Source organism: Carassius auratus, unplaced genomic scaffold, assembly GCF_003368295.1.
Source record: "Carassius auratus strain Wakin unplaced genomic scaffold, ASM336829v1 scaf_tig00015130, whole genome shotgun sequence".
Taxonomy (NCBI): Eukaryota; Metazoa; Chordata; class Actinopteri; order Cypriniformes; family Cyprinidae; genus Carassius; species Carassius auratus.
In genome coordinates, this window is record NW_020524549.1 from 27,799 (window position 1) to 99,887 (window position 72,089).

A 72,089-nucleotide genomic window follows, 5' to 3' on the forward strand; every position below is an offset into this window, starting at 1 on the left:
TTTTTTTAAACACTAATAACTTAATGCTGTAAATATAGTTTTCAAAAGTATGAATTGAGTCTTTTTTATTTTATTTTTTATTTTAATCTACCTAGTTCATGTTCTTTTTGTAATCATTGGTTAAATTGACAGGTGTAGGAGGAGTTTTTTTTTTATATGAAGGTATATATGGAAATAACCAAGCTACACTGAGTTAATTTATGTTGTTAAAATGGATGGGCATGCTTTCTCTCTCTCTCTTTTTCTTTGGATATTAGTCTTTACTAAACTGTTCATAAAATGATTATGTTTATACTTATGATTATATTTGTCAGCCTTTCTATGATTTCAAAGAAAATTATCTCAGCATCAGCAGCAGACGTTATGACTTCAAATGATACTCAAACTGAGAACGTCCTTCTCTGCTATCCACTCCAGTCTGACTCCTGTCCAAAACTGCATCGTCTTACTGTTGTTAAAGTGGCAATGTATGCATTCTTTGTGCTGATGATCCTCACAACAGTTTTTGGGAACCTGCTGATCATCATCTCCATCTCTCACTTCAAACAGCTTCAGTCTCCAACTCATCTGATCGTTCGCTCTCTGGCTGCCAGTGACTGTCTGCTGGGCTCTTTGGTCATGCCGTACAGCATGGTGCGATCTGTTGAAGGCTGCTGGTATCTGGGAGATTTCTTGTGTAAAGTTCATTCTAGTTTGGACATGACCTTTTGTATCTCCTCTTTACTGCATCTCTGTTTAATATCTGTTGACAGGTACTGGGCCATTTGTGACCCTTTGAGGTACAAAATGAGGGTCACAAACAACACTGTGATTGTTTTTATCACCTTCATATGGCTGCTTTCATTTCTCTACAGTTTTTCTGTTGTGTTCTCAGGGATAAGTGCAGTTGGATTGGAGATAGTAATACTGCAGACTTACTGTGTGGGAAATTGTGTTGTGTTTTCTAACAAGCAGTGGGGTCTTATATGTCCAATTCTCACCTTTATCCTTCCTGGGACGATCATGAGTTCTCTGTATATGAAAATCTTCTATGTTTCACGAAAACATGCAAAGGTTATGTCAGAAAGAGTGACTGGAGGGATGAAGAGCCAAAGCTCTGCTCACAGAGAGAGAAAAGCAGCTAAAACTCTGGCCATTGTCATGGGTGTTTATTTGTTCTGCTGGCTGCCGTATTTTACTGTTGCTGCTCTTGACCCTTTTTTTAATTTTTGGACCCCAGTTGTTGTTTATGATGTTTTGTTTTGGTTTGCATATTTAAACTCGACTTGTAACCCCTTAATTTATGGATTATTCTACCCTTGTTTTCAGAAGGCCTTTAAGATTCTCATATCCACTTATTTCTGTGGCATCAAGCATTCTAACACATTGATATTTGAAAGAATACCGCTCTCACACTTATTTAAGGCATCACAACAAATATTTATTTTCATGTAATTCTTTTTATTTTATACATGTTGGAATAGTTTTAAAAATGTGTTTTACTGGAAGCAATGATCTTAATATATTTAATAATCTGGTGTAAAACCATGCATGCACAAAATCTATTCTATTTATTATGAAACAACCGAAATAGCACACCTTTTTGTGTGAAATGAACATTATTAATTGCTTTTAATACATTCAACACTTCAGATCATATTGCAGTGTGTTTACATTAAAACCATCTGCAGTTATAATTTGAGAGTAAAGTTGTATGGACATTTTATTAACCCCTTACCAGTCACCCATTTTTTGGCATGGAGACAGAAATGACATACCCTTAATAAAAATGTTTCTGCTCATGATTCTTTCTGACTAGATACACAGTCAACATTTGTTCACAAAGCTGACACTTCAAAGTTTACTGGTCAGGAATCAGAATCATTCAGACTTTTATGATAACAGAGATATATAAGCTCAAACATAAAAACTAAAATAAAAATATTAAAAACATATTTTTTAGATGTATAAAAAATGTTTAAGATTTATTTCAAAAAGGAAAGAGACACAGGCTCAAACTGGTCAAAAATAGCAGAGCACATAATAGCGATAGATGAATCAACAGAAGGAAGGGAAATGTGTGCTCTAACAGCAATCTTATCAACAAAGGTTTTTTTGTTTTCACACATCTCAAGAGAGACCTCCAAACAAGTTAACTTAGGAGTATTCAAAGAAGATGTCAGAGAAGTAATAAGATTTCTCAGTTTTAACAGTCTTTTGATGTTTGTGCAAACCTTTAAAATATCGGAAGACATCTTTTTTCCAACTGTGTTCAGCTCTCCAACACTCTTGTCTTACAGCACGATTGGTGTCATTCAGCCAAGAGTCAACTACTGGGTGAGAACAGTAGTTGCTCCCTAAATGGAGCAACTATATCTAAAATGCTATGGCATGTAGAATCAAATAGTAGAGTTCATTCCTCAGTATTGAATACAAGATACAGGAAAAGGATACTGAATACTCTTCATCATTACTTTTAAAAGCATCAGAGAACAATTCAACAGTTGAAGGACTAAATGGACGACAACGACAAGCTGGGACATTTGGTTTAGGATTACAAGAGAAATACTTTATGAATTACATTACTTCCAAGAACGATAGTATTAGAGATACAATTTTAACCATGCAGCCATCAGCTACAGTATCGCATCAGACTATAGATCCCCTGAGGAACAGTTCCACTCATTCTCTACTATAGGACAGGAAAAATTGTTTAAACTTGTTAAATCATCTAAACCAACAACAGGTATGTTAGACCCTATTTCATCTAAGCTCAAAAAAAAAAAAAAAAGTTTCCATAAGTCATAAATCCTTTTCTGACTATTATTAATTTATCATTGTCATTAGGATATGCCCCCAAAACATGGCTGTTATTAATTAAGCCTCTCAACAACAAAATACATAAATAAAATAAAATGCAATGGGCAGTCAACACAAGGAATTGTGTTTGCACATACTGCCACATCGTTTCCCTCCATTCTCCCTTACCACCACCACGTTGGCCATGTCCATGTGGGGTAGGCTTTACCCTGCCTTCGTCTTCGGCAGAAATATCTGGAATCTACATTTGATTAAATCTACGAATGGGTCCTATAAATTAATAAATAAATTATGTTCTTTGTATTGGTTTTGTAAATAAACACTCTTAAGTGTTATCTCACCTCCTGAGTCTTTCTGGTAGAACTAGTTAATTACAGACCAATCTTGAATCATCATTTTCTGTCCAAGATACTAAGAGGACAAGGGAATATTGTTGCGCTCAGATGAAAGCTAGTTGTAAGTCCAGGTGCGTGAAAACCAGTAAAATATAGAAGAGACTGTAGATGGTTCGCACTCTGAAAAACTAGACTAAGTCTTTAACAAAAAGAATCAATCATTTATTTAGAGCAAGAGCAGACGTTTCAGCCATCAAGCTATTCTCAATGCTCACTGTCCAAGATACTAGAAAAGGTAGAATCTTGAAAATGTATTCCTTCTTAGAGAAAAATGGTATCTGTGAGGATTTCCAGTTAGGATTTATACCGTATCATAGTACTGAGACAGCTCTCATTAGAGTTACAAATGACCTGCTCGTATCATCTGAACGTGGTTGTATCTCTTTAGTAGTGATATTGGATCTTAGTGATGCGTCTGACACTATTGACTACAACATTCTCTTGAATAGACTAAAACACTTTGCTGGCATTAATGGAAGTGCATTAGCATGGTTCAAATCATACTTATCTGACTGCCATCTATTTGTTGTAGTGAATGAAGAGGTATCATATCAATCACAAGTACAGTATGGAGTGCCTCAAGGCTCAGTACTAGGGCCATTACTTTTTACTCTTAACATGTTACCCTTGGGAGATATCATCAGGAATCACGGTGTAAGCTTTCACTGTTATACTGATGATACTCAGCTCTATATTTCTTCTCAGCCTGGAGAAACATACACTCTAAAAAATGCTGGGTTGAGACCGCTGGGTAGGACTTGGAGTGTTTTAACCCAAGTTTGGTTAACTGACCCCGCTATTGTTGGGTTAATAACTTAGTACTCAGAAGCTAGATTGTTGAACTAGGGCTGAGAGATATGGACAAAAAAACCTATTGCGATTTCTTTGATCAATTTTGAGATTGTGACACACACCGATATGCTTTTACAGTCATAAATGCATTCAGGATTAATTTGAAACATATTTTCAAAAGAAAACCAATTAGAGCTTTATCAAAAAGTTTTATCGTCTCTAGTACAGACATAAGTCAAAATTATAACTATAGTAAAGATGTAACAAAATTTTATAGACTTATGGCAAAAAACAAAAAACAAAAAAGAAAACAATCCTGTGTCCAGGGACTTTTTTTTTTCTTTTTTGTCATGCATTGTTCATAGAGCTCATTAATAGCGGTGCCTCAGGTGTTTGCAGTGTGTATACAGTATGTGTATGCGGTCAGCAGCACATTAAAATAATGCACGAGTGCGAATCTCTCCACTCACACGCAGATTTCCTTTGCTCTGTCACAAAACCAGACGTGCTTGCTCAGATACACGCTGCTCTGCACGGAGAGAGTGTGCGCTCTTAAAACGTGTCTCCTCTTACTTAAACTGCGTCCTGTGCACTCACAATTCTCTCTATGCTCATTTGTTAGATATTAATTATTTTCACACTTTTTTATTTCTAGCCTTTTACCGCATGCAGTGTGAACGTTCTGATCCGTTAACATGGGCTCAGAGAAAAGACGCATCACAGACAGTGTGTGAACCTGGAGTAGACATATGACTAGTCTGTTCTGTTCTCGCGCTAGGCGCTGCATTCTGATTGGATCAGATAGCATACTGCTGGAGGTCAGGGCTGCGGAAATTCGTGCTATAAAGCGATTTAGAAATCACGCACGCTCAAATCGTGATTTTATGACGATTTCTATTAATCGCGCAGCCCTAGAATGGACTGGAAATGAACAGAAAATAACTTGGGATGGCACCGCTCAGCAAAATGAGAAAACCAGATTCAGGCAGAGCTCAGCAGCGGGTAGATCACTGGAGCAAGCAGTCAGGAGGAAACATAACAGCCATTTATGCATGTTTGAATTTGTTGTTCTGTAGCATATGCAGCAAAAATATATAAGATAAATTGGTGGTTTATTCTTAAACCAATCAGCGAGCGCTAATAGTGGAAGCATAGTAACAGTTTAATATTTGTTTTTTGTTATTTAATTATATATATGAAATGATGTTATTATGTTATGACTTAGACATGTTTAGATATGTTAACAATATTATTTCTTTAATTAGTAATTGGCTACTAGGGAGCCACGGACCACAGGTTGAAAACCACTGGCTTAGACTATTGCATGAGCATTAAGTGAAGAGGTATCGCTTTGGGATACCTGGTCGATGCACACATCAGCGTTAACAAGTAGGAATTTCTGGATTTAGTTTTGGGCAATGGCGCAACACAATCAATCAAAATGCGCTCAAATGGTTCACCAATAGCTGGCATCGTCTTCAACAGGGCCAGGGGAATAACTTGATTCGGCTTGCCAGTTAACTGACAGTATTTTGGAACGTACAATTTAATCGAAAGGCCAAAAGAAATGTTTCAACAAACTATTATAAGTTTTTAGAACACCTATGTGACCAGAAAATTCATGGTCATGTGCTACACTCAAAACAAGTTCTCGAAAGGGTTTTGGAACGACAACTTGAAAAACGGAACCCCAATCATTGGTGACATGACGTGGAGATCACTTACGCATAAGGACGCCACCGCCAAAGAAGTAGGCAACTGGACTCTCTGGCAAAACATTCACAGGGACACAGGGACACAGAGTTTGATCGGCACGTTGTGCCTCAATTAACATGGTTTATCCAAATGGCAAATCAACATTAGGAAGTGCACAGATTTCTACTTCAACTGAATTGACTTTTTCCTCTGTCTCAGCAGAATTGTCAGCACACAAAAAGGTTTTTTACAGATCTACAGTGTCTTTTAGTTTTTGAGCTTGGGCTCGGGTCACCACACATGTGCTAAACACATCAGGAAACTTCCTTGAAAGTATTTTCTTCATGAACATCATGAACATTTATAGCTTCAGGCAAACAAAAAACTTTGTTACCTGCTAGGTCATTTCTACTATGAGCACTACACCTTAAAGTAACTAGCCAACGTTACACAGAAATAATTCAGAACGCAAATAGACATTGTGTAAAGGAACTTTAACTACAGAGACGTCAATGCCTTGCACTAGTACACTGGAACCACAGCTTAACTGTTCCGAAATGGCAGCACACTCTCTAAGATTATGGACTGAGAGGCACCAGTATCACGAAGGACGCAAAAACTTTTTGTTTCAGAGTCTGCTTCACTAAATGACACTTCCCCATCATAAATAAATGGCTTAAATGCAGATTCAGAACTAATCTCCGGCTCAGGAGAGAAAATGGGTCGCTCAACTAAAGTGAAGTGAAGTGAAGTGACATTCAGAGCCAAGTATGGTGACCCATACACAGAATTTGTGCTCTGCATTTAACCCATCCGAAATGCACACACACAGAGCAGTGAACACACACACACACACAGTGAGCACACACCCGGAGCAGTGGGCAGCCATTTATGCTGCAGCGCCCGGGGAGCAGTTGGGGGTTCGATGCCTTGCTCAAGGGCACCTAAGTCGTGGTATTGAAGGTGGAGAGAGCAGTTCATGCACTACCCCCACCCACAATTCCATCCAGCCCGAGACTAGAACTCACAACCATTCGATTGGGAGTCCAACCTTTTAACAATTAGGCCACGACTTCCCACAATTATTTTTTCACCCATCCACTCACTCATTCATACACCGACGGCGGTGTCTGCCATTCAAGGCGCCATCGAGCTCGTCAGGAGCAGCTAGGGTTAGGTGTCTTGCTCAAGGACACCTCGACACTTGGTCAGGTGGAGCCGGGGATTGAACCACCAACCTTCCGGTTTATAGACAACCTACATGAACCACTGAACCGCTGCAAAGTAACGCTTTTATAAGTGTTTTTCTTGCTAGCTTTGCGTTTCAGACTGGGACAAGTAGCGAAGAGTGGTCCCACCTCATGACAGTACAAACATTCACAATTCTCCATATTTAAAGCACTTGAAGCATTCTTTGGTACTGTCAGGGAAGTGCACCACTTCTCAAACAAATTGACTTTGTCTCTTGCTAATTCAATGAATGTTTGACTAGGGGTCTTCACATGATTTCAAAAATTCTGTCGGTATGCCTCAGGAACCCGTTCATAAGCCCACAACACAGTGAGTTTACATTGTAACAGGAGCAGCCAAATACTTTGTGGCCATTTCAATGTGGCCGCAATGCCTTCAAATAAAGTAAAATACGTATCGACTTCACTCTCCCGAAAAACTAATGCAATTTGTCCACTAACATAAAATTCAGGTTCATTTACTTGTAAAGCTCATCACAGTGCAGTAATAGGGCTTGGAGTGGAAGCATTTACCGGTGGTGATACAGGCAGACTCACACTGTGCACATCAGCAGCTGAGGGGTGAACAGGTTGTTTAGTTTTTATTTCCAGGTCCAGCTCCTTGAGCCTGATAGCTCACTGGGTTTCAAGATCAACTGTGCGCACATGCAACAGTTGGCTCTGATAATGCTGTTTGCTCAACTCCAACTACAGCTCTTTCAATCTGATCGCCAGCAAAGGATTACTAGGAGAAGGAAGGTTAGCGGGATTTATGCTGGTCAGCTCCAAAAGTTTGGGTTCTGCCCCCTTCCTTACGAAAGCCGACACTGGAGCTGCCTCACTTTCATCAGACAAAATCCCATGTTCAACCAAGTGCTTGTAAATCACTACTTTAATGTCCCGTTTCCTAGCACCATGCATAACCTGTATTTGACATGAATCCGCAACCGCTAACACGTCATCTTTGCGGCAAACATCCTTCAGATGTACTGAAGGATCAATTGCAGACTTATCTAATTCAAGTTTTGAAGCCATCCCTGATTCCCTCCGACTTAGAATGAAAACCATTAGGTAAACAAACAAACACAAAGCCAATTTCATGAGTTTCTTAAGGTCTCCTTCACAGATGATACAATTTATTTTTGAGATGAGAGATTTTTATAAAGCATATATCTTTTGATTTGACACTTAAGTCGTTGCAACTTTAGAATAATTATGGAGTCACATGACCTAGACCAGCGATGTGGCTGTAGGTTTTTAGGCTTGTCCTCAAATCCCCCCAAAAGTTAACATATTGAAGAATTCCGTGCTAAGAATCTTACTGATCTAATTAATAATGTTGTCTACCAAATCTGCAACAAAAAGGAAATGTACAAATTCCCTGATTAAGAAAAGACCGACTGGGTCTCTAAAGAAGTTTTTACTAGTGTGGATACCCTCCCTGGCAGGTCGTGAGATTCAAATTGAGAGAGCACATTTCCAAAAGGAGGGAAACTGAAGCATTGCGTTCTCGCACTTTGATTTTCAAACTTTTGTATTATGCTGATTGGCAGGCCATTCCGAAAGGTGCGAGGGAGGCTTACCCTGTGAAACACAAGGAACGAATCCTATCCTTCTATCCCGACTTCAGTAATGAGACGGCTAGAAAGCAGATGGAATTCAACCAAGTTCGAAAGAGGATGATTGCCCTTGGTCTCAGGCCATTCCTCGTATATCAAATTGACACATCAGGGCCAACCTCTGGTCTTCAAAGCACAACAAGTTTCTGGGTACTCCATTAAAGAAACCCTCAGCAACAGCTTCAATGATGGGACATCGAAGCAATCTCTTGGAAGACGATGTGCAGGAGATGTCTGCCTAGGCTGGAAGTTAGGGTATGTTCCCCTGAAAGACATTGTGGGTCTGGATGTTACGAGAATTTGGTATGGTTACTTGTGTTTATATAAATGTATTTGTAACGCACAGGACTTCATGTGAATAAATCAGGAAATGAGGAAATTAAGTTGATTGCAACGCAGTCTAAAAAGAGTCACGGCTTCTTTTTTTTTTCTTCAAGCCTCATCGTCGCTATATATGACCTGGTGGCTGGTATTAGAACCCGACCGATATTATCGGCCGATATGAGCTTATTGCATTTAAATCGGCATCGGCGTTTATAATGGCCGATGGAACATGAGAAACGGAGTCTCATGCTTTACTCATGTTATGAGTGTTGCATAGTTTACCCACCAGAGGGAGCTCTGCAGCTCAAGAGTTGACAATAGCGCCAGAAATTCACTAGCGAAGAAAGCGATAAGCCAAGCCAGCCACGGAGATTTTTTTTCTGTTTTGACGGTGAGTATGTCGTTCTTCATGTGTAATGATTTAGTTCATACACTGTATATACAATGATGTGGTAGTTCTAGCTAACGGTCCTATCATTATCACTTATAAATATTCTGTAACATCACTTACAGCCACTAATGCATTGCTATATTAGATTAGCCACGAAGCTAATACCATGTTTATCAGTGGAAGAGTGCGAACGTTAATAAGATGTCAAACTATAACGTTATCGTTTAACTTATTCTAAATATATCTGCAGTGTTTCCCACATAATGACCGGGTAACTGTGGCAGGGGGGCAATGACTAGAAGTTATGTACAGCGTGCCTCGAAAAAACAACAGCTGTTATGTTATTGAATGAATTCATTAAAAATAGGTCATTGCACTTACATCAAATCACGATATGGACGAATATCTGTAAGTATTAAGCCGGAATAGTATTTTTAAATATGAATCCTGCATGTTCTGCGCGTCTCTGTTAATGAATGGCGCAGAAGCGCCTCTTCATTCATTAAACACACGTAAGCGCGCATTAAGCTCGCGGTGAATTCAGCGTCCGCTGTCTCACTAAATAATCACGTGAACACATGAACAACATCCCCAGAACTGCTCTGACAGTCACTTCATGAGCATTTGACCGTTTGATTTAAGTAAAAACAGCGCCACATCACATACACAGAACTGTAAATGTACGCCAACCCGTCAAAATAAAAGTCCAGTTAAAGGCTGTTGTTCAGCAGAATGTACAAAAGCCTATCATAGACCCGATTACTAAAATATTCAATATTTACAGCCTTATGTTATTCTAACGCTAATATAGCTTCCTTTTTAGCAGGCCCCTTAAATGCTTGCTATTAACTTGATTGAAGGTGGTTCTTCTCAAAATTGACAGCGGTGTGTTCATGACACTAACGTTAACCATTCAACTTCGAGTAGGTGGGTCAGAAATGATTAACCAGAGGGGACATGTAAATAAATGTGAGCTGAACAAGCGCTTTTTTTTTTTTATTTTTTTTTTTTACAGATTGTTTCAAAGCAGCTTTAAAGACATAACAGGAAAATGTTGTAATATTGTTAAATAGAAGTAGGTAATAGGTAATACCTATTGGTTGACAAATAAAAAAAATATATATTTCTCATTTTTGCCTATGTAGGAGATCCCTGTTTATTATAATTCTAATTCTAAAGATGACACAAGTAATGATACATGGTGATATTATTAATACACATGCTTATTCTTTCTCTGTCTCTTTCTGGCCTACAGATACCTGAAAAAGGTGAATGCTGTAGCAGCAAAGTGTGGGACTACTTCTGCAAATACTTTAACTTTAGTATTATAATTTATTTACAGAACACACACAGACTGTTAAAACCAGCTTCAACTGGAAGAAAGTAAAAGTGTTTTTTTGACCATTAAAAAATATATACTTTTGATGTGCAATTGTTTAGTCATTGAGACTATAATCTAAGGCTTTTTTTTTTTACATAATCTCTTCTGGAAAATGGTTTATACAGCCCACATACATAGAACAGGCAGATATTTTGCTATTGAATGTTGTGTAAGTGCAGTATATAGGAAATGGGTCTAATATCCAGTTTATTTTCAAAATCAAAATATCGGCTTATAAATCGGCTCTTTTCGAGTTAATATCGGCATCGGCATCGGCCCCCAAAAATCCATATCGGTCGGGCTCTAGCTGGTATACATAGTTCTAACTGTCAGCACAAGTGTTCGTTCACTTAAGATGTTAGATGTCGTAATGTTTGGTCGCATGGAGATACACTTCCGAAATCCCATTCTGTTTAATGTACGTTATTCTCTCGATCTGAATGGCAAGGCTCTATATTATTAGTTGGAATGTGCGCGGGCTGAATTCTCCTATTAAGCACACAAGATGCTTGGAATTTTTACCCCTTAAATCTGTATCCATAGCATTAATTCAAGAGTCGCATTTAAAATCTGTAGATGTTAATCATTTTCAAAACACACAATTTAAGTTGGTAGAGCACTCATGTGCTGACACTAAAACTAAGGGAGTTCTAATTTTAGTACGTAGGAAATTACAGATATCAATAGACTATACAGAGAATCTGATGAATGGAAGATGTGTTTGCGCTCTTATTGAAATTAATAACACTAAAACGCTTTTAGTTTCTGTCTATGCCCCAAACATATTTAATCCATAATTTTTTATGTCACTTGAAAAAAGTTTAAGCAAATTTCCTGATGTACCCTTTATTATCAATGGTGACTTCAATTCTTATCTAGACCCAGTGATGGATCGATCATCTGGAGGAAAATCCTTCAAAACGTTTATATCCAATTTAAACTTAACTGATTTATGGTGCTTTAGAAATACAAATTTGAAAGATTTATGTTTTTATTCTGCTCGCCACCACACATTACAGCAATTTACAGCGATGGAATATTCTCCCAATTTCTTTACAAGGAAGAATTTATATCGTTAAGATGAACCTTTAAAGTTTCTTGAGCAAATCCAATCTTTGATTTCCAAATTTATATGAAATAATAAACAAGCTAAAATTAAGTCTTCTACTTAGCAGCATCCTAAATTGATGGGAGGGCTGTCTCTCCCTAACTTAAAATTTATTTTCATTTAATAATGTAAAGACTTTGTTTGGTATACCTGGTTCCTCTTTTTTTCTTTATTTGAGACTGAGATCAGCCATGAAGGCTTACAGAGTTCTATGGAACACATCAATACCTTCACATTTATTGGCAGGATTGTTTGATCCTTTAAAAGAGTCCAGAGGCCTGGTTTCACAAATTTACAACTCTCTTTTAAAAACAGTGTAACGATTGTCAATTGAGGTAGTGTGGGAAAAGGACTTAGAGCAGGCTGGACTTTGTCCTGATTGGCTCATGGCATGGTCAAATATGAGTGAAACATCTTGAAATTGGAGTCACTAACTTATTCATTTTAAAACTACCCATAGAGCCTATGTGACACCATATAAACGATACAGAATGGGATTAATATCTAATCCTAACTGCACTATGGGCCCTATCTTGCACCCAGCGCAATTGACTTTGTACACCGACGCATGTGTCATTCCTATTTTGCACCCGCGCAAAGCACGCTTTTCCCTCCACAGAAGCACGTCGCTAAACTAGTGAATGAACTTGCGCTCCCTGGGCGGATCAGCGCAAAAAAGGAGGCGTGTTCCGGCGCAAACAATCCCTGGTGCTATTTTGCTGTTCCATTAAACAATTGCGCCACTGACCAGAAAAAACCTAGGGCCCTATTTAAACGATCTGAAACGCAAGTGTCAAAGCGCGAAGCGCAAGTAAGTTTGTGGGCGGGTCTCGGCGCTGTTGCTATTTTCCCGGCGGGATAAATGGCTCTTGCGCCCGGCGCAAATCTAAAAAGGGTTGGTCTGAAGTAGCTTCATTATTCATAGGTGTGGTTTGGGCGTAACGTGAAATAAACCAATCAGAGCGTCATCCAACATTCCCTTTAAAAGCAGGTGCGCAAGTTCCATTATGGATTGCTATTATTATGGCGTATTTACCAGGCGCACGCCAGGAGCGGTTCACAGCCGAGGAGACTGATGTTCTTGTAAGAGCAGTGAAAGACAGAGAAGTTGTGTTGTATGGGGATGGGAGAAACCCACCCAAAATTGCGTCGGTTAAACAGGCGTGGGAGGAAATAGCCACAATTGTTTCATCGATTTTTTTCCTGGTTCTTGACGGACAAACATATTTGTCAGATGTCCTTACATAGCCTATATGTCTTGCCACTATTGGGCAAACAGGTCTGATCTTTAATTACTACATTTAGCCTGAATAATTTGTAAGCTAGATTTATGCCTATTTTGTTCACATCTTCGTGGCACACCACAATGATTTCCGTCATCTCATGTGTTAATATTTTTTTTTAGTGTAACAGTTTATGATTTGCAAAAATAACTGTTGCATCTGTGTAGATTACATGAGCAAAGTGTATGCGCGTTGTGCACGCTATACATTATGGTCAAGCATGCGCCCTTAAAATAGCATAATGAACAACGCGCCACTGACTTTAGACTAGGTTTTTTCTGGTCAGTGGCGCAATTGTTTAATGGAACAGCAAAATAGCACCAGGGATTGTTTGCGCCGGAACACGCCTCCTTTTTTGCGCTGAACCGCCTAGGGAGCGCAAGTTCATTCACTAGTTTAGCGACGTGCTTCGGTGGAGGGAAAAGCGCGCTTTGCGCGGGTGCAAAATAGGAATGACACATGCGTCGGTGTACAAAGTCAATTGCGCTGGGTGCAAGATAGGGCCCCTAGTCTAAAGTCACTGGCGCGTTGCGCAGTTGTTCATTATGCTATTTTAAGGGCGCATGCTTGACCATAATGTATAGCGTGCAAAACGCGCATACACGTTGCTCATGTAGTAATCTACACAGATGCAACAGTTATTTTTGCAAATCATAAATTGTTACACTTAAAAATTATTAACACATGAGATGACGAAAATCATTGTGGTGTGCCACGAAGATGTGAAAAAAATAGGCATAAATCTAGTTTACAAATTATTCAGGCTAATTATTCTCCCATCCCCATACAACACAACTTCTCTGTCTTTCACTGCTCTTACAAGAACATCAGTCTCCTCAGCTGTGAACCGCTCCTGGCATGCGCCTGGTAAATACGCCATAATAATAGCAATCTATAATGGAACTTGCGCACCTGCTTTTAAAGGGAATGTTGGATGACGCTCTGATTGGTTTATTTCACGTTACGCCCAAACCACACCTATAAATAATGGAGCTACTTCAGACCAACCCATTTTAGATTTGCGCCGGGCGCAAGAGCCATTTATCCCGCCGGGAAAATAGCAACAGCGCAGAGACCCGCCCACAAAGTTACTTGCGCTTCGCGCTTTGACACTTGCGTTTAAGATCGTTAAAATAGGGCCCTATATGTCAAAGATCTGTAACGGGTACAATGTATCACATGTTTTGGGAATGTTCAGTAATTAATCATTTTTGGTCTCAAGTTTGTTGGGACTTTGAGTAAGATTACTCCGGATCCTTGCCTGTGCTTGCTGAATTATGTTTCTTCTTTGAACCATGGCACAAAATTATTCTTTTTTTTTGAGTTTCACTGCTGCAAAGAAATCAATAATCACACTTTGGTGGGACCCAAATTTTTATTTATCATTGTTATTTTGTGTGTGTGTGTGTGTTTGTGTGTGTGTGTGTGTATGTGTATTCTTTTGAAAATCTAATAAAAAGAAAAAAAAAAAGAAAAGAAAAGAATAGAAAAATTATTTATGAACAAATAGCTTGTAACACTCCAAAGAGAAAAGAAAAATGTAAATCGCATCATATGGCCCCTTTCAAATAAATGCAGTTGAAAACATAGTGCCTTTAATATGATAACTGAATGCAACATAATTAAAATATGAATGTGGTGATTGCATTATTCGTGAGAATTAATTTTTAAGTCTGTTAAGTATTCATACATTAATAATTTACATTTTATGTGTTTAATGTTTAGATGCTGTAAATAAAGGGTATTGTACATTTCAGCATCTACAGTATGCAAACATAAGTAAATGTACGTTTTATAGAACCATATTTTGCAAGAAATAGATGATACTCCCATAGTGTATCTAATGCTCACTTATTTTTTCATTTTAATCTCCAAAGCTAATGTTGTTTCTGTAACACAGTTCTTTTTTGAGACTTTTTTCTCACAAATGCAACTTTATTTTTTCGGATTTTGGACTTTATAACTCAACAATAGCGAGTTTCTGAGGAGGAAAAATGGCAGAAGTGTGGAATACAGGCCTTAACTCAAACGAGAGAATGACGAGTTAATTTTTCTTATCAGAATTGTGATACATAATCTCAGAATTGCGAGAATGAAGTCAGAATTTTGAAATATTTAAATTTAAATTTAAATTTACACGGTTACTCTCTTTGTCTGTTTTGGTTTCCAAATAATTTTCCTTTGCAAAGCGGTGAGCTTCTCCGTGATGGTATCCATATTGCAGTTAATAGTCAGTCTCAGTGCTGACCACTCTGCCCACTCCTTCAGTCATGAGGGGCAGCCTTATGAGGCCCAGGGCAAAGCCTAATCCAATCAGCAGAAGACCTATTATCATGGTTCCGAATAGGTAGATAGTCTTTTGTTCGTAATCTGCCTCAGCTATGTGTTCATCTTCAGTTCTCTCTTCACAGCAGTTCAGTCAGTGTGAGGAACAGAGGGAGTGTCAGCCACATTAAAAAAGTTAACAGCTTAAGTCATTTGTGGATTAGTGCGTATTGGAGACGCGAACCGTTTAAAACGATTCAGTTCGATTTGGTGAACTGGTTCAAAAAGATCCGGTGACATCGAATGATTCATTCGCGAACCGGATCTCACAAACTGCTTTGTTTTGAACTCTCTCACAACGGACACGGAAGAGAAGACAATGCTGAATAAAGTCATAGTTTTTGCTATTTTTGGACCAAAATGTATTTTCAATGCTTCAAAAAAATCTAACTGACCCTCTGATGTCACATGGACTACTTTGATGATGTTTTTCTTACCTTTCTGGACATGGACAGTAGACCGTACACACAGCTTCATTGGAGGGACTGAGAGCTCTCTGACTAAATCTAAAATATCTTAAACTGTGTTCCGAAGATAAAAGGAGGTCTTACGGGTTTGGAACAACATGAGGGTGAGTTATTAATGACATAATTTTTGGGTGAACTATCCCTTTAATGTCTATGAAGAATCACAAAGGTACTGGGTTATTCCGCCGTGGTACCGAAGCAATCTAAAATAGTCTGAAGGCTTATGGTATTCTGTGAGTATAAAAAGAGACGCAACAGACACCTAAGGTGTGGTGCTATTCCGGGTCGTGACGTCATCATGGGGCGTGTCTGAATAGAACACGGAGTGAACACTTATTATGGCGAACCATTTTATTAGCACTCCTTGAGTGCACTGCGCGGCGTGAGTTATTTATCGCCGCGGTACAAGGCGCTGAAATGTTGCAGAAGGTTTAGAAGACTTTGGAAGCTTTTAAGACTCGGTCGGCCCATGCTATTTCCTGGAACCCTTATCTGTGTGTGACACTGAACGACTACGGGCGGATTGGATGGTGTTTCACTTACAGGTCGTTGTTCGAACTGTGCAGTTTTGTGAACTGGTATGTGAATTCTATTTCGACAGTGTGATGGTCTCCACCGACGTCTGTTGGTTGCTGTGATCTGATAGTCAGGATAGATTTCCCAGGTTCTGAAGTGGTAGGTGTGCACAGCCCTAATTCGTATTTCCCCTGCTCAGGGAGAAGGGAGCAATGAACACTGTACAGACCATGTCAATCGGAACACAGTTCCTGTTCAGAGCTTACTTCTAACAAGCTGATTATCTGATCAGGTGTTTTAAGAAAGAGAGACAAAATGTGCAGAGCAATGGGGGCGAGGACTGGAATTGAGAACTGCTGGTTTTGATTATGCTTGTTGTTTGCCATTTCTCCGATCACATGCAATGCAAAGCATAAAAAAACAGTATAAGCAGGTCCACATGTGCGACCAAAATAAAAAAATTTGCTGTAAAAATAAGATCTGACAGCACATTTGCTTACTGACATGGTTGACAGCTGTTATTGCACAAGTACCATTTTAAATCAACAAACGGTACTATGTAAGATTCTATTCAGCCTAAAAAAGCATAAATCTAGGCTATCCCATGTCATTTTTTGAAGCACAATGCAAAACTCTGACATTCATTCAGTGAAGCTCTTTAATCAGCAGCAGCGCTAAATCCGTAAGTGTGTATACATAATTGCCAGCAACCCGACAAAATAAGAGCCTGCTGATTTTAAGTTTGAAAATGAGGAAAACGTTTTTATTTACTTTTTTATCCAAAGTGACTAACAAATGGGGAAATACATAAAGCGATTCTTCTTATAGAGACAAACAAAAAAGTGGTAGTAAATAGTAGCATTTTATTTTTTTTAAGTTTACTATAAAATAATTGTATTTGTATTTAATACTAGGCCTACTTTTTAATTTTCAGCTGTTCTGACTCACAGACTGTAAGTATGTTTACATGTGTAAAGGATTTGCCACTGTTGATTCAAACGCAAGTTTTGAGCAGTGTAGAGCTGCTGTTCTCAATTCTAGTCCTCACGCCTCTTTGCTCTGCACACTTTGTATGTTTCTATATATAGTGTAGTGTGGCGTGTATTTCATATGCCCGATTAGGGCTGTCACGATATTAGATTTTTCATATCAATCACCTTTATTTATATAGTGCTTTAAACAAAATACATTCCGTCAAAGCACTGAACAACATTCATTTGGAAAACAGTGTCTAAATAATGCAAAATGATAGTTAAAGGCAGTTCATCATTGAATTCAGCTATGTCATCTCTGTTCAGTTTAAATAGTGTCTGTGCATTTATTTGCAATCAAGTCAACGATATCACTGTAGATGAAGTGACCCCAACTAAGCAAGCCAGAGGCGACAGCGGCAAGGAACCGAAACTCCATCGGTGACAGAATGGAGAAAAAAACCTTGGGAGAAACCAGGCTCAGTTGGGGGCCAGTTCTCCTCTGACCAGATGAAACTAGTAGTTCAATTTAAGGCTGCAGCAAAGTCAGATTGTGCAGAAGAATCATCTGTTTCCTGTGGTCTTGTCCTGGTGGTCCTCTGAGACAAGGTCTTTACAGGGGATCTGTATCTGGGGCTCTAGTTGTCCTGGTCTCCGCTGTCTTTCAGGGCAGTAGGTCCTTTCTAGGTGCTGATCCACCATCTGGTCTGGATACGTACTGGATCCGGGTTACTGCAGTGACCCTCTGATCTGGATACGGACTGGATCTGGTGGCTACGGTGACCTCGGAATAAGACAGAAACAGACAAATATTAGCGTAGATGCCATTATTCTAATGATGTACAAAGTACGGTGTTATGTGAAGTGTTTCCGGTTCCAGTTTACCTAATTAATGCAGCCTAAAAATCCTTTAACGGATTTGGATATTAAAAGCATATTAGTATGTTATGTGTATGCCAGGTTAAAGAGATGGGTCTTTAATCTAGATTTAAACTGCAAGAGTGTGTCTGCCTCCCGAACAATGTTAGGTAGGTTATTCCAGAGTTTAGCCGCCAAATAGGAAAAGGATCTGCCGCCCGCAGTTGATTTTGATATTCTAGGTATTATCAAATTGCCTGAGTTTTGAGAACGTAGCAGACGTAGAGGAGTATAATGTAAAAGGAGCTCATTCAAATACTGAGGTGCTAAACCATTCAGGGCTTTATAAGTAATAAGCAATATTTTAAAATCTATACGATGTTTGATAGGGAGCCAGTGCAGTGTGGACAGGACCGGGCTAATATGGTCATACTTCCTGGTTCTAGTAAGAACTCATATCACGGTTATTGTGCCATAAGAATTCACGATGTCAATATATCATTATATCTATAGAACCCTTGGGGTGGGGAAGATATAAGTCAGTTTTTTTTTACTTTGTTTATTGAGTTATTCTTTTTCACCCAACGAGCATAATATTGATACTGATAAACGCAGGGCACAAGACTCTGGCTTTCTCCGTCTTCTTTGAAGCTCTTATGAAATAACAAGAGAGAAAATACTGTCAAGTTCAACAGTATGATGAATAAATATTAATGGTAACACTTTAATAAGATGCCATTTGTAAACATTAATGTATTAACGAACATGAATGAAAAATGAACAATACATTTATTACACAATTTATTAATCTTTGTTAATGTTTATAAAAATCGAGTTATTCAATGTTCATAGTACATTAATGTTTACAAACACAACTTGTGATTTTAACAATTAGTAAATGCTGAAATTAACATGAACTAAGATTAATAAATGCTGTGGAAATTTTGTTCATTATTATTTATGTTATTTATATATGTTAGTTAATGTAATTAACTAATGTTAACTAATTAACCTTATTGAAGAATGACCACAGATGAGGCATTAAGTGCATGGCACTGTGACCAACTTAACATTTTACAGAGTTTAATGTAGCAATGTGGTCGCACAGTTTTTCAAGAACCGTTTTAATCGTGTAACTGCTTATAGATTTGAACAAAGAAATAAATAAAGTGTTACTACGCACAGGCCGTATTGATTGCAAATACAAAAATAAGAAGAGTAAAGAAAACGTGGTACTTATTAAAATAATCACCCTTTACTTAAGTATATGAACACAGAAAACCGCTGTTTATAGGTTATATAATATTTCCCAGTCTATGACTAGTAAAATAATAACAACTTACTCTGATGAACAGCTCTCCACAGAGTAGCTGCGAGTGCTGCGTCTTCTTCTTGTGTGACAGGTTAAGGCACGATACTGCCACCTGGGCACTCAACCAGGTACTGTTACCAAGTATTTACATGTGGTGTTATCATAAGAGAACTGTCCATTTTATATATTGCGGTTATCACTGATACCGGTATATCCTCATACACTAAATTAACATGATATTGATAATTGTGTATTTGAATATCACGGTTATCGTCAATACTGGTATATCGCGACAGCCCTATGCCCGATACTATGTATTTTCCTGAAGTCAGGTATATTATTATCTATTCAAAAATGTAATTGTATCAAAAACATTGTGGCCATAGAGCACACTGTATAGTTGTTTTTGCTACTACCAGCGCACATATTCTAGTCAAGATTAATTTTCTAAAACACCTGAGTGCTTTGCTATGCATTTTAGACCATGTGTCTTAAATTGAGATAAATGTGTAACTATTTTAAATTTGTTTGTCTCCTGCGTGGATCAGTTGGCCGTTCCCCATATGGCTACAGTGTCTATGTGCAGGAGCAAGGTTGCCACGTGACTACATTGTAGAACATTGTACATTGTAGTGATTCACAATTGCACTATCCTGTCTAAATTATTTTCTTTTTTTGTGTGTGCTCGCAGCGTAAACTTCAATCTGTGTGTTTTTTATGAAAACAACATGAATTGATTGGAATGTCTTGGTTGTAACCCTCATTCCCTGAAGGACGGAATGGAGATGTCACGTCAGATGACCGATGAATTGGGATCTCACTTAGAGAGACCAATCTACTTCGAGTGATGACTAAACGAGTGAAGGCACATTGGCATGCAAATATTGCATCCAGCTGCCGCTGATCACTGCATGAATATACAGTCTTGTTCAAAATAATAGCAGTACAATGTGACTAACCAGAATAATCAAGGTTTTTAGTATATTTTTTATTGCTACGTGCCAAACAAGTTACCAGTAGGTTCAGTAGATTGTCAGAAAACAAACGAGACCCAGCATTCATGATATGCACGCTCTTAAGGCTGTGCAATTGGGCAATTAGTTGAAAGGGGTGTGTTCAAAAAAATAGCAGTGTCTACCTTTGACTGTACAAACTCAAAACTATTTTGTACAAACATTTTTTTTTCTGGGATTTAGCAATCCTGTGAATCACTAAACTAATATTTAGTTGTATGACCACAGTTTTTTAAAACTGCTTGACATCTGTGTGGCATGGAGTCAACCAACTTGTGGCACCTCTCAGCTGTTATTCCACTCCATGATTCTTTAACAACATTCCACAATTCATTCACATTTCTTGGTTTTGCTTCAGAAACAGCATTTTTGATATCACCCCACAAGTTCTCAATTGGATTAAGGTCTGGAGATTGGGCTGGCCACTCCATAACATTAATTTTGTTGGTTTGGAACCAAGACTTTGCCCGTTTACTAGTGTGTTTTGGGTCATTGTCTTGTTGAAACAACCATTTCAAGGGCATGTCCTCTTCAGCATAGGGCAACATGACCTCTTCAAGTATTTTAACATATGCAAACTGATCCATGATCCCTGGTATGCGATAAATAGGCCCAACACCATAGTAGGAGAAACATGCCCATATCATGATGCTTGCACCTCCATGCTTCACTGTCTTCACTGTGTACTGTGGCTTGAATTCAGAGTTTGGGGGTCGTCTCACAAACTGCCTGTGGCCCTTGGACCTAAAAAGAACAATTTTACTCTCATCAGTCCACAAAATGTTCCTCCATTTCTCTTTAGGTCAGTTGATGTGTTCTTTGGCAAATTGTAACCTCTTCTGCACATGCCTTTTTTTAACAGAGGGACTTTGCGGGGGATTCTTGAAAATAGATTAGCTTCACACAGACGTCTTCTAACTGTCACAGTACTTACAGGTAACTCCAGACTGTCTTTGATCATCCTGGAGGTGATCATTGGCTGAGCCTTTGCCATTCTGGTTATTCTTCTATCCATTTTGATGGTTGTCTTCCGTTTTCTTCCACTTCTCTCTGGTTTTGCTCTCCATTTTAAGGCATTGGAGATCATTTTAGCTGAACAGCCTATCATTTTTTGCACCTCTTTATAGGTTTTCCCCTCTCTAATCAACTTTTTAATCAAAGTACGCTGTTCTTCTGAACAATGTCTTGAACGACCCATTTTCCTCAGCTTTCAAATGCATGTTCAACAAGTGTTGGCTTCATCCTTAAATAGGGGCCACCTGATTCACACCCGTTTCTTCACAAAATTGATGACCTCAGTGATTGAATGCCACACTGCTATTTTTTTGAACACACCCCTTTCAACTAATTGCCCAATTGCACAGCCTTAAGAGCGTGCATATCATGAATGCTGGGTCTCATTTGTTTTCTGAGAATCTACTGAACCTACTGGTAACTTGTTTGCCACGTAGCAATAAAAAAATATACGAAAAACCTTGATTATTCTGGTTAGTCACATTGTACTGCTATTATTTTGAACAAGACTGTAAGTAGGAGGCCTTATAAGTAGGCTTAGTGGTGGTTGTAGTTCATAATGAGTGGTTGAATTTGAGTTTCACCCACATAGTTTGTATAGTTGGTATGTTCCATGTATTCCACCCATATACTAGCGGATTAATTCATACGCTAGTAAAGTCCAGCTGTCTTTATGTTAGCGTGCAGATCAACAAGAAACACAACACTGCTATGTGAAAGAAGCTAGACCAAACAACTTTCTGTTATGCAAATCTTCTCACATCGGGTCATAGAAGTGGGGGCGTGTTAGAATTAGCCATTTTAGCATGGTGTGGTTGACTCTTAACTTTTATAAAGAATACCTCTTTGGATTTGAGACTTTAGTCTTTGCAACTTTAAAGATCTTCTTTATGAACCATAAACTTTTAACACTTCACAGAGAATGGAAAATTTTAAGTCGCATCATATGACCCCTTTTGTATAAATTCAGTTGAAAACATAGTGCCTTTAATATGACAACTAAATGCAATATAATAAAAATATTAATGTTGCTATTGTAGTATTCATAAGGATTCATTTGTAATTCTGTATAGTTTGTATAGTATGAATTGTATGATTAGATGCTTTAAATACATTAGTATTGTACATTTCAGCATCAACAGTAGGCAAACATAAGTAAATTTACGTTTTATAGAACCACATTTTGGATGTAATACATGATACTCCCATAGTGTCTCTAATGCTTACTTATTTTTTTCATTTTAATCTCCTGAGCTAATGTTGTTTTTGTAACTATGGGTAACCGTGTCAGGAGTAGGAGGGTTGCTTCAAATATGAGGGTATTTATGGGAAAAACTCAGCTGTTCTGAGTACATTTAGGAGTTAAAATAGACAGGCATGTACTATATATTTATATTTATCTTTACCAAATGTTGATAAGTGTCAACCTTTTTACAAAGAAAGTCATTTCAGCATCTGGAGCAGATGATGACCTCAAATAAGACTCAATCTGAGAGCATGTTTCTCTGCTATCCACTCCGGCCAAACTCCTGTCCAAAACTGCATCGTCTTGCTGTTGTTAAAGTGGCATTGTATTCTTTTTTTGTGCTGATGATCCTCACAACAGTTTTTGGGAACCTGCTGATCATCATCTCAGTCTCTCACTTCAAACAGCTTCAGTCTCCAACTCATCTGATCGTTCGCTCTCTGGCTGCCAGTGACTGTCTGCTGGGCTCTTTGGTCATGCCGTACAGCATGGTGCGATCTGTTGAAGGCTGCTGGTATCTGGGAGATTTTGTGTGTAAAGTTCATTATAGTTTAGACATGACCTTCTGTATCTCCTCATTACTACATCTCAGTTTAATATCTGTTGACAGGTACTGGGCCATTTGTGACCCTTTGAGGTACAAAATGAGGGTCACAAACAACACTGTGATTGTTTTTATTACCTTCATATGGCTGTTTTCATTTGTGTACAGTTTCTCTGTTGTGTTTTCAGGGATAATTGCAGTTGGATTAGAGATGGTTATATTGCAGAGTTATTGTGTGGGAAATTGTGTTGTGCTTTTTAACAAGGAGTGGAGTATTATATCTCCAGTTCTCGTATTCTTCCTTCCCGGGACAATCATGAGCTCTCTGTATGTGAAAATCTTCTATGTTGCACAAAAACATGCAAAGGTTATGTCAGAAAGAGTGACTGGAGGGATGAAGAGCCAAAGCTCTGCTCACAGAGAGAGAAAAGCAGCTAAAACTCTGGCCATTGTAATGGGTGTTTATTTGTTCTGCTGGCTGCCTTTTTTTACTGCGTCTGTTCTAGACACTTTGTTCAATTATTGGACCCCAGCTGTTGTTTTTGATGCTTTGTTTTGGTTTGCATATTTCAACTCGACTTGTAACCCCTTGATTTATGGATTATTCTACCCTTGTTTTCAGAAGGCCTTTAAGATTCTCATATCCACTTATATCTGTGGCATCAAACATTCTAACACATTAATATTTGAATGAATACTAATCTCACACTTATTTCAGGCATCGCAATAAAAAATATTTTTATGTAATCCTTTTTGTTTCATACATGCTGAACCCATTTTGCAAATGTATTTTTATTGGAAGCTGTCTTACTATTTTTAGTAATCTAATTAAAAAGAGGGGCACACATGCAGGGATTGCACTATATTCAAAATGTATTTCAGCTATTGTTAAACAACCTAAATAGCCTGCATTTCTGTGAAATTAACATTATAAATTGCTTTTTAATACTCAAAATAAACTATTTTGATCACATTTCAGTGGGTTTACAATAAAATAGTCTCCCTTTACAAAAGCACTCCTTTTTTAGAAGTTTGTTTGGTTTAAATTCCCTGATTAAGATCCAGATGATTAAGGGAAGTATCCTCAACTGAACCAACCTGGTTACACTTATATCTAATGTTTAAAAACTGAAAAGAGAAAAAAGACATGAGTGACAGAAAACCAGTTATAATTTGAAAGTTAAAATGTATAGACATTTTAAGAAAGATATAAAACGTCTATAACCTACAGTCTTTGCAGTTGGATGGTGGAGCTCCAAAAGCTTGATTATAAAGTGGCTCTGAAAGTATTTTTTAACAGTTACAAAAAAAATTCTCATTTCCACTTACATCTGTGGCAACAAGGATTCAAACGCTACAACATTTAAATGAACAAGGCCAAATTATTAGGAAATCTTCTGTAATTCTTTTCTATGGCAATTTAATAATTTATTGATTTGTATTGGGTACAACAGGGCTAAAGACTGAGGTGAATCCTAACATAGGGTTTCACACAATGAAATCATAGTCAGTAAATATTTTACTTTATTTTTGCCACTTTTTTTGGTGCATCCAGAGCTCCAGAAAAATCAGTAATCAAGTTGCACTGACATTAATTACTCTTTTGACATTTGTAGGTTGTGATAAATCTATCTTTTTTTTTTTAATCATATTTATTATTTTCTGATTTGTACATTTATCCTTACCAACCACATTAGTTAACCTTCCAATAAATAATAACCATAATTTCTGCCATTCTACCATCTTTCAAGCAATGATTTACAGTTCAAAGATTTTATAAAATGATAAAATGCAGCCTTTCAAACTTTATTTATTGATTTATTAATTTTTTTGAGAAAAGGAATTTCAAAAGTCATTTGTCTTGTTCAGACCATCAGTCCAGATCTAATTATTTGTATATTGGAATCTGATTTAAATGATTGTCCACACTGTGTATTGCTGTTTAACTGTTCAGACCGGATCTGTTTGTCCATGGCACTCTTTTGTTTTACTGGATATCTGTGTTGGTTTCTGTGGCAACTAAGTTGCGTTAGTGTACCTACAGTAAAAACAGCAACAGCAATGTTTACAGATATTGTCTTACAACATGACAACATCTTGCCATCGCACTGGATTATGTAATGTCTTATGGGGTAGCAGCAGAAATGTAGGAAGCTGGAATGCGCAGTTGTGTATTCTGTGCTGCTGTCTCTGCCAGTCTCAAAACTCAAAGAGGTGTAGGCCAGCTCTATAATTGTCATTTTCTGCTTGACTTGCACTTTTCATAACACAATAAAATCTTGGTTCTACAAGACATTCAGCATGTTTTCTACCAACAACATCTGACATGTTTACATTTTCTGTAGCTTGAGAAAGTGAAGTCTTCTTGATTTTGCCAAGACATGTTCCTGGATCAACATCTTTTGATGATCCTGGATCAACATTATTGTTCAAAAATATAGACTTATAGACCTAAACCTAACCCAACCCATAATTTATTCCTAAAATCAGTGTGAACTTATAGCTGATTAACGAGGGTTTAACCCTGATTGGAAGCCTAAAATGGATATTTCCTGAAAAGTTATACATCAATTCTGACTGGATTAATGTAATGTTGTTCCTGGAACAACAAGGATGTTGATCCAGGAACATGTTGTACTTGGTGAAAATTAAATATCAATTTTCCATATCCATTAAATATCAGTTTAAAGGTCCCATTTTCCAAGCTTTTTTGAAGCTTTGATTGCGTTTGCATTGTGCAATATAACATGCGATCATGTTTCACGTGTAAAAAAATGCAGTATTTTCCACACAATTCACCTATCTGTATACCGCTGTTTTCACTGCCATAAAAATGGGCTGATGACTTCCTTGTTCTATAAAGTCCCTCCTTCAGAAATACGTAACGAGTTCTGATTTTGCCAGCGGTTCCTGTGTTGTGATTCGACATGAGCTGAGCTCACACTGCCCTCCTGGAAACGCGATTGGGCTAGTTTTGAGAAGCAAATGGGCAGGATTTGTTTTGAAAACCTGGGAATCCTGATCTGAACCATAGACAGTAATCGCATTCGATTTTTTGCAAAGCCCTACAATCTAGTTAACAAAGCTAAACAGCATTGCCCTTTGTGTAATAAGTTACAGAAACTGTTTAAAAAAATAAACTTACCGGTTGTGGTCCATAAACAACGCCATAAACTTCGCCTCTTTCAAGAATAATCTTTGTGCGAATCCGGCATAGAACTGATTGAGATTGAGGAAGCTCGCTGTCCTCAGCAAAATGTGCTGCACATAGTTTTACATGTGGATTATAATTTTCGGGAACCGAGTTAAACATAAATTGTAACCATTAATCTCCAAGTACAGCATCCCTGGGAAGCCCAAACAAAGGTGATTGGACTCCGAGATGAAAATAACAGTGTTTCAACGACTGTCGGAGCGCAACAAGGCCACACCCCCTTTTTGTGTATTCATGTGGGTGGAAGTTAGTCAAAAAGCTGTTTTAATGACATCATTATTGCAGGAACTAGAGGGATGTTTAAAACATGGGATCACGAAGAATAGGACCTTTAAGTAATATTTCAAACCAAAAAAAAAAAATTATTTTGAAACAGATTTGTCATATTTCATGTGATGTTTTCGTTTATTTATTAAATATTTTTGCCATTCATTCTTGATAAATATGATTGGATATATGATCAGATTCCTAATGAATAAGTTCGACTTATGCACAAAAATCAGATTTGGACAGTCTGAACAAGGGTTATTATAGGGATTTAAAACATATAGATATATCAAACCTACCATCTTAAATGTTTAAATTTAGAATACATATTAGTTTCTTGTCAATCTACAGGTTCACATTTACAATTGTGTATTTGGTGTATAAAAAATATGGCTTGATTTTAAAGAGCCAGTAAGATGAAAATTCTAAGCTTCCTATCACTGTTTATAAGTCCCGTACAAAAGGTTTAAAAACATTGTCATTTTGTCAAAATATCATTTTAAAATTACCTCAATTCTCAGAGATCCCCAAACGGTTCGTGCGAAGCTGTTCAAAAGATACAGTTTCCTTAAACCACACCTTTCGGTAGCATACTGTGTTCTGATTGGTCAACTGACATAGTCAGGTTTGATTGATTGGTCCGCACACAACTTTATGGTAAACAATGCGTTAGCATCTTTTTGGGGTGAATTATGTCTTATTCCTCTCATCAAGAAGCAAACAGTAAAATAAAAAACTTGAACAGTCTCACTGCTTTTTCTTCTGTGTGGGTGTATTCAAGCCGCGCGCTTCTGTTTGAATCTGAATAGCGCGTTCAGCGCAGGGGCGTGGTCACATTAGATATAATGAAGGGAGACGTGAAAAACGGACATCGCGTTGTTTTCATATGGATTACTTTATCACAGAATATCTGTTAGCAGCACTTATTTAGTTTTAAAGAAGACATGTCAAGCTTTCTATAGATATCTCTCTCATGTCTCTTCGTTGAGTATTCACAGAGTTACACTTCATTTTAATGACGTGTTTGTAAAAGAAGGTCAGCGCAGAGAAAGTCTGCAGACAGCACACATACTGATAAGACGCTCGGTAGAAAACAAATACATAACTTCATAATCATACTTCGCGTTGTGATTCGGAGATGCTCGTTGGTCTAAATAAAGTTGGTAATGAACCCTCTTTTATGGCCAAACGCTTTGAAAATCCCGCCTTGTACTCACCGAGATTAGAAAAGCAGTCATCAGTGAAATGTTGTGAACACAACAAAAGGGATTTGTTGTACTGCTCTGGTATTGTGGTAGAAATTAATTTTAGCCATTGGTTCTTCTGATCTTCATTCTTTGGCAGTGAAAATAAAACAAACTTGCCTTTACAATTAAAAACACACCGTCTCCTCGACATGATGCTCTCACACCAACCAGAGCGTCTGTGTGTGGGGGTGGGGCAGGTCAGAGTTCCGTTTCTCCCAAGACGGTAGGCGGAGATTATTATGCAAAGTGTTCTAGTGACGTACATAGAGATGGGCAAAAGATTTGAAATCTATAACGACTCATTTCAGCGATTCAGAGTCAACTCCTTACTTTAGAAGCCAATAACTTTGTAAATCGTGTACTTTTTGGTTTAACTACTTTGCACATTGTTTACACTGATGGACAGCTACATTATACACTGTAATACAGGTAATTTTTGATTTCCCATCTGTGTGGCTCTTTAACATGGGTCTGAACAGAAACAGCAGACAGGCTTAATGAAAATTAATTCCAGTAGGTGACAGAAGAACAGAATGGCAGAAATAGAGCAGTTTCCTCAGTAATGGAGGTACACAAAGCAGCACTGCACTCATGAACACTGCGTTATCAAGCATGATATTCAGGCGAGATGAACATCAGGGAAGAAGCTACGCAAAATCCAATCTGCGTGGTCAGACTGAAACAGATTTCCAGAAATGCAACTTCAAAGGTATTTTGAACCACATGAATGTAGCTCGAAACAGATTTGTAAAAATGTTTAAAAATCAGATTTTGCATGATTTCTTGCTGTTCGGATATGTGATTAGATTCGAATCGGATATACACAAATATCTGATTTGGACTGACAGTCTGAACAAGACTATATTTATTCTAAATCTTAGCCTTTTAAATGTTAATCCTCACATTAAGCCATTTTGTGATTCTTGTTTTTACATCCTTAAAATTAAAAAATTCTAGAAATTATAACGTGACGAATGGGGCGGGGACGAGAGCTGTGGGAACGGGTTGTGGCCAGTGGAGTGATTTGGAAATGAGCGACACCTGCTCCACTCACCGGTCTCGAGTCCAACGTAGGAGATCAGAAGGATACAAAAGATGATCGACAACAGTGTACAACAGGCCGCTGGATTCCGCTTTTTGAGCTGGCGGGTGGATTCTTACACCAGTATTATGGACATAGCCATCTTTGATACTGTCTCTATGGTCACCTGAATATGGGTGTATCCTCAGCTATTTATTCAAACAGATATGTATTTAAACAAAATTCATTTAATTCATACAGATATTTATTCAACTTGAGTCTGCTGGATCAGGATTTCCATGGGCCCTTAAGTCTTAAATTTGGATTATCAAATTAAAGGCCTTAATAAGACTTAAGTTCCTTAAATGGTACAAGAAATGTCTTAATTATATGTAACAATATCAAAATTTCACAATCACGCTGGCTGCGGGAACCTGGGAGTAAGGACAGACAGACAAGGCGAGAGAAAAGGAGATGGAAGGATGAGGAGTGACAGAGACGAGAGAGGGGAGAGAGGATAGAAAAAAAAAATTGTTCCGGTTCCCAGACACACTGTCACTTGGCCACCCACCAGCTGTATGAACTCTTCCACAGTGCCTGGCGGCGGCACTGGATGGCCCTCAGAGGACAGCGTGACATTGATTGCGACGGCTTCCTCCGCTTTCGGGCAGCCGGCAGGAGTCCCTCGTCGCCTGCTCCTCGACGCCTCCGCTCCTTTTATGGACAACAGCTGTCCCTCCACATCGTGGGCAGACGGGTCCCTCCCGGCAACTCACTCTAGCTCACCGCCTCGAGCGTGCAAGGTGGCAGACTACTTCGCCCTGCTCGATGACACCGCAGATTCACCACAGCGGCGAGGGATCTTCAACAGCATGTCCCAAAACTTCACAATCATGGGAAGGAGGAGACGGGAACCGATCTATATTAATATCTATATTATATATCTATATTAATATCTATATTAATACTTAATGTAGACTAATTTCTTAATATTTTGGGTCACTTTTTCAAAATTCCCAGCAGGTCATATGTCAGCTAAGCTGTAGATAATTTTCCATTGTTTTGGCACAAAATGCACTACATTACACAACACTACATTTTTCACTACATTTACATTGTTCAAATTACATTAATTCTTTCCTCATCATATTATAAACCACCTTTTTGTAAAACTCTTTATTCTATGTTCATGTAATGTTTGTTGCTATGGGTAACAGTAACAGGTGTAGGGAGGGTTAGCTTAAACCTGAGAGTATATATGAACAAATCTGAGCAGTTCTGAATCATTTAGGGAGTTAAATAGATCGGCATGTACAGCACTATATAAATATATGCTTCTTCTTCTTCTTCTTTTTCGCTAATTGCTGTTTTATCAAACTATAATCTGCAAAATTATTCTGTTTATACTTTGGTTTATAGTTAACTGGCTTTTTTACAGTTACAAAGGAATATATTTCAGCATCTAGAGCAGACGTGATGACTGCTAATGAAACTGTGACTATGAATGTGTTTCTCTGCTATCCACTCCTGCCAAACTCCTGTCCAAAATTGCATCGTCTTACTGTTGTTAAAGTGGCAATGTATACTTTCTTTGTACTGATGATCCTCACAACAGTTTTTGGGAACCTGCTGATCATCATCTCAGTCTCTCACTTCAAACAGCTTCAGTCTCCAACTCATCTGATTGTTCAGTCGCTGGCAGCTTGCGATTGTCTGCTGGGCTCTTTGGTCATGCCGTACAGCATGGTGCGATCTGTTGAAGGCTGCTGGTATCTGGGAGATTTTGTGTGTAAAGTTCATTCTAGTTTAGACATGAGCTTCTGTATCTCCTCATTACTACATCTCAGTTTAATATCTGTTGACAGGTACTGGGCCATTTGTGACCCTCTGAGGTACAGAATGAGGGTCTCAAACAACACTGTGACTGTTTTTACTACCTTCATATGGCTTTTTTCTTTTGTGTACAGTTCTGGCCATTGTCGTGTGTGTTTTTTTGTTCTGCTGGCTGCCGTATTTTACTGTTACTGTTCTTGACCCTTTTTTCAATTTTTTCACCCCAGCTGTGGTTTTTGATGCTGTAATTTGGTTTGCATATTTGAACTCCACTTGTAACCCTTTGATCTATGGTTTTTTCTACCCTTGTTTTCAGGGTGCATTTAAGATTCTCATTTCCACTTATATCTGCGGCAACAAGGATTGTAACACTTTAATATTTGAATGAAACTTATAGTAAACTCACAGTAAGTGTTTTCTTTTTTCTTTTAATTTTTTTCATGCAACTATTTTCAATGGTATAGTTCATTTTATTTTGATTTTTTATTACTGGGGGCAACAGAGATAATGACAAAAATTAACCCTGTTAAGCCTGACATAAGAAATCACAGTCATAATCATATTTTTTTAATAAAAAAATTTTTTATATACTTTAAAATATAATATATTATATTTATAATATAAAAATAGTTTCCGCGCAGTATGTTTTTTGTGTGTGAATATTATACCTCTTTTTTGACTCATATAACATGATATAGTGAGAACTTGAACAATGAGGCCTAAACTGAGCAAAAATATAAAATTGTTGCTGATATTTACTGTATATGAAGTAGTAAGGTGAAATTGTGATTTAAAAGCTCTTTAGAGCTCTGTAGTTTCAAAAAATATAGTGCAATGCAATACAATGATAACTGAGAGATTAACAAATAAACGTTCCTCAAAAGCCTCATGGATCATATTTGAGACTCAGATTTAAGCATGTTTTTTTCTAAAAAAAAAAAAATGATTGTATAAATGATGTTAAATGATGTATAATCAAGTAAATGAGTAAAAAGTTGTGTCAGTCTAGTAAGAGTTCATCTTAAAATATGACTAACAATAATGGAAGTTATTCTCATGTTTACTAAATGCAAATACTAAAAAGTATAAAACAATCAATCAGCGAACATGAGGTGTGTAGTAAGTTTTTCAGCAAAGTTTTGGTCATGCTGTTTATTTAGGGAACTTAAGGGCTTCATAGGTTTAAGAAAAGTTAACTTTTCAATACTTTTATAGTGTATTTGCAATAATAAAAATAGATTTTATTAAATGCTGATGGAGCAGCACATTTTATGGGAAAATATCACTTCTGTATGAAAATTGTCATAATTTAGAAATAAAGGCAATTTTCTACCCTGACGCTCTGTTGTTAAGGTTTGTCTGCTGTGAAACTTGTATGAAATAACTATTACATGTGAAGCTCTATCAAACACTTTTGCTATGTTTTTACTTTTAGAGTTTTTGAGAATGCTGACATATTTAATCTAATTCAATCGCATAGGTTCATTGTAAACTGTTGAGCAAATTAATACAATGATCTCGACATTGTAACTCGAGTTCTGGAATCTCACAAATGCTTTCATCATAACTAGCACTGCCAACATGATATAAATACGAGATTCACTGTTCAGTGTAGACTGAGTCATTGATTATAGTCGTGTGCTGTGTGATTGACAGCTCCAGCCATCATAATTCTTTGAATGCTTTCTTTTTACAATTCAGTCACAAATTAAATTAAAGAGAAACAATGTGTAGTTGAAAGTTTAGCATTGGCTTGATTTAATAATTTGAAAACAATTTTTTTTAACTGTACTGAAATTACCCAGTTTAATCCTTAAATATTAAACACCTCATAGTATCAATAACTCCACAACCGTAGCTCATACAGTTTTCCTCAGCGTTTGGAATTTTTGTAAAATCTGCACAAAAGAGACGATCAGTTGCTTGAAGATCTTGACTTTGTAGAAGACAAGTGTTGATTTTACACTTGAAAAATGTAAGTATTACTAGGCCTACTTAGAAATTAACATTACCTCAGAAAGCCTTTCTAGCCCACCACAACACTTATAAACATTAATAATGATAAACGGTGATCAATAATTCTGTATTTTTTGTAAAACAAACATTTTAATTAGGATTTTTGTCATATGCCATAGCGGTGGATGACTTCACACTAGACAAATGCAGCCAAGATGAATACATCTACATATTCAGACAAGTAATGAATGAATGAGTTAATGAAACAATTGCAGAGTGACATGATGTCAGGTTAGTACTCGGAGGCAGAGGGAAGTGGATTCAAGAGTCTTTACTTAAGGGAATAGTGAGAGGGAAGGAAGTGCAAACTTGGTGAGGGGGTTTTCTGGAGTTCGTGTCCGTGAAAGCCAGGTGAGTATGCTTATATAGAGACATCAAAGCCACACAATACAAGATTTCAATAGTTGTCTCTTCTCTTGCAGTGGGAGTTCAATAGTCGAAGGATCACTTAGGCACTCAGGAGATATCAAGGCATGTAGGGGAGTTCAGATCACGGAATATGCCTAGAGTGTTCTGGAGACAGGAGAACAAAGACACACAGGTTACTTTCTCAAATGTGAGTATACTTTACAGCTGGAGTCTTCGTGAAGACGAGGTGAGTCAGAGACAAGTTCACGAGATCAATCCCTGTTGAAGGCTTGACAATGCATTGGGGTTTCTGGAGGTGTTTTATAGTGCAGGGGTAATGGACATCAGGTGCTGGTGATTAGCATTCGGGAGAGAGTGAGCGCTGGTTATTGACTGGAACTGGGTCTGCCCAATCCCTGACACATGACAAGGCTATATTTTATTTACTGACAACATCAGGGGCCTGTACCATGAAGCTGGATTAGGTGGCTAGCCAGCTATGTTTCAGGTACTATGAAAGTAGCTTGGCTTTAATCGGTGTTCGTTGCCATGGTATCTTATGCTGCACGGCTAACCTGCTCCGGGGCAGGTTATGTTCTGATTCAAGATCTCAAACTGAAGGTGAACCAATCAGATGTGAGAGAAGTGACACATGTCTGACACAAAGTCACTCCGGTTTATCTTGCTCCAAATTAAAGGTCCCTTATGCTTAAAAAAATAAAATAATAGAAGTCTGGCTTTAATGGTAATAACTGAGTCATTTTATGATTTATATAATTATTGTGATTCATATTATTATTTATCTCTTACAAGCAATTTTAGTTTAACAGTTATTATTATTATTTTTAATAAATATTAATGTATACAGATCATGTGATTTAAATAAGCTGTAGTATCAAAAGATTGAACTATTTTAAAAATTACAAATCTGAACTTACATGTTCAAGTCTCTATCACTATATATTTTCAAATGTATAAACTAAGTTAACAAGTTCCACTTGTGACTACACTGATGGAACAAGATCATTTATTTTATTAGTCCTCCTTCATTTTTCATATGACATTTAAATTTGTCATATTATTCAATCTCTTAACCTTTAGCAAAACCTTTAACCTTTAGTTTTAAATCTCGCTGGGTCTCTCGCTAGAAGTAAATCAAAATTGCTTTGTATTGCAAGGCTCGTGATTGGCTGTTCGCCAGTGATGTCACACTTTCATGTGCACGCGCTCCACAAACTCAGGATCAAAGCATGAATTGACAAAGAAAGTTGATGAACAGCATCATGGTACCAACAAAGCCGGATTGGAGAGGTTTGGTTTTGTCAACTCAAAACTAATCCTGTAACTCTGAATTTGTTCAGCTACCATCATGGTACAGGCCCCTGGAGACATGAATAAATGAGTAAAAGAAAAGTAACCATAACAATAAATAAATACAAGTCAACAACACACAAAACAAAGCTTTATTCTAACATTATTCTGTTTTGAAAAATTACAGGTGGTGCACCCACATCCATCCATCACATCCCTCACTGCTGCAGTCAGACCAGATCTGATCATGGATAGAAAAGAGACATCGAGGCTGTCCTTTTCTGAGTGTACAGAGAGGATGAGGAAGACCATGATGATGCCCCTGAACCACACATCCATGAACAAGGGCATGAGAACATGTGCGGGACAATCTGTGTCTGCTACAAAGATTTATGTGCTGCTCTCCATGAGCTCCACTACCTGTAATACATTTACACCGAGTAAACACTTTACATCTCATAGCTTTCTATTTATTGCTAAATTTAATTTCATATGTTTACTATTGCATGCTATTGCCTGACTTTCAGATTCTTCATGACATTATTTGATGATGCTTTAAAAGCTTCTGAAACTTAGGTTATATTGACTGATGTTGTATAAACAGAAACCAATAGAACAAACATGACCAAAATCACATCCTCAGTGGGCTCTATTTTAACAATCACAAAGTGTAAAGCGCACGGTGCAGGTGTACTCAGGGAGTGTCCAAAGGGAATCTGTTATCCCTATTCTCTTAATGAGCACTGTTGGGAACGTTACTTTAAAAAAGTAATTAGTTATAGTTACTCACTACTTGTTCCAAAAAGTAACTGCGTTAGTAACTGAATTAATTTATAATAAAAGTAACTCGTTACCAGGGAAAGTTTTTTTTGCGTTACTGTAAAAAAAAAAAAAAAAAAAAAAGTTGCTATATATCAGAGAATTTTTTTTGCTTGTTAGTTTTTTTTTTGCAGTTTTCACAAGTCAGTTGAAATGAGTAGAACAGACAGGTGTTCGTACATAACTTTCGATATTTATTGCACGTCAACAGACAGCAAGAGTTTTATCCTGCACTTCAAGTATTATCTTTGTAAGAAAAGTGTTTTGGCCACTAGCTTTGTAGATGCGTGTCACACATTACACGTACACATTACATGCACATTCTTGCCTTTGACCACAATGAATTTGAAGTAGTGCTTATACTGTATCTCCACCTTGAAAATGCCAACTTTTCATCGGATTGCTACTGACTCGCCATTTCTGCTGCGAATCTCTGTGTAGCTGTTGCGTGTGTGTGTGTGTGTGTGTTTGGCGCTGCTGGCGCTGCCGCGTGAGCCGGCATGTGTGTAAGAACACTGGCTCTGATTGGCTACCATGAAACACATGACTCTGCCTTAGTCAACCATAATCGCTCATCTCGTTATTAACCCACCTCCTCACTCGCTGTGTGAGGGGTGCATTCGGATTGCATAGTTTATTAAATCAATGCATAGTAACGCACCACATTTAACGTTCAGTAATGTTAACGGCGTTGTAACGACGGGAAAAGTAATTAGTTCGATTACCCCGTTACTGAAATAATAACGTCGTTACCTAAAGCTGTTCTTTTAAACGGCGTTATTCCAAACACTGTTAATGAGTAATGGGCGTAAAATTCAATAAACCAATCAGAGGGTCATCTCCTATTCCCTTAAAGAGTGAGATGCGCTCGGATCGCTATTTACATGGTGGAATTTGTTGGCGGAAAAGCTAAAAGCTTCAAGCAAAGAAACCATTCTGCTCGTGCACTTTAAAGTGCGCAAGCAGGTCTACGGGACAAGCAGGAATCCACCAAATCTTCCCAATGTGAAGCTGTGGGATGAAGTAGCAGTGATTGTGTCTTCGTCTTCAGGCATCAGAGGAACAGCTTTACAATGCCGAAAAAGGTACAATGATGTCAGGAGACGGGAAAAACAAAAGCTTGCTCCTAATAAAAAAATAAATAACAAAAATAACAAAAAAACAGGTGGCCATGGGAGGAAGGCCACCTACAGCCACCCCAGACCTAACGCCAGCAGAGGACGTCACTGCCAAGGTAAAGAAATTATGTGAAAATATGTACAAAACCTTCAAGCACAAAAATATTTTATTCAGCAATAGTCATAGAATATATAAACATAAATTTCATTCAGCTCCGCTGGCTGAAGATTGTGTGGCCGGACCCAGTAGGCAGCAGGAAGGGGTTGTTTCGGATGGAGAAGAAACAGTGGGACAGACATCTAGTTTGAGGGGAGAGGCAAGGCAACCCAGAGCACAACGTGAGAACGTCAGGCACAAAAACCACCCATTCCTGACACTCCAGCAGGACAGCTTCAATAAGCTGGAGAGGGAACTGGGTACACTCCAAAGTATGCGGAATGTGAACTCACTTAAACCGCTTGGAGATTTTGCTGCTGTCCCTCGGACATGCGCATTACCTGCAACATCCACTGCAATTACTCCTCCTTCTTCCAGATCTCTGTCCACCCATATCCATGTCCACGCTGCACTCTTCTGCTCCTTTACCCTTCCATCGCCCGTCCCGCTGTGGTGCTTTCCGCATGCGAGTCTGAAGAGGAAGAATATAAAGTAGTTGATTATTATTATTATTATTATTATAGATTGATATGTTTTTTCATTAAAGCTTTGGTTCTCAATAAAGGTGCCCCTCAGTCATGGAGTAATAAGTATGGGTTTCCATTAAAAATATGTATATTGAGATACAATGCAATCAACTTTAAACAAACAATTCAGCTTAGCAGTCTACATTAGAAGCAGCTCTTCTGCCAGCTGCTCTCTCCTCACGCATGCTGCTGCTTGCTTTGGTTAATTAGCATCGGTACATACAGTTAATTTTCATGCCTTCTAAAGTACTCTAATCTGTCCTTGTCACGGTTCATGGGTCAGTGCATTCATCTTGCGTCTCTGTCTGATTTTGTGCTTCTATTAACTAGCAGCAGCTGCGGTAATGAGCACCAGCTGCAACTCATTTGCGCTGCCTTTAAGTTTGGCTGGCATCCTGTTCATGTTGTTGGTTCGTTGATTTCTCGTCTGTCTTTCTTGTCTAGTTGTGCTCCTGTTCCTCCAGCTGGTATTCTCTGGACCTTATTCCTCGCCTGCCTAGGATTCCTGCGCTGGGTTTGAGTTACTGCTGCTTGAGTGGTCTGGACGTGATTCATCTGGGGTCATGCCATCGTCTTCCTACGTTCTCATTGCTGACTATCTGAGCTACAAATAAACCATTTTAATTTAAGTTTATTTGTATAGCGCTTTTTACAAAATAAATCGTTACAAAGCAACTTTACAGAAAATTATGTTTCTACAATATTTAGTAGTAGCTAGTAGTTTGTGCACATTTGACAGGATTTTAGAAAAAATAATAATAATAATACAAGACGTAGTCAGCTAGACGATGAACTATCAATATTATTAAGTTATTATATGATTCAGTCACACATTTAGCAATAATTGTTAGTTCTGTTTGTTGATTCAAGGTTAGCATCATCTGGGGTCCTCTGAGGGTCAGCATCATCTCTTCTCAGGTGTTCTGGATCCAGACTGGAGCTTGTTTAAATCCTAGTTACCACGGGATGTAAATCCCGTGGCGAAACATAGAAACAAAATACAGACATCATTAGCATAGCTGCTGATCCAACAAAGTAAAATTAGTTTAACCCAAGTTAATGAATAAAAATGCAACTTTGAACAGATGCAACTACACTCACAATTAAAAAGAAACATTATTCGAATGCTTGGCGAAAGAGATGTGTTTTTAATCTAGATTTAAACAGAGAGAGTGTGTCTGAACCCCGAACATTATCAGGAAGGCTATTCCAGAGTTTGGGAGCCAAATGTGAGAAAGCTCTACCTCCTTTTTTACCCTGAACTTGGATCTCGTGACAGAACGAACCAACCAGAATGGATCCAGCAAGCTCGGCAGAATTAGGAGACTTTTTAAGGAGTAATAACTCTCGCATGGAATGCCAAGAGGACCAGATGATGGCTACGGGTTGTGCTGTCCAAACCCTGGTTGCTCAGGTTTTGGAACTTACCACTCAGTTTCAGCTCTTCAAGTTGGAGACCGTTTTTTCTCAGCAACCACCTGCGTCCAATCCACCAGCTGCCGTGGATCAAAGCACCCGTTCTACCACCATTAGCCTTTTATTCCGGGGAGCCCCAGTTGTGTCGCTCATATTTGACTAAATGCTCCCTCTATAATTCTCTTCAACCGTCATCGTTTCCCACAGAGGAATCTAAGATAGCATTCATTATAACTCTGCTCACAGGACAAGCAGCAAGCTGTGGAACCACCATGTGGGAACAGAGACTTCCGTGCTGCGCCTCCTCCCAAGTGTTTTCGCAGGGGCTGAAGAAGGTATTTGATCGCGCTGCTTATGGCAGAGAGGCAGCTAGACTTCTCGCGGAGCTGCAACAAGGGGATCGCACCGTAGCCGACTATTCTATCGAATTTCGTATTTTAGCCGCGGAGTGCGGCCGGAATTCTGAGGCACAGACGGACGTGTTTCTACACTGACTTTTGGAAACCATCAAGGACGAGATTTATTCCTTGGATTTACCCGTGGGGGTGGATAAACTCATTGAGCTGGCTATTTGTGTGGATGCCAGAGAGACGTGTCCAACAGAAGACACTATGGAGAATCCCTGACGTCACTCATCAGAGCAGCCTATAATCAGTCACTGAGGAGAGTGAGTTTTCTTTCCCTGATCCCGAACCCATGCAGATGGGCAGGTCTTGCCTTTCGCAGCAGGAGAAGCAGAGACGCAGGGAGAAGGGTTTATACTTGTACTGTGTAGGTAAGAGGTTACATAACGTTGGAGCAACTCTCAATAAATGCTCTCTTTCTGTCACGTCACACGTCACTACCGGTAAGGCTGACACTTCATGCATTAACTTTTGATTGTGAGGCTTTGGTGGATTCAGGGGTGGAGGGTAATTTCCTAGACTTTAAAGTTGCTAAAATACTTAAGGTACCCATGGTGGAACTTTCTCTGTCCATCTCTGCAGTAAAACTTAATGGGCAGTCGTTACCCTCCATCACACATTCCACAGTCTCAGTGAAACTCATCATCTCTGGACAACAAACTGAGTACATTGACTTTCTCCTCACTGACACTCCTGCTGCTCCTGTGGTTTTGGGGCATCCCTGGCTGGTGCTCCATAATCCCCACATAAACTGGGGAAAAAATTCTGTCTTGTCCTGGAGTGAATATTGTCATGCGTCATGTCTGTTGTCTGCATGTTCTCCTGTGTCTTGTTCTGTGTTTCAGGATGATCACACTGACCTATCTAATGTGCCACGTGAGTACCTCGACCTGAAGAGAGTGTTTAGTAAGTATCTGGCTGCTTCTCTACCTCTGCATCGTCTCTATGACTGTGCTATAGAATTATTGTCAGGTACAACTCCGCCTAAAGGCAAATTACATTCACTTTCCAATCTGGAGAGGGAGGTCATGGAGAAATATATTTCTGATTCTCTTGCAGCCAAGATCATCCACCCCTCTTCCTCTCCAGCAGGTGCGGGATTTTTTTTTTCGTAAAAAAGAAAGATGGCTCTCTTCGTCCATGTATTGACTATCGAGGGTTGAATGACATCATGGTGAAGAATACTTAGCCTTTGCCGTTGATGTCGTCGGCTTTCAAACGTCTGCAGGGAGCATAATTTTTCATGAAATTGGATCTCCGTAATGCTTATCATTTGGTTTGCATAAGAGAGATGAATGGAAGACCACTTTTAATACCCCCAGGGGGCACTTTGAATATCTTGTTCTTCCTTTTGGCCTTTGTAACGCCCCAGCGGTATTCCAAGCACTTGTCAATGATGTGTTGAGAGATATGGTAGATCAGTTCATTTATGTCTACCTGGATGACATACTGATATTTTCTCATTCTCTCCAGGAACAGAGCTGTTAGAGAATGGGCTTTTTGTCCAGTCTGTTGTACAGTCTGTTCCTTTTTTGGGATACATCGTCTCGGCCTAGGGGGTGCGCATGGATACCGACAAGATTCAGGCTGTGGTAAATTGGCCAACCCCATAGTCTCGTAAGGCCTCATATCTCAGATCATTATTTCATTTTGTGCAAACTTCATATAGTTAATACTGTAATTTTTACGCTCTCTTTAGGAATGCGAGCTGCATCGAAAACGCTATGCGGAACGCGCTTAGCATGAGTGACTCTGAATATCGTGTGTAATCTGTCTAATTGATGACTGTGACATCACCGCAGGGGTGACGTAAGCGACCAGGAAGCTATAAAAGCACATGCCGTGAAGCTAGCATTAGTTTCACGTCTTTCAGCAAGCGCTCTGTGTGTGCATGTTATTCTGTCTTGTCAGTCTTATTTATTGTTTGTCACTATAAGCTCCTCCAGAAGTAAGCAATAGTCAAAGAGCAAAGCTAAGACGAGACATCGTGTGTTCCTCTCTGCCCTTGCTACATCACGGGTGGGGATAGCAGGTAGCAGACTGCCTGCACTATGTGTGGCCAGTGCAGACGCTTCGATTCCGAAGGGCTCTCCTAGAGTGGGAGCCTTCGCCAACGTTCCTTGTGGTGCCAGTCCCGCTTTCGCCAAGGCGGAGCGGCACCTGCACTCGCTGGGTTTGCAGATATATCTGCTGGAGGGAATGGAGACGGACACATCCCTATCTCCTACCTCACCCACCAGGTATCCTCGATCTCTGGGTTTGGAAGCCCGAGCTGCGGTCCTTCCCCCCGAGTAATGGCCGCAATGCACTGCCTTTCTTTTTCCGAGGAGATTGAGCTCGATGAGATCGATGAGCTCGCAGTTGCACAAACATCAGCTGCATAAACATCAGTTGCAAAGACATCAGTGGCAGAAGCATCAGTTTCACACACATATTATGCCTAAATATTCTAACGAGCAGGCATTAATGAGGAGCGCGGCTCGCACAGTCAACTCTCTGCAAAAATAATTGGACTGACTGTGCTTCTCCGCATATCGCATATCCTGGGACAGGCTGGAGACGGCTTTTCGTATCTCCACCCGTGTTTCCTAGATCTAGAGTTCATTCTCGAGGTTCGGAAGCCTGCGCTGTGGTTCCTTCCCCCTCTGACTGTGAACTCGCGACTGCAGCTATTTATCTCAGAGGAGATTAATATTGTTGGTGTGACCAAGCGGCTCATCCACAGCCGAGGCAATGCGTGTACAGGTGCAGGACATATAATTAGAATATCATCAAAAAGTTGATTTCACTAATTCCTTTCCAAAAGTGAAACTATATATTATATTAAATTCATTTATTACACACAGACTGATACATTTCAAATGTTTATTTCTTTTAATGTTAATGAGCTAACAGGGAACGTTCCCAGAACATTCACTAAAGTTCTTTAAAATTTGTGTAAATGTTAGTACAAAACGTTATTAAAATTATAACTTATAATGTTTTTAATGTTCTTGTAAGGTTGCTAGAAAGCGTTCTTAGAGCAATGTTCTCGGAACGTCTTTAGGACGTTATTGTACTTGATGAATGTTCTTATAAGGTTGATAGAAAATGTTCTTAGAACAACATTCTCGGAACTTCTTTAGGACGTTGTTTGTACTTGAATGTTCTTATAAGGTTGATAGAAAACATTCTTAGATCAATGTTCTCGGAACGTCTTTAGGACGTTACTTGTACTTGATGAATGTTCTTGTAAAGTTGATAGAAAACGTTCTTAGAACAAAGTTCTCGGAACGTCTTTAGGACATTATTTGTACTTGATAAATTTTCTTATAACGTTGTTAATGTTCTTGTAAGGTTGATAGAAAATGTTCTTAGCACAATTATCTCTGATTATTATGGTGTTATCCTAAAATATTCTGATAACAGCATGTCCTTATATTTTCATGCTACTTTATGAATGTTATCATAATGTTGGGAGAAACTTCTTTCTTATAGGCCAGGGGTAGGCAAGTTCGGTCCTAAAGAGCCGCAGTCCTGCAGAGTTCAGCTCCAACCCTGAAAAAAAACCTTTACCTACCTGTAGCCTTAGTAATCCTGAAGACGTTGATGAGCTTGTTCAGGTGTGTTTGATTAGGGTTGAAGCTGAACTCTGCAGGACTGCGGCTCTCTAGGACCGAACTTGCCTACCCCGTTATAGGCTATATAAAACATGAATAGAATAGAATGGAATAAAATAGAATATGATAGAAATATAAATGTATTTAAATATGAAACTACAACTTCGAGTAAGTGGTGGCTAATCGCCTGAATGTAATTTATAATTAATTTTTAATTTATTGAAGTAACTTAGGCATATTAAGTGAATGGCATACACTGTAAAAGTGACAATCCATATCCATAATCCATACAATCTATTATTTTTAAGTATAAATGGCTGACCACAAAATATTTAAAATAAAAATTTGCATAATTCACTAGACAAAATAATATCCTGGTGTTTTTCAAAAACGTGTGCAATTATAAGTCAGTCACGTCACGTGCACTCCGCTCATCCCCCGCGGGACTACGGCTCACTCACTCACTGACGGGATCACAGCAGGATTAACGTTAATCACGATGTGGTCATGGAAAATAACAGGTAACGTTAAGCATTTAGAGCTTATTAATCCCATTTAAAGCACTTTTGAACGTTTGTGTTTTACTGTCAACTTTATCTGAAGATTAACAAGCTTAGTTATCATAATGTGTGTAACTCTAGCTAAGGTTAGCACAGAAGCAAGGAGCTAAAGCAACATTACATCAAAGTTATCAACGGCAAGTGTTATATATGCAGTGTTATACACAACAGTTCGTCAGTATCAAATTAAGAAGTATTTTATGGTTTATCACAGTAACACAGCATTAGACGAGTCCCGCAAAGTGTAACGTTATTTTCAAACTACCGTTAGAGAGACGCTGACAGCATCTTCCTCATCTCTAATAGTTTGTTTACACCAGACATGAATAGAGCATCTGGCATGAGTGTTTTCAATGTTAATTCAATGCAAATAGACAACCTGCTGTTCGATTCCCGTGAATGACGCGGGGCGAATTGAGCATTTCGAATCTGAACTTTAGCGTTAATAATAAAAATAAAATAAAATAAAGCATTTTGCGCCACGTTAACCAATCAGGAGCTTGCTCAAGTAGTGACGTGATTACAATGTAGCGAGTGGAGAAACTTATCATTGCTGTATGTGCATACACTAGCTGTTTCTCAATGTCAAGGAAGGATCCTCGGAAGCCAGTATTTCATCTGTCGAAGGACTGTTCCAAAGTCGAGGATCCTCGGAATTTCAACCAAGGACTGAGTCCTTCGTTCGAAGAATATCCCATACACAGGAAAGGATGCATATGTGTATCCTTCGCGCTCTTCGCGCTCTCAAATCACCCACAATCCTATGCGCGCAGCTTTGCTATATAACGTTAGTTCAAAAATTCAAAAATGTTGAACGTTAACGTAGTCAGAGCGTTAACGGTTTTTATTTACGTTACCAAACATTTGTTATAACTGTAGTAAATATAAGTAAAGTTTGACGTTTATATGCCAGTACAAATTACTACCATATTGATATTGTAAATTATACAAATACAAATGGTTAACTGAACTGGACCTGTCATTTAACAATTGGTTGCGTCATTGGCATTTCTTTTATAAATAACTAGTTAAGTGGTCCAAAGTAATTTAATGATACCATTCACAGCGTTATTCAAACGGACCTTTTCACTGATGTAATGACGCAATTACGTGCACTTGCTAGCCTGTTCCATTTACGTGTTCTCCGTATGCTAAAGAGAAGTCTCACCTAGCCTCTGAAGGAAGTGACTTGGAAGGATCAGTCCTACCAAGGAAGTATCCTTGACATTGAGAAACGCCTACCGAGCTGTATGATACTTCTTCATACTTTTATGGCGCGTTCACACCAGACGCAAATAAAGCATCTGGGGCGAGTGTTTTCAATGTTAAGTCAATGCAAAGACGCGAATAGACAACCTGCGGCGCATTTTACGCGAATGAGGCATTTTCGCCAAAGTTCAGAGTTGAAAAATCTGAACTTTGGCGAAATTTCACGCCACGTTACCCAATCAGGAGCTTGCTCTAGTAGTGACGTGATAACGACGTAGCGAGCGGAGGGAAAATCTGAAACAACAATGGAGGACAAACTTATCATTGCTGTATGTGCATACTCAGAGCTGTATGATACTTCTTCATACTTTTACAGAAAGAGGAATAAAAAGGATCTTGTATACATAGCTTGTATATAGCTTGTATATATAACATATTAATAGATTAATTGAATAAAGACCAAATATTAGATTTACCCCAAACAATTTAGATTTTATCTTGAACCACTAATGAGACATCAGAGCCAGCAGCACATGTCAGAAGGTCTAGCATATCAAATATCGCATTGCTGTTGCCTCTCTGTGCATCTCTCAGAAATCAGAGCTTCGCAAGAATAATATCAACTAAAATAACAGCCTATATCATACATGTTCTACTATTTGTGTATATTTAAAAGGCAATGATTTAAACCTTATAGGCTAGGAAATTATACATGAATGAATGGAATAAGCACTGCGTGATCATCAATCAAACAGCCGCGTTGTCATCTCTGCGCATCTCTCAAAAACCAGCTCTCTGTCAAGAGTAGGCTAATAATCTGCTTAGATAAAGATATATTTTCTTTATCTTTTGCTGGTTTGCATCTCCCTGGCAGGGATTTGTGTAGTTCGATGGCACGGCAATGGTAAAATAACAGCAGGTGACCATTGCTACTTCTGGAGTGGACCCGAGAGACTTGACATCCCAAAGGCCCTCCGCAAGTCCCTCATCAGCTGGACACCCCTGAGCAACAGATAACTGTCGGCCTGCTTTCTCTACCAACACGGCAAGATGACAGTAATCGTTGCTTATGCCGCCACCGATGTTGTTGATGAGGATGTGAAGGATGCCTTCTTTGACCAACTCCATCAGGCTGTTGGCCAAGCCTCACCACATGACATCACCATCATCCTCTCCGATGCCAACGTCATTCGGTCTATCAGTGATCGGTCCACAGGCTCACCTGTCGGCACAACCTTTGCTGACATGTCCACAAATGACAACGGTAACCGCCTACTCCTTCTCTGCCACCACAACAACCTCTGTGTTGCTGATACCTGGTTTCCCCAGAAGCTTATCCATCACTGGACATGGTACAGCCCAGATGGCAGAACCAGGAAAGCACTGGACCATATCCTCATCTCTCGACGCTGGAAGCCGTTTGTCACCAACTGCCGAGTGTACCGAGGAGCAGAGCTTGGCAATACAGACCAGTTTTTGTTATTTTTGGACCAAAATGTATTTTCGATGCTCCAACAAATTCTAACTGACCCTCTGATGTCACATGAACTACTTTGATGATATTTTTATTACCTTTCTGGACATGGACAGTATACCATACATACATTTTCAATGAAAGCTCTCAGACTAAATATAAAATATCTTAAACTGTTCCGAAGAAGAACAGAGGTCTTACGGGTTTGGAACGACATGAGAGTGAGTCATTAATTAAATAACTAAACCTTTAAACAAGTTGGCATCAGAAATCACACAACAGAACAAAATTTTATTTTTTCATATTAAGTAAATGAAAAAAAAAAACTTGATTAAACAAAATAAACTAATTTAAAGTTTCAGACTGGTACAACCTGCACTAAGACTGAATGCAATATAATAAAAATATTGATTGCAATATTCATGAGGATTCATTTGTAAGTCTATGAAGTTATTCATACATGAATAATTTACATTTTACGTGTTGTATGTTTAAATGCTATATATACATTAGTATTAATTTGTAAATCTATAAAGTTTGCATATATTAATAATTTACATTTTATGTGTTTAGATGCTGTAAATACTTTTCAGCATCAAAACTACAATTCAGCATCTATGCAAACATAGGTAAATGTACATTATATAGAACCACATTTTGCATGAAATACATGATACTCCCATAGTGTATCTAATGCTCATTTATTTTTTCATTTTAATCTCCAGAGATAATGTTGTTTTTTGTAACTATGGGTAACAGTGTCAGGAGTAGGAGGGTTGCTTCAAATATGAGGGCATTTATGGACAAAACTCCGTTGCTTTGAGTACATTTAGGGAGTTAAAATAGATGGGCATGTACTATATATTTATATTTATCTTTACTTAACTGATGTTGATAATCTTCAACCTTTTAACAAAGAAAATCATCTCAGCATCTGCAGCAGATGATGACTTCAAATAAGACTCAAACTGAGAATATGATTCTCTGCTATCCACTTCGACCGGACTCCTGTCCAAAACTGCATCGTCTTACTGTTGTTAAAGTGGCAATGTATGTGTTAATTCTGCTGATGATCCTCACAACAGTTTTTGGGAACCTGCTGATCATCATCTCAATCTCTCACTTCAAACAGCTTCAGTCTCCAACTCATCTGATCGTTCGCTCTCTGGCTGCCAGTGACTGTCTGCTGGGCTCTTTGGTCATGCCGTACAGCATGGTGCGATCTGTTGAAGGCTGCTGGTATCTGGGAGATTTTGTGTGTAAAGTTCATTATAGTTTAGACATGACCTTCTGTATCTCCTCATTACTGCATCTCAGCTTAATATCTGTTGACAGGTACTGGGCCATTTGTGACCCTCTGAGGTACAAAATGAGGGTCACAAACAACACTGTGACTGTTTTTACTACTTTCATATGGCTGTTTTCATTTATGTACAGTTTCTCTGTTGTGTTTTCAGGAATAAGTGCAGTTGGATTAGAGATGTTAATATTGCAGAGTTCTTGTGTGGGAAACTGTGTTGTGTTTTTTAACAAGGAGTGGAGTATTATATGTCCAGTTCTTGTATACTTCCTTCCCGGGACGATGATGAGCTCTCTGTATGTGAAAATCTTCTATGTTGCACAAAAACATGCAAAAGTTATGTCAGAAAGAGTGACTGGAGGGTTGAAGAGCCAAAGCTCTGCTCACAGAGAGAGAAAAGCAGCTAAAACTCTGGCCATTGTCATGGGTGTTTATTTGTTCTGCTGGCTGCCATATTTTACTGTTATTATTCTTGACCCTTTTTTCAATTATTGGACCCCAGCTGTTGTTTATGATGCTTTGTTTTGGTTTGCATATTTCAACTCGACTTGTAACCCCTTGATTTATGGATTTTTCTATCCTTGTTTTCAGAAGGCCTTTAAGATTCTCATATCCACTTATATCTGTAGCATCAAGCATTCTAACACATTAATATTTGAATGAATTCTGCTCTCACACCAATTTCAGGCATCACAATAAATATTTATTTTATGTAATTATTTTTATTTCATATATGCTGAAACCATTTCGCAAATGTGTTTTAATGGATGCAGTTTTCGCATGCAGGGTTTGCACTTTATTCAAAATATATTTAAATGATTATAAAACAATCTAAATAGCCTTTTTTGTGTGTGAAATTAACATTATAAATAGCTTTTAATACTTTAAACTCTTTTGAACACATTTCACTGGATTTACATCAAAACAGTCTCCCTTTGGAAAACCATTCATCTTTTAGGAGTTTGTTTGGTTTAAATTCTTTGATTAAGATCCAGATGATTAAGGGAAGTATCCTCAACTGAACCAACCTGGTCACACTTATATCTTTTCAGTTTTTAAACAGAAAAAAAGACATGTCTAACAGAAAACCAGTTTTAATTTGAAAGTTAAAATGTATAGACAGTGGTTGACATGATCAAATAGTCTCCCTGTTGAGTGTGTGTTGACTGTCTTTGTAGTTCGATGGTGGAGCTCAAAAAGCTCAATAATAGTTAAATAATAATAATAATAATAATAATAAAACAACTAAGCTCTTAAAAAAGTGACCATTTATCATCAAATGGTTCTTCAGGATAAGAGTCTAAATAAAACTTTTACAGTTTTCAGAGAACCTTTATTAATAATAATAAAGAATTTGATTGAGTTTAGGTCTGTTCCTTGCAATCAGAACAGATTTGGATTCCAGTGCACAAATAAATTTGATTAGTTTTGTAATTATGTTGCTTTTTTAATGTATGTTATTGTTCTATTGTCAGTCACAGCATTTAAGAGAAAATGGCCAGATGAACCAAGTAAATATTGCATAAGTAATGGTTAAATGAGTGCAGAAGTGTTTTTCATTTATCTTGTTTAGGATTAAATGATTTGACAGCAGAAATTACACAACAGAACAACATTTTATCTTTTCATATTAAGCAAATAAAAAAAAAAAAGGTGCAGGTGAACTGAATGCAATATAATAAAAATGTTAATGCTGGGTTTGCAGTATAAGGATTTATTTGTAAGTCTGTAAAGTTGCTCATACATAAATCATTTACATCTTAGTTGTTGTCAGTACGTCAATATTGTATATTTAGATGAAACTTTAAATATTTCACATACTTTTGAGAATCCAGCATTTAGTTGATCCTAAGCGCTTGTCAACACAGTTGAAATCATGACTGCTTTCTTCTTTCAAGAGGGGGTTTGGAACGATAAAAAACGCGACACACACCACTCCCAGAAATCCTGTATAATTCAACCAATCCGATGATGACTTCAAAACTCCTGGGGCCCTATCTTGCACCCAGCGCAATTGACTTTGTACACCGACGCATGTGTCATTCCTATTTTGCACCTGCGCAAAGCGCGCTTTTCCCTCCACAGAAGCACGTCGCTAAACTAGTGAATGAACTTGCGCTCCCTGGGCGGTTCAGCGCAAAAAAGGAGGCGTGTTCCGGCGCAAACAATCCCTGGTGCTATTTTGCTGTTCCATTAAACAATTGCGCCACTGACCAGAAAAAACCTAGTCTAAAGTCAGTGGCGCGTTGCGCGTTGTTCATTATGCTATTTTAAGGGCGCATGCTTGACCATAATGTATAGCGTGCACAACGCGCATACACTTTGCTCATGTAATCTACACAGATGTAACAGTTATTTTTGCAAATCATAAATTGTTACACTAAAAAATATTAACACATGAGATGACGGAAATCATTGTGGTGTGCCACGAAGATGTGAAAAAATAGGCATAAATCTAGCTTACAAATTATTCAGGCTAATTGTAGTAATTAAGGATCAGACCTGTTTGAGGTCATATATGTATATAAGGACATCTGACAAATTGGTTTGTCCGTCAAGAACCAGGAAAAAAATCGATGAAACAATTGTGGCTATTTCCTCCCACGCCTGTTTAACCGACGCTATTTTGGGTGGGTTTCTCCCATCGCCATACAACACAACTTCTCTGTCTTTCACTGCTCTTACAAGAACATCAGTCTCCTCGGCTGTGAACCGCTCCTGGCGTGCGCCTGGTAAATACGCCATAATAGCAATCCATAATGGAACTTGCGCACCTGCTTTTAAAGGGAATGTTGGATGACGCTCTGATTGGTTTATTTCACGTTACGCCCAAACCACACCTATGAATAATGAAGCTACTTCAGACCAACCCATTTTAGATTTGCGCCGGGCGCAAGAGCCATTTATCCCGCCGGGAAAATAGCAACAGCGCCGAGACCCGCCCACAAACTTACTTGCGCTTCGCGCTTTGACACTTGCGTTTCAGATCGTTAAAATAGGGCCCCTGAAGTCTTTCCACTTTACCATATGCATCAGATGTTCAGCCAACAGTCTGTGGGCATGACGTCTGAGACTAACTTTTATGTATCTGTTCCACAAGCACCACCTTCTGGCAAAGAATGAATTTGCATATTCACTTATATCACATTTAATGGTGAACAGTGTTGTTGATGTTAACTGGCATATCAACAAGGGGAGAAAATCTAAATTTGACTCAAATAATAGTCCCATAGACTGCCAAGTAAGTAACACTGTCAAGGTCCAGAAAGTATGAAAGACATTGTCAGAATAGTCAATCTGCCCTCAGTGGTTCAACTGTAACATTATGAAGCAACGAGAATGTTTATATTTTTGGCGACGAAAACAAAAATAATTATTTTATTCAATAATTCCTTTGTCAACAGTGTGCTCTGTGTTTCTCCATATCACCGTAAGCTGGGTATGGTCTTCTGTGTCAGCCACACCACAAGGTTGCACTATTTTCTTTAAAATCAATGCTAAATAAATGTAAAAAAAAAAAAACAAACAAAAAAAACAGCACATCATTGTGGTGCAGCTGATAAAGAAGAGCATACATGGGGCTAAAGGCACATCTTAAGGAAGAGTTTTGCACTACTCCCATAGTAAATCTAATCCTCATTTAAAAGTCTTATATGGTGCTATTTTCAAAGATCAATATTTTGTGTACTGGGTGTCAGAAAATATGTTAACATGCATTAATTTAAAAATCACATTATTTCTCATGTGCAGTACATTATTGTAGATCCTCTATGTCCAGTCTTTCTAAAAGTGGCAATTTACCATTTGAGAAGGGTCTTTAAAGATAGATGCTAAATAGCACTTAAAAAATGGTTCCCCTATAATTATGTGCCAATGAACCAATTTTAGTGTTGCTTTGGACAATATTCTTTAGAGTATATTCTTTAAAATGAGTTGGTAGCAGAAATCACACCCAAGACAGCAACATAGTGTTGACCCAGATACGGCCCCACATCTGGCCAACATAAAACCAAGTCTGCATTTGTGATTGAAGAAACGACAAACTACAATTGCTACTCTACACTGCTCAAAACTCGCGTTTGAATCATCAGTGGCAAATCCTTTAAATATGTAAACGTACTTACAGGCTGTTGAAAATAGTCCCACTTTATAGATACAACTTGTGTGTAGACGCCATTCTAGGCTACATTCCTAGGTTCAGGAAACACTCCTCCGGAAAATGTGCTGCAAACATCTGAATATTTAGGTTGAACTGTTCTGGAACAGTGTTGTAAAAACAACTTAACCGCTGATTTCTAGTTGTGTCCTCTTTTCGAAGCCAAACAATGTAGATTCACTTTCACTATGAAACACAGCGTCTCCACGACATGGCAGCAGAAGCAACAGTGAGAATAACATGTACGCCTTCTTTCTTTACGTGAACATTTGGACGGCATTATGCAAATCTTCCCACATTGTGACGTAGACGTGGGGGCATGTTAGAACGAGCCATTTTAGGTAGGCATTGTTGACTCTTGACTTTTCAAAATAAAATCTCTTTGGATTTGAGACATTAGTCTTTGCAACTTTACAGATTTTATTTATGAACCAAGAGCTTGTAACCCTCCAAAGAAAAAGGAAAACTTGAAATCACATCATATGACCCCTGTAATAAATGCAGTTAAAAACAGAGTTCCATTAATATAACAACTGAATGCAATAAAATAACAATATTAATGTGGCGATTGCAGTATTCATATGGATTAATTTGTAAATCTATAAAGTTTACATAAATGAATAGTTTAAATTGTATGTATTTAGATGCTGTAAATACTTTTCAGCATCAAAACTACAATTCAGCATCTATGCAAACATAAGTAAATGTACGTTTTATAGAACCACATTTTGCGTAAAATACATGATAGTGTATCTAATGCTCACTTATTTTTTCATTTTAATCTCCAGAGCTAATGTTGTTTTTGTAACTATGGGTAACAGTGTCAGGAGTAGGAGGGTTGCTTCAAATATGAGGGTATTTATGGACAAAACTCAGCTGCTCTGAGTACATTTAGGGAGTTAAAATAGACGGGCATGTACTATATATTTTTATTTATCTTTACTAAACCTATGTTGATTATTGCCAATCTTTTAACAGAGCAAATCATCTCAGCATCTGCAGCAGATGATGACTTCAAATAAGACTCAAACTGAGAATATGTTTCTCTGCTTTCCATTCCGGCCAAACTCCTGTCCAAAACGGCATCGTCTTGCTGTTGTTAAAGTGGCAATGTATGTGTTAATTCTGCTGATGATCCTCACAACAGTTTTGGGGAACCTGCTGATCATCATCTCAGTCTCTCACTTCAAACAGCTTCAGTCTCCAACTCATCTGATCGTTCGCTCTCTGGCTGCCAGTGACTGTCTGCTGGGCTCTTTGGTCATGCCGTACAGCATGGTGCGATCTGTTGAAGGCTGCTGGTATCTGGGAGATTTTTTGTGTAAAGTTCACTATAGTTTAGACATGACCTTCTCTATGTCCTCTTTACTGCATTTAAGTTTAATATCTGTTGACAGGTACTGGGCCATTTGTGACCCTCTGAGGTACAAAATGAGGGTCACAAACAACACTGTGACTGTTTTTACTACCTTCATATGGCTTTTTTCTTTTTTGTACAGTTTCTCTATTGTGTTTTCAGGGATAGGTGCAGTTGGAATAGAGATGGTCATATTGCAGAGTTATTGTGTGGGAAATTGTGTTGTGCTTTTTAACAAGGAGTGGAGTATTATATCTCCAGTTCTTGTATTCTTCCTTCCCGGGATAATCATGAGCTCTCTGTATGTAAAAATCTTCTATGTTGCACAAAAACATGCAAAGGTTATGTCAGAAAGAGTGACTGGAGGGTTGAAGAGCCAAAGCTCTGCTCACAGAGAGAGAAAAGCAGCTAAAACTCTGGCCATTGTCATGGGTGTTTATTTGTTCTGCTGGGTGCCTATTTCTACTGCATCTTTCCTTGACCCTTTTTTTAATTATTGGACCCCAGCTGTTGTTTATGATGCTTTGTTTTGGTTTGCATATTTAAACTCGACTTGTAACCCCTTGATTTATGGATTTTTCTACCCTTGTTTTCAGAAGGCCTTTAAGATTCTCACATCCACTTATATCTGTGGCATCAAGCATTCTAACACATTAATATTTGAATGAATACTGATCTCACACTTATTTCATACATCACAATAAATATTTATTTTCACGTAATTCTTTTTATTTCATATATGCTGAAACCAATATTCAAATGTCTTAATAATTTAGTAATCTGATGTAAAACAGAGGCACTCATGCAGGGTTTGCACTATATTCAAAATATATTTCAATTTATATATAAAACATATAAAACAACCTAACATTACATTACATAATTACATAACCTGCATTTTTGTGAAATTAACATTATAAATTGCTTTTAAAACTTTAGATTCTTTTGATCACATTTCAGTGTATTTACATTAAAATTTAGGAGTTTGTTTGGTTTAAATTTCCTGATTAAGGTCCAGATGATTAAAGGAAGTATCCTCAACTGAACCAACCTTGTCACACTTATATCTTCTGTTTAAAAACCAGAAAGACATGACTAGCAGAAAACTAGTTATAAGATGAAAGTTAAAATTTATTAACACTTTAAGAAAAATATCACGTTGAGTGTGTGTTGACGGTCTTTGTAGTTTGATGGTGGAGCTCCAAAAGCTCAATAATGAAGTGACTCTGAAAGGATTTTTTAACAGTTACAGACAAAAAAGAAATTAAATTAAATTATAAAAACCTAAGCTGTTAAAAAAAGGACCATTTGTCATCAAATGATTCTTTAGGATATTAGTCTAAATAAAACTGTTTCTATTTGCAAAGAAACTTTAATAATAATCATTTGGATCATTTAGTGTGTGTGTTCACAGCGCAAACTCCAATCTGTGTGTTTTTATGAAAATAACATAAATTGACTGGAACTACCTGTTCTTTCAGCTGTTTGAACACACCGAGTTTAGGTCTGTTCCTTCCAGTCAGAACAGATTTGGATTACGGTGCAAAAATAAATTCTATTTGTTTTTTAATTTATTTTTAATGTATTTTATGGTTCTATTGTCAGTAACAGCATTTCATTAGCCAGGACCACGGCACAAACAAGCTATGAAACAGTTAGTTGAACAGAGTGTTGGAGAAGACTAGAAAGAGGATGAAAGGGTAGAGGGAATAGGATGATGGTCAGGTTGATCAAAGCATCTAGAATTGATGGCTCAGAGAGACTCAGGGTGGGGGTACCTTCTTTATCATAAATTTAGGCCAGACAGTTAGGACCCCCCGATACAACCTGAAAGAAAGAGAATGTGGGATAAGGTTGGCTGAATGGATGAGAAAGGGAGGCAAGGGTGGGTTCGAGAGAAAGAAACAAGTAAGTAAGTAAGCCTAACTGCCAAATATGCTCATCGCTTGTTTACCCATGCCAAAAAGAAGTATACTTCAAGTTTATTTTATTAAGTATACTTAGCAAGTATACAGATATCAGTGTTCTAGTAGTATACTTGTAAGTGTACTGCAATACTCCTTGGTACTTAATTGCCCCCCTTTCTAGTATATAAAAGTGAACTATAACAGTAGCAAACTTTGAGTATACAACTAGTTTAACTCTATGTTTGTAGTACTGCAATTATACTAAAAGTGAACTTATAGGTATACTGACAGTTTAGTAATTAAATACTTTGTACACTTTGAAGTATAGTCTCAGTAAACTACTAGTTTAGTAGTTTTATTCTGCAAATATACTTATAAGTTTTCTTTAAGTGAAGTTTACATCACACTTGAAGTATACTACTATGTCCCTATTTAGGTTTTAATTTGTATATATTTAGTGGTATGAATATCTGAACATACAAAACATCCAAAGAATAAAAAAATAAACAAAAACATTTTATTCTAGCTTCATATATTCTAAAAAAAAAAAAATTGTGGGTAAGTTTCATAAAAAAATAAAGAAATAAAAAAGACTATGAATTGGTTTCAGAATGATAATCAAAACGTAGATGGAGTCGATCAACACCCCAAAACTCGACTGTAATTATTACCTTTTCATCTTGGCCGTTTTATTCCATAAAGTTAAATTTTTGGTGCTGTTTCATGTCAGATGATTGCGTTACATATGCTAGTATCTGTTGTTTCTTATCTACATCTACATATATACATATATAACAATGAAAACACAGATTCGAGGAGCACGAGTATAGTTCAAATATATTTAGATTTTTTGTAAGTATAGGTCAATTATACTTACATGTAATTTTAATTATATTTCTGAGAAGTAAATAAAGCCCATTTTTGAGTTCAGGAGCAAGTTCAGCTTCCTGATGGATGAAGCTGTCCTTCAGTCTGCTGGTCCTAGCCTGGAGACTCTGCAGTCTCCTCCCTAATGGCAGCAGATTGAAGGGGCTGTGTAACGGGTGGGTGTGATCACCTGCAATGCAGAGGGCTTTGTGAGTGAGATGTGTACCGTAAATGTCCTGAAGGGTAGAGAGACACCAATGATCTTCTCAGCTGCTCACACTATGCGTTGCAGAGTCTTTCGGCAGGATGCGTTGCAGGCGCCATACCACACAGTGATGCAGCTCGACAGGATGTTCTCAATGGTGCTTCTGTAGAAGGTGCACATGATAGGGGGTGGGGCTTTGGCTCTCCTCAGTTTGCGGAGGAAGTAGAGATGCTGTTGTGATTTCTTGGCCAGCGCTTGTCGGTCCAGGAGAGGTCCTCTGTTATGTACACATCCAGGAACTTGGTGCTGCTCACTCTCGCCACAGTTGCACCATTGATGGTCAGAGGAACGTGCTGAGTGTGTGCTCTCATGAAGTCAACAACAATCTCCTGAATCTTCTCCACGTTCAGTGAGAGATTGTCACTGCACTACCCGGTCAGGTGGCTCACCTCGCTCCTGTAGATTGTCTCATCTTTGTTGCTAATGAGACCCACCACAGTCATGTCATCTGCAAACTTAATAAAGAGGTTGGAGCTGTGTGACAGTGTGCAGTCATGGGTCAGCAGAGTGAAGAGGAGGGGGCTCAGCACACATCCTTGGGGGGCCCCAGTATTCAGTGTGATGGTGCTGGATGTGTTGCTGCCGACCCATACTGCCTGAGGTTTTCCAATCAGAAAGTCCAACAGCCAGTTGCACAGCAAAGTGTTGAGCCCCAGCTGGATCATTTGAGCATTGTTGAATGCTGAACTGAAGTCTATGATCTGCATTCTGACGTACAAGTCCTTTTTGTCCAGATGTGTGAGTGCTGAGTGGACGGCAGTGGCGATGGCATCATCGGTCGACCGGTTGGACCGATAAGCAAACTGGAAGGGGTCCAGGGAGGGGGGAAACTAGCCGTTCAAAGCACTTCATGAGGATGGGAGTAAGTGCAAAAGAACAGTAAACATTGAAGCAGGATGGAGATGGCTTCTTCGGGACTGGAATGATGGTGGTATTTTTAAAACATGGGAACAACAGCCTGACTAAGTGAAATGTTGAAATTGTCTGTGAAGACATCAGTGAGTTCTGCTGCACACTCTCTCAGTAAAGCCCAGTGGATGTTGTCAGGACCCGGAGCTTTGCGTGCATTGATCCTGCTGAAGGATCTCCTCATGCTGTCAAGTCAAGTCAAGTCAAGTCAAGTCACCTTTATTTATATAGCACTTTAAACAAAATACATTATGTCAAAGCAACTGAACAACATTGATTAGCAAAACAGTGTGTCAAAAATGCAAAATGACAGTTAAAGGCAGTTCATCATTGAATTCAGTGATGTCATCTCTGTTCAGTTTAAATAGTGTCTGTGCATTTATTTGCAATCAAGTCAACGATATCGCTGTAGATGAAGTGACCCCAACTAAGCAAGCCAGAGGCGACAGCGGCAAGGAACCAAAACTCCATTGGTAACAGAATGGAGAAAAAAAACTTGGGAGAAACCAGGCTCAGTTGGGGGGCCAGTTCTCCTCTGACCAGATGAAACTAGTTCAATTCCAGGCTGCAGCAAAGTCAGATTGTGCAGAAGAATCATCTGTTTCCTGTGGTCTTGTCCTGGTGGTCATCTGAGACAAGGTCTTTACAGGGGATCTGTATCTGGGGCTCTAGTTGTCCTGGTCTCTGCTGTCTTTCAGGGATGTAGAGTTCCTTTCTAGGTACTGATCCACCATCTGGTCTGGATATGTACTGGATCCGGGTGACTGCAGTGACCCTCGGATCTGGATACAGACTGGATCTAGTGGCTACGGTGACCTCGGAATAAGAGAGAAACAGACTAATATTAGCGTAGATGCCATTCTTCTAAGGGTCTGTCTGAGGTCAGCGTCATCATCTGGTCGCCGGGAGGAGTGCTATGATAGTTTTATAGAAATAGTTTACGGTCCTTTGTACAGTAACAACTTCAGACAGATTACAGTGTAATAGCTGGAACAATGTGCAGTCTGTGAAAAATATGAGTAGTGCAATGTGACCAGTGCAGTAAATGAGCAGGTGCAGGTTAGATTGGTGGTGTGGGGTTCAGAAGTGTCACAGCTTTGGGGAAGAAGCTCTTCCTGAGTCTACTAGTGCTAGAGCATAGGCTCCTGTAACGCCTGCCAGATAAAAGGATGGTGAAAAGTTCATGGTTAGGGTGAGAGGCATCCTTGATGATGTTTCTTGTCCTGCCCAGGCAGCGCTTGAGTTAACTGTTCTCAATTAAAGTTAACTGCGTGCCCGTGATCCATTGAGCAGTTTTCACCACAAGCTGGAGTGCTATGCGTCAGATGCAGAGCAATTACTGTACCATACTGAGATGCAATATGTGAGTATGTTCTCAATATTACAATGGTAGAATTCCACAAGGATCCTGGGACTCAGGTGAACTTTCTTAAGGCTCTGTAAGAAGTAAAGGCGCTGATGTGCCTTTGTGACCAGGGTGGAGGTGTTAAGGGACCAGGTGAGGTCATCAGATATGTGGATGCCAAGGAACTTGAAACTCGACACATGCTCCACTACAGCTACGTTGATGTAGATGGGTGTGTGTGCATGACTCCTAGACCGCCTGAAGTCCATAATGATCTCCTTTGTATTAGTCCCCCATTATAAAAGAATATTACTGAATTCAGTCTAGCGGGAGTGTAAGCACTCTAAAAAAAAAGCTATAAGCTATAAGTGAGTTCACCAAAACTGCACTGACCAAAAATTGTGTGTATCAGCGATGTTAATATTTAGTAAAATCGTCTTAAATTATAGAAATATTAACTCTGTCTTCATTTGTATGTTAATCTATAAGATTTTGGGCTGATCAATAGTAAGATTTTGTCAAAAGTCCCCCACCATGGCCCTGCCCTGCAACATCAAGCCCCGCCCCCCAGCAGCCCCTAGATAAAGTATGTTTCTGCATCTATTGTTCAAAATTAACCTAATAACCTAAATATAGATCAAAATTTTATCGTTTATTTATTGCTCATGAATTTCCCTTTTTAGGTCAATTATTTATTAGGTTTTATTACACTTAATTAAGCAACTCTGTTTAATTTTGGACTGGGAAAGGATTTTTAGTTCTGGAAGTTCTAGTGTTATGAGAGGCCATGTTAGCATTTTATGTCACACTCATAAAAATAATAATAATAATAATAAAGGGACATGTTTGATCATTTTTCAGTAAGTACACATTTAGTTTTTAGTTAATCTCCATTTCAAGACAGAAGTGGGTTCATTTTTTCCCCATTTTATCTCCTGAGGTCATGTAGTATTTGTAACTATGGACAACAGTGACTGGTGTGGGGAGGGCTACTTCATATCTGAGAGTATATATGAACAAGTCTGAGCTGCTTCTCCATTTAGGGAGTTAGAAGGGCATGTATATGTTCATTTGACTTTGGTTATTGGTTTTTACCTAACTATAATTTGTAAAATTATTCTGTTTATACTTTGGTTTATAATTGTCTGCCATCATACATTATACGTTATTAAGAAAATCTCAGCATCTGGAGCAGACGTGATGACTTCAAATGAAACACAAACTGAGAACATCCTTCTCTGCTATCCACTCCGACCGGACTCCTGTCCAAAACTGCATTGTCTTACTGTTGTTAAAGTGGCAATGTATGTGTTAATGCTGCTGATGATCCTCACAACAGTTTTTGGGAACCTGCTGATCATCATCTCAATCTCTCACTTCAAACAGCTTCAGTCTCCAACTCATCTGATCGTTCGCTCTCTGGCTGCCAGTGACTGTCTGCTGGGCTCTTTGGTCATGCCGTACAGCATGGTGCGATCTGTTGAAGGCTGCTGGTATCTGGGAGATTTTGTGTGTAAAGTTCATTCTAGTTTAGACATGAGCTTCTGTATCTCCTCATTACTACATCTCAGTTTAATATCTGTTGACAGGTACTGGGCCATTTGTGACCCTCTGAGGTATAAAATGAGGGTCACAAACAACACTGTGACTGTTTTTACAACCTTCATATGGCTGTTTTCATTTCTCTACAGTTTTTATGTTGTGTTTTCAGGTGTAAACACAATTGGTTTGGAGTTGTTTATTATGCAAGTTTATTGTGTGGGAAGTTGTGTTCTGTTTTTTAACAAGCAATGGGGTCTTATATGCCCAATTCTCACCTTTTTTCTTCCTGGGACAATCATGAGCTCTTTGTATTTAAAAATCTTCCATGTTGCACGAAAACATGCAAAGGTTATGTCAGAAAGAGTGACTGGAGGAATGAAGAGCCAAAGCTCTGCTCACAGAGAGAGAAAAGCAGCTAAAACTCTGGCCATTGTCATGTGTGTTTTTTTGTTCTGCTGGCTGCCGTATTTTACTGTTACTGTTCTTGACCCTTTTTTCAATTTTTTCACCCCAGCTGTGGTTTTTGATGCTCTAATTTGGTTTGCATATTTAAACTCCACTTGTAACCCGTTGATCTATGGTTTTTTCTACCCTTGTTTTCAGAGTGCATTTAAGATTCTCATTTCCACTTACATCTGTGGCAACAGGGATTCAAATGCTACAACATTTAAATGAACATGGCCAAATGAATAACCCCAAAATTATCATATAACTTTTTTCTGTAATTATTTTCTATGGCAATGCATTAATTTATTGATTTATCTATTTTTATTGGGTACAACAGGGTTGAAGACATACCTGAACCCGGGGAATCCTAACATATGAAATTATTGTCAGAAAAAATATTTTTATCTTATTTTTGCCACTTTTTCGGTGCACCCAGAGCTCCAGATAAATCATTAATCAAGTGACATTTATAGATTGTGATTAATATATATATATATATATATATATATATATATATATATATATATGTTAAAAAAAATTAATGTTGAATCTATTTATTATTTTCTGATTAGTCCATTTATCCTTACCAATCACCTTAGTTAACCTGAATAATAACCATAAGGTATCTACATTTACTAAGGCATCTATAAGCATTGATTTACAGTTCAGAGATTTATAAAAAGATAAACTGCAGTCTTTAAAACCAACTTTGTGTTTTTTTTTTTTTTTAAGAAAAGGAATGAGTCAAAAGACATTTGTCTTGTTCAGACCATCAGTCCAAATCTGATTATTTGTATATTGGAATCTGATTTAAATGATTGACTGTCCACACTGTGTATTGCTGTGTAACTGTTCAGACCTGATCTGTGTATCCATGGCACTCTTTTGTTTTGCTGGATATCTGCATTGGTTTCTATGGCAACCAAGTTGTGCTAGTATGCCTACAATAAAAACAGCAACAACAATACAGATATTTACAGATATTGTCTTACAACATGACAACATCTTGCCATCGCACTGGATTATGTAATGTCTTATGGGGTAGCAGCAGAAATGTAGGAAGCTGGAATGCACAGTTGTGTATTCTGTGCTGCTGTCTCTGCCAGTCTCGAAACTCAAAGAGGTGTAGGCCAGCTCTATATTGTCATTGTCTGCTTGACTTGCACTTTTCAAAAACACAACATTGTTTCTACAAGACATTCATCATGTTTTCCACAAACAGCATCTGACATGTTTACATTTTCTGTATTTTGAGAAAGTGAAGTCTTCTTGATTTTGCCAAGTATGAAATGTTCCTGGATCAACATCTTTTGATGATCCTGGATCAACATTATTTTCCAAAAATATAGACTTAACCCAACCTCCAGAGGCCTGCGATCTCTGACATATATAGCAATTGTAAGTCGCTTTGGATAAAAGCGTCAGCTAAATGAATAAATGTAAATGTAAATCATTAATGATGGTGTAGAAGCACCAAACCCTGATTGTAATCCTAAAACAGATATTTCCTGAAAAGTTATATATCAATTCTGACTGGTTGATTGAAATGTTGTGTCAGGAACAACAAGGATGTTGATCCAGGAACATGTTGTACTTGGTGAAATCACAATCACCAGAAAGTGATATAAGCAAAATAAATTGCACAAAATCTGATCTGAAACAGATTTCCATAAAAGAAGTTTAAGTAATATTTCAAAGCATAAAAATGTAGTTTAAAACAGATTTGTAAGTCATATTTCAAGTTTTGCTGTTCATTGTTGATAAATATGATTGGATTCCAAATGGATAAGTTAGGCTTATGCACAAAAATCTGATTTGGAAAGTCTAAACAAGGGTTATTATATGGATTAAAAACATATAAATATATCAAACTTACCATTTAAATTTTTTAGATTTAGAATACATATTAGTTTCTTGTCAATCTACAGGTTCAAATTTACAATTGTGTGTTTGGTGTGTAAAAAATATGGGTTGATTTTCACATGCGTCTGAACAGAAACAGTAGACAGGCTTAATGAAAATCCAAATAAATTATCTGCCAGTAGGTGACCGAAGAACAGAATGGGAGAAATAGAGCAGTTTCCTCACTAATGGAGGAACACAAAACAGCACTGCACTCATAAACACTGCGTGATCAAGTATTATATGCAGGTGAGATGAACATCAGGGAAGAAGCTATGCAAAATCAGATCTGAGTGGTCAGACTGAAACAGATTTCCAGAAATGCAGCCTGAAAGGGATTTTAAACCTGTGGTGTGAGAGACCTGGGTTTAAATCCACTGTGAGACACCAATGTGTCCCTGAGCAAGACACTTAACCCCTAGTTGATCCAGAGGCGTGCAACCTCTGACATATATAACAATTTTAAGTCGCTTTGGATAAATGTGTCATCTAAATTAATAAATGTAAATGTAAATGTAAACCACCTGAATGTAGCTTGAAACGTATTTGTAAAAATCTAATTTCATATGATTTTTGACATTCGCATTTGCGATTGGATTTCAATCGGATATGCACAAAAATCCGATTTGGACTGACAGTCTGAACAAGGCTATTCTAAACCTTAGCCTTTTAAATGTTATGTTCTTGTTTTTACATCCTCAAAAATAAGAATTCTTGAAATTATAATTAAGACATTCCTTGTTCAGTTTAACGAATTTAAGACTTTTTAAGGCCTTATGCTGTATACTGTCCATGCCCAGAAAGGAAAGGACCAAAATGTTTTTTCAACGCTTCAACAAATTCTAACTGACCCTGTGAGGTCACATGGACTACTTCGATGATGTTTTTATTACCTTAATTTTCAATTGAGAGACAGAAAGCTCTTGGACTAAATCTAAAATATCTAGAAGCTGTGTTCCGAAGATGAACGGAGGTCTTATGGGTTTGGAACGACATGAGGGTGAGTTATTAATGACATCATTTTAATTTTTTTTGGTGAACTAACCCTTTAAATTTGATAAACCAAATTTAAGATTTTTTAAGGACCCATGTAAACCCAATATATATCTGTATGAATGAATTGAATATTGTTTAAAAACATATCTGTATGAATGAATTAAATATTGTTTAAAAACATATCTGTGTGAATGAACTGAATATTTTTTTTAAATATATCTGTATGAATGAACACTTTTTCAAAATTCCCCACACAGTGAACATAACAGTAGTATATGTCAGCTAAGCTGTAGATAACTTTCCATTGTTTTGGCACAAAATGCACTACATTACACTACACTACATTTTTTCCTACATTAAATTTTTTCAAATTACATGAATTATTTTCTAGCTTATATTATACAACCATCACCAATACTCTTTATTCTATTTTCATGTAGTGTTTGTTGCTATGGGTAACAGTGACAGGTGTAGGGAGGGTTAGCTTAAACCTGAGAGTAAAAACTTGGTTCACTTGCCTGGTCTGAACGCAAGTTTGATTTTTTCCCCTTCCCCAACTGGACTGCATTCATATTATTTTATGTGGGTCATCAAGCCAGCAGCTGTTTACCCCATTGCTTAGTAACGTATGTGCAGGAGAAGGCAGCAAATGCATAACTCTCTGCATTTTTATGTACTTTATGTTTTTGAACCGTTCGTTTTGTTTACAAAGCTTCGGTACATAACGGCATTTGTGTTTCATGAATGTATTTATGAATTTAATGTTTTATGAAGGGCCTATAGCCCTCTGTTTGTCACGCGTCAGTCACGCTCATAAAAAAATTGGGTTGCACTTTATTTTACAGTACGTGTACTAACATGTACTTATAGTGTACTTACAGTGTATTTATCTAAGAAAGTTCTGGTAACACAAGGTAACATGAACCGTACCCCAGACCACTGTATTTAAGCGGACTTGGATACAGTTCGCGGGTGTGCACCCGATTTCATACAGCGTTCACATCATTCAAATGAACCGAACTATGACGTCAATCAAACCCGGTGCGCACTAAAAGTGCTAGTGTGAAAGTGCCCTAAGACTACTGAAATCGAGCATCGCGTTAGTTCAGTCAGGCCATGTTAGTCACGCTTGCATCAGCTGACAATCAACTGTTCCTGATGTGTACCAATCCAGTCTTGACACCTATCACCTACGGTCTATTTAACTTCCCATTATTCAGTGTCTCTCCATCGCATTGCTGCTTGCTAGGCTTGTTGCGATAGTCGGTGTTACCGGTGATACACGGTGTTTAACCCACCTACCGGTCATAGCACTTGACCACCGGCACCGTCCCCATCGTGTTGAAGTTTTAGCCTATAGAAATTAAAGCACTTAATTCAGATAGTGACTACGTGCCTTCGTAATTTAGCGTAAGCGGAACGAGCGCCACAGTAAAGCAGCAGGTGTCCGATTTCATTTATCATTTGAGGAGAGTGAGGCGAGCTAACTGGCAAAGGATGGCGGAAGATCTGGTTTCAAAGCGAAATGCAAAAGCACCTATTTGGAAATATTTTGGATTCAAACCAAATGCCAACAGGGAACCTGAAAACGTTAACCAGGCAACCTGTAAACTTTGCCTGATGAAAGTGGCAGCATCCGGAGGTAACACTTCGAATTTACATGCACATCTTCAAGCACACCACAAAAATGAAGATGGGTCCAGTGGCAAAAAATTAACCACAAAAGCCTGACACACAACCGCAGCCTTCGATAGGTGGTGCATTTGCGCCAAGTTTAATGAAGTTTTTGATGTTCGTTCGTTTCATATTCGATGGTTGTGCGGTGTTTTTTTTTTTTGTTTTTTTTTGTTTTTTGCTGAAAAAGGCATGCACTTTATTTAACGAATAGTGAATTTTTTTTAAATATAATTTCTTGTTTGATACTTGCACGATGTGTGCAGTGGTTCGTTTTGTTAATAAATGCACTTTAAAGGTGTTTCATAAGTGCTTTTGTTTAGTTTTTGCATGGTGTGTTGTTATTATTCATTTTGCAATAAAGATGTGTGTAATACAAGTGTGGCATAATGAGCTGAAAGCCCACACGCATTTTACGTGACGTCATTAATTTGCGCTGGCATATAGGCTCCTTGCGCGTCTTTTGTGAACGCTCGCCTGTTTGCTTTATGCTGCACGCTGCTGTGACCATTCTCAGCGTGTTCTCTGTGAAACCTCACCTGTTTGCTGCGCGCTGCTGTGACCATTTCGGACGGACAACAATTTCCCATTTGCGTTTCATTACAATTGGCTTCATTCGGATGACTGTTGTGCGGGCATCTGTGGACTTCAGGTACGGGTATGACTGGTTTTAATTTATTGTTGTCTTATTAAAGTGTAGCGACTGGTTAGGTGGCAACTTTCCTGCATTTGTTTTGATTAGTTCGTGATTTGGTGGGAGAATGACGACTGTATCAAACTATTGAGGGAATATCCTTTTGGGTGCCTGGCCTCGCAGCTACGGAGAACTACAGTTCGTGCAGTGTCACCGCTGTTTTGTTTATAGACAATCTGATACTGCTGTAATACAATGTGTTGATACATACTGCTGTACATCTTTGCCTACACACACTTTCTAAGTGCATATTTTGCCCATATAATAAGATCACGAATTATATTTTTTGTTGAAACCTCAAGCAACTCGTGGTTTTCTTTCTTTGGGGTTTTCTTTATTTTGTATAATTTTTCATGTCTAAATTGTCACTTTTGGTATAATATCTGTGAATTTATTTCATATATTGTTTATTCATTTGAAGTGTTGATTTATGTATACAACGTAATAACTGTTGTTTTGTTGATTTTTGTTAAGTTTATTTTTCAAGATTTGTTTAATGGCTTTTTTTGGATTGGATTGGGCCCATTAAGGTTGAACGTCAAGACCTTTAGGTGGATGAGTATTTGTCATCCACCTGTTAGCTTGTATAACCTTTTTTTTTTTTTTGTATTAATCTTTTTCTTTTCTGTGTGTGTGTGTGGTGTGGAGTTTTTTTTTTTTTTTTTTTTTTAGGAGCTGCGGCCTTTTTGGCTTAGGAAATTGATCGTTTCCCTCCTATCTTTGGTGGTGGTGTCTACAACGTGTGCTGTGACCGATTATTTCACTGGGGCTCTTTGTGCTGTGAGTGTGCAGTGTGAGGGGAACGTACACATCTCTCGTGAGGCCGCAGCTTCCTTTTTGTGAACATTGCGTTTGTGGTTTGTCATTTGTCTGTGCATGGTTTTTATTATAAATTATAATAAACTTTTGGTAATTTTGTATAAATACCTGTGTCTCCATGTTGTTCTGTCTTTAGTGGGGAACCTGTGTGCAGGTATATTATTCCCTGGGTGAAATTCCCAGGGTGGCGTAGTCTAAACTAAATTCTATAACATCTATTGTGCCCTTTGTCCCTGTGGTTGCCACACAAGCGAGTGTCTTATTGTTTTGTGTATTTTTATTAAGAATAAAATAAATCAACCCATGATTAATTCAAACAAATGCTACTGAATTGCCGCTAATTAAAGTGAAAGTAAATTGAGACGTGTGCACGTATGCACGACCATATTTTTGGCCACAACGAAATCCCCGACACGCAACCCCGGTGACACCAGGATTACCGGTTTTTTTACACGTCGATTAACCGGTGGAAAAAATCTGTCACCGCAACATCCCCTACTGCTTGCAATAAACTCTATCCTCCAACCCCAACTCCACCAACTGAACCTGTAATCTGATCGAACTTGTTCTTTCTTTACAGTGTCTTCATCAGAAGCAGTCTCTATGACATTTTGTTTACAACTTATGTAATTGTGAATTGTAATTATGTATGCTTATAATGGTTCTGTTCTGTACCCCAGGGGGGTTTGTCTTGCTCTCCCCGCTCTGTCCAAGCATGGCTGCATGGACAGGCGTGTGGAGTGTTGCCCAGAACATAACCATACTGCCAACACTAACTGTATGCAATTATAATTGTCATGAATATACTTGACGGAAGTGGTCCTGATTGAACTAGTAGTTTACTGAGACTATACTTCAAAGTGTACTAAAAATGCTACAAGTATTTAATTAGTAAACTATCAGTATAAGCAGTCAGGCTCTGTACCTGTGAAAATGCTTGAGAATTAATGCTTTAGCTTATAGCTTTTTGTTAAAGTAGGTCGTTGTATATAAAAAAAAATATATAATAAAATAAAAACGTGTTTATAAAGCATTTGAAGCACTGACTGCTGCTAAAGAAGGTTGTTTTTTTTTTTTTTTTTTTTTTTTTTTTTTTTTTACAGTGTTTCCAAAATTATTGTCAGGCAAAAGACCGAATACATTTCAGGTCAAGTTTCTCCATCTGGCATTCTAGACAAGAAAAAAAACTTTCTATTAATTTTACAAATCAATATTTGTCTCCATCTGGTGGATCATCATTCAAGTGTTTTGAAAATGATTCTGATGGAGAATCACTTAATTTCAATTGCAAATAAACGTACAATGGCTGAAGGCACCAAAGAACATTTTGAGCCTTGAGGACAGGAGACAGAGCACTAATGATGGATTCTGGGAAATATAGGAGCTTAGGGCTAAGATTTGATGTAAAGGTTTGGGGAAAAAACTGCAACAATTTTTATACATTTATAATTTTATTTCATTTAATTTAGAAAGTTAACTTCATGAGCAATAAATTCATGAGGAATATCTTTTGACCCAATAGTGACGCGTGTCATCCAGAGGTGGTTCAACATGACACTGAGCAATGGCGTAAGGGTGTTGTGCTTCTGGAGAAACAAAGATGAGTTTTTGTTAAATTTATTTTTGGGAAATCATTTAATCATTTTCTGAAATGGTTGCTGGTACATGATTATTCGATTCTAATAGTAATAAAATATTTTCTTACACTATGTCCTGTTTCAACATATTGTTGCGTCTCTTTTGATCTGAGGGATGACAGGAAATACAGAAAAAGTGGCAGAAATGTAAATAAATAACATAGTTAAAAATCTTAAGTCCAAGATGTTTCACCTGTTAACTAGCCCCAGGCATGTTCATATCTGTTATAATATATGTAACTTATATATTCAGTCAAAACTATGCAATTTAAATAATATCACAAAAACAAGCTTTCACATGATTTCATGCAAATAGTGATTAACTTAAGTTAGTAAATAAGTAAAATGTATTTATTTATTTTTAAATTCATTACTTCTGAAATCTCTGACACAATCACTCCCCAGATATGTGCATTTATAAAGAAAATTATTAAGAAAGATAGGGATGTGGGATGTCTTTCTCACCAAGTGAGTCGAGCCACCATCATTTTATGGAGAGGAATCATGATTGTATCTTGACCCAAATGTGACATATGCAGTTTGGAGGTGCTTCTAGTTGTTTTAGCTAAACCAGAAAAGCAAATATATTTATCTTTTGATTCATCTTTGCAAATATTTAAAAACTTAATTTTACAGTTGTGTTTAATGCATTTTGACAAGGTTCAAGTTTAGCTGGTCCATATTTCTTGTTTTCACATCACTAACTGGACAAAAATGTTTAATAGTAATTTAAATAATTTATATCGTTTGATGTTTTATTACCTTGAAACAGATGACTTTCAGAGCTGATGCTGCTACACCTGTAACAATAGTCCAGCTCCATACCGACAAGACACCTGTAAATTTAACTTGAAATATGACTTTTGTGCAATAATGAATTTGAAAAAAGTGGCATATTTTGCACAAATACTGTCTCTACTATTTTTATAAAAACAAACAAAGACTTACAAGATTTTGTTTTGGGCAAGGCACAAGATCCTCTCCAGACAGTCGCCAAACAATGGGAAATATTACACACTTTATGGTACTGTAACCATGCCAATTGTGTTACAGCATTTCTGCATTTTGCCAGATTTATGTACATGGGATACAGTGTTTCTCAATCTTGCCCCTGGTGGCCCTGCTTTTTGCTTCCCCACTCACTATAAAATTCAATAGCTCATTAGTAAGCTGGGAAAATTGGAGTGAGATTGAAAAACATTAAAGTGATGAAAAACAGAAATAAAAAAAATTTAGCATTAGAATATTAAAAACTACAGAGGACACTTCTTGAAAAGATGCCTTTAATTAAACAACTATCAAATTGTAAACCTATGCCGAATAGAAATGTTTTAGTGCTTGGTTTTTCAAATGCACCAAGATATATTCCAACACATTTACCAGAACTTGTAAAAATAGGTGTCCCGCTATCGCCATAATTTCCCATTTCAGAAAGACTAAACTCTACGAGATTCAATTTATTTTCCATTTTACATTGGACTTTGACAAAACGCCCTGCTTTTAGTATGTAAAAATAAAGGTATGAAGATATGTTTTCATATAATAGGTCTAATTCTACAGGTTTTGTATTTGGTAGTTTATCAGAATTGCTTTCCAATTTCACTTTAGCAAAATCATAATCATTGTGGAAAACTATGTTATCTGTATTAATATTGTAGGCTAAACTAAATTTTTTATTTTGGAAAAGAACAAATACCTTTTTATTTTTGTATTTATTTAAAACATGTTTGGCTGTAATTATAACTCCAGATCCAACATAAAACCCGAGACCTCTGCTAATAAAATCATGAGTATCAGAATCCCAAATTAAAATAATACAAGGTTTTTTCTCAGTTAAATATATGTTATTGAAATTATTATAAATTTTCCCTTCTTTGATTAGCATGCCATCGTATGTAGATTTAAATTTTTCTAAAATATCAACAAAATTTTTCTTTGATTTCAAATGTGAAGAAAAGTATGGAATATTAAGCATGTTTTACAATATTTATATTTTTTAAGTCACAATTGATTAGTTTAGTGCGAATATTTCCCACTGTTAACAATCTGAAAAAAGACACAATAGACATGTTATTATACAATACTGCATTGCTGCTGAGACCTTGAACAACAAAGTATGTTATAGAAATCTAAAATAAATCACATAAAACAATACACCTAACTGACTAAAACTGTCCTCTCAGGGGTCAGAGTGCAGGTTAATGGGCTCTATAGCTGTTGTTACACACAAGAAAATTACCAGAACAATTTATGTTACATATATTTGTGTAAATTAGAAATCAAGGCTTCACTGCTTTCACGGCAACCAATGCTTTGGTTATTTTGTGATAAATTTGTGCTCACTCACAGAATCATGACATTATGAATTATGATAGCCTACTGCTTTTCATTGGATATGACTGCTATCTAATTTTCAGTTAGGCTGACGCATTACTCAGATAGAAAATGCACCAGGTTCCAAAACAAACACTCTAAACGACCCAATGCAAAACCACCCTAAGATTACTAACATCAAATTTTTCTTTTTTGATTAGTTATCATGTTGTGTTATAAAATATACAAAAAAATCTAAACTTAAGTTGTTGCTTAATTAAGTAGAAAGGGCTAAATATTTTTTCCCCAAAGTGATAAAGAAATAATGCATTTAAAATCACATACCTTTCAGAAAAATTGTCGACTGCGATCACCTGTGATCCAGTCATGTCATTTATAGAAGATCTGAACCAATCAGTGTTCATGGGTTGTATGTGGGAGTTTATTTGGGCAGTGCAATGAGTGTTGCAAAACCTAACATGCTTTTACATACTTTGTGGTATACAGTAACACAGACTAAAATGTAAAAAACATGCAAGCTGTTCCTACCTGACTTACTGGAAGGAGCTTTACTTGTATGCAAAGCAAAGAGAGTGTTGGTCAGTGAGGACCTGACATCACAACCTTTGCTGTGCTGTGATATTAGGGCCAAATGATATAACAAAACTCATGTAACTTCTTTACAAATTTACAGTAAATGTATTCAACACCTTTCTACAGGACAGGAACAACTCTAGCAAAAGTTGTCTTGGGATTTAAAAACAGCACAATGATTGTACTGATACTTTGAGAGACTTAAATAAAATAAAATACAATAAGAGATACAGAGTAAAGTGGACCTTATTAAAGCATGTGTTAGTTGGAAGGAGTTGTTATGCCTGTCAACATTCTTAATTAGTTATTTGTAGCCAATAAAAATCAGTAACAGACTTTTTTCACACTTCTGCATTCAAAAAGCTGAAGCTTCAAGTAATAGTGTAAAATAAATTCTGCCATAACCTGTATTTATTAAATAGAATACAAACAACATATCACATTAAAGAGGAATACATTTGGATGAAATGTAAAATATTCCCTCATCAAAGAAACTGTTCTCATGTTGGATCCATTGTGTGTGTGTGTGTGTGTGTGTGTGTGTCTGTGTGGAATCCCAAAGATTAATACATATATGGTATTAAAATAATCGGGATTTGAGTATGCATGAAATATACACTGCATGAGAGTGTTGAGCGCTCCGTGGTGTTCAGGGTATAAGAAAATTCTGTAAACTTAATGAATAATATTTCTGGCTGAAAACTATCAGTACCTTTTTTCCTTCTACAGATTATTTTCTTACAGTGAATGAATGCCATACACTAATATTTATACTTCTTATAGTTGGCATTAACTGAAAATTCATCCAGAGGCACTGATATTTTCTACAAAAAATAAATGCAGTATAGCTAGATGTAAATATGAATTATTTATACAATCCTTATTTATCACCATATCGCCCAGCCCTGAAAACATTCATTATTTTATCAATCATTAATTCTGTAAGATGATATAAAACAGTATCATGAAAAAAATGGATTTGATTTGACCATTTAATATAGATAGATACTGTATATAGTAAGAACATGAGTCATCTGTCTGACATCTGAACATGCAAACTGCTGGTATAAGTAGTTAACAACATCTTACAGAAAATAAAAGTATTTGTATCATTGGAACTACTTTGAGCTTTCCAGTCACTCCTGTTTCATGGAATCTTTGCATTCTGCATTCTTTCTATTACGAAGAAAAAGAAAAAAACATACCAAGCATATTGTATATACTTTAAATGGATCAGTGTGCTGTCAGTGCAGTCTCTGAAAAGAATTCAAGTAATTACAATCATTTTAAGTTTCTTAATCACTTTGCATTCTTGCAAAAAAAGAGCAACCAAGCATGTTGTAGCTACAGTATGCTGTACTTGACATAGATCAGTGTGCTGTCAGTGCCTCCACCTATAACCACTTCATTATTTGCATGTACATTTGATCATTCACACAATCCGGAATGTTTGACTGTTAGAAAATTTTAATACATTTGCTATTGCCTTGATAGAGATTTACCAGAAAATAAAGTTGTACAACGCTATCCTTTCATTGCTAAA

General features: G+C 37.8%; 6 protein-coding genes and 1 long non-coding RNA gene across 7 annotated transcripts; 6 read left to right on the forward strand and 1 right to left on the reverse strand.

The window, feature by feature from the left end:
* Positions 1-321: 321 nt before the first annotated feature.
* On the forward strand, positions 322-1,434 carry LOC113074556 (trace amine-associated receptor 4-like). The gene has a single exon (XM_026247417.1). The coding sequence runs from the start codon at positions 322-324 to the stop codon at positions 1,432-1,434; it is 1,113 nt and encodes a 370-aa protein (XP_026103202.1).
* Positions 1,435-22,956: 21,522 nt separating this feature from the next.
* On the forward strand, positions 22,957-23,976 carry LOC113074565 (trace amine-associated receptor 4-like). Its single transcript, XM_026247422.1, has one exon. The coding sequence runs from the start codon at positions 22,957-22,959 to the stop codon at positions 23,974-23,976; it is 1,020 nt and encodes a 339-aa protein (XP_026103207.1).
* Positions 23,977-30,507: 6,531 nt separating this feature from the next.
* On the forward strand, positions 30,508-31,191 carry LOC113074557 (trace amine-associated receptor 1-like). Its single transcript, XM_026247418.1, has 2 exons — positions 30,508-31,012; positions 31,181-31,191. The coding sequence occupies exons 1-2, from the start codon at positions 30,508-30,510 to the stop codon at positions 31,189-31,191; spliced, it is 516 nt and encodes a 171-aa protein (XP_026103203.1).
* A 15,571-nt stretch (positions 31,192-46,762) lies between these two features.
* Positions 46,763-47,785, forward strand: LOC113074563 (trace amine-associated receptor 4-like). The gene has a single exon (XM_026247421.1). It carries the CDS (start codon positions 46,766-46,768, stop codon positions 47,783-47,785), a length of 1,020 nt encoding a protein of 339 aa, XP_026103206.1. The 5' UTR covers positions 46,763-46,765.
* A 4,408-nt stretch (positions 47,786-52,193) lies between these two features.
* On the forward strand, positions 52,194-53,303 carry LOC113074566 (trace amine-associated receptor 4-like). Its single transcript, XM_026247423.1, has one exon. The coding sequence runs from the start codon at positions 52,284-52,286 to the stop codon at positions 53,301-53,303; it is 1,020 nt and encodes a 339-aa protein (XP_026103208.1). The 5' UTR covers positions 52,194-52,283.
* A 5,825-nt stretch (positions 53,304-59,128) lies between these two features.
* On the forward strand, positions 59,129-60,145 carry LOC113074562 (trace amine-associated receptor 4-like). The gene has a single exon (XM_026247420.1). The coding sequence runs from the start codon at positions 59,129-59,131 to the stop codon at positions 60,143-60,145; it is 1,017 nt and encodes a 338-aa protein (XP_026103205.1).
* A 7,322-nt stretch (positions 60,146-67,467) lies between these two features.
* LOC113074560 (uncharacterized) lies at positions 67,468-69,632 on the reverse strand. Its single transcript, XR_003280665.1, has 5 exons — positions 68,588-69,632; positions 68,402-68,475; positions 68,105-68,204; positions 67,708-67,747; positions 67,468-67,588 (listed from the first exon to the last, which is right to left on the reverse strand). It is a non-coding gene; the product is annotated as an uncharacterized LOC113074560 (long non-coding RNA).
* Between the last annotated feature and the right edge of the window lie 2,457 nt (positions 69,633-72,089).

Bases quoted from the DNA above. Each gene is read 5' to 3' on its own strand.
- LOC113074556 (XM_026247417.1), top strand. From the start codon at position 322: ATGATTTCAAAGAAAATTATCTCAGCATCAGCAGCAGACGTTATGACT.
- LOC113074565 (XM_026247422.1), top strand. From the start codon at position 22,957: ATGATGACCTCAAATAAGACTCAATCTGAGAGCATGTTTCTCTGCTAT.
- LOC113074557 (XM_026247418.1), top strand. From the start codon at position 30,508: ATGACTGCTAATGAAACTGTGACTATGAATGTGTTTCTCTGCTATCCA.
- LOC113074563 (XM_026247421.1), top strand. From the start codon at position 46,766: ATGATGACTTCAAATAAGACTCAAACTGAGAATATGATTCTCTGCTAT.
- LOC113074566 (XM_026247423.1), top strand. From the start codon at position 52,284: ATGATGACTTCAAATAAGACTCAAACTGAGAATATGTTTCTCTGCTTT.
- LOC113074562 (XM_026247420.1), top strand. From the start codon at position 59,129: ATGACTTCAAATGAAACACAAACTGAGAACATCCTTCTCTGCTATCCA.